This window comes from Octopus sinensis, unplaced genomic scaffold, assembly GCF_006345805.1.
Source record: "Octopus sinensis unplaced genomic scaffold, ASM634580v1 Contig18911, whole genome shotgun sequence".
NCBI classification, from domain to species: domain Eukaryota; kingdom Metazoa; phylum Mollusca; class Cephalopoda; order Octopoda; family Octopodidae; genus Octopus; species Octopus sinensis.
This window is the reverse complement of record NW_021836129.1, coordinates 236,084-308,172: the sequence shown is the minus strand read 5'-3', so window position 1 is coordinate 308,172 and position 72,089 is coordinate 236,084. Positions and strand designations below refer to the sequence as shown.

Here is a 72,089-nt window from a genome sequence, read left to right as displayed (position 1 = left end):
AATCAGTTCTGCATTCAAGTGTGACATAACACTCCATTTCACAGTCCACCTAAAATGAATAGGCCACCCATTACTTTCAATCGAACCATACAATTAGGCTCAACCACAAAGGGAAAGTCAATCTCATACAACTCATTCCCAACCAACCGCAGAGTGTCAGATGTGGTTCCTGCAGCAAAGCACAGGGGCACAATCCCAGTACTAATCAAATCAAACCTCACCCATTCGGACATGGAACAAGCAATGACACATTTAATCCCCTACACTTGTACTCACTCTATACCATCACTCCTAGTCCTCTGGCTGTCCAATCCCTCGGTGGGCCACTCCCGAAATTATGCCCAGCAATGAGTATGAGTGGCACTCCCTCCTGGCTATACCGGGCACAGGCAGACCAGAGTGGAAGGCACTCGAGGGAGGGGTAGTGCACTACTTGACACCCACAGTAGTTCACACTGCTAATAAATTGGCATTTCCCTTTCAATAATCTCTCCAGCTTTGGATTGCAGAACATCCCTCTCACCATAACTTGGTGGGACCCTCGATGTGACCCATAGGACCCAAAATCACGGGGGACAAGCCTGAATACACAAACAATAACCCAACCCAGTAGAAAGTAAAAAGTGTGAGACAGGACTATTCCTCGGAATACTCCCAGCAGGTGCAATATAACCAGACGTGACATCATCACCAACAATCAATATTGCCCGAGAATTGAATAATGATTTAATTCTATTATTACTGGTGTAGTCCTAATAGTGAGGATTATATATAAGCACAATATAGGATGGAAGGACTGAGGGGGACTTGGGATTCCACTGGAAGAGGGCATGTCCCACTGAGTCTATTTTATTCCACTCGACTGAGCCAGTCTACCAATCAGCAATGAGATTACTTGTATCTTCTTTTTAGTCTGTTGATATAGAGTGGGGTTGATATCATTAATAATACTCGTCTAATTGGCAATCAACACTAATTAATTAACTTGTATCTGTTGTCTGGTAGGCCATATATCTGATAGAAATAATTGTCTACCACTCTTCCAATGTCGACCTAACATAATACTAAACACCAACCAATTGACTGTGAGGAAAAGTCAAACGAGACATCCCCCACGAGAGCATATGCAACCACAAACAAAGGAGACACCAGCAAAATATCCTGATGCTTCAAATACTCACAACTCTTTGATGTGACCGCCAATGTTAGCAGACCCTTCTAGAATGTTCTAGAAACTACCACACATTATCAGTCGAGTTGAGTGACTCATAATTACTCACACAATCACTACATCCGTACCCCACCAGCACAAACCTGCATATATCACCATAAACAAACCCGAGAGAGCAAAGGTAGTGATATGTGCCACTCAGAAGTAAGTAGGACACACTCATTGAGTTCCCTGGTAGGAGACTGCACTTCACATTGGGTTTTACAGCAAGACCAGCTTCGACTGCATTTCTGGCCATAATCCCTATACAAATTATTTATAGGACAAAACCAGCAGCCAGGATGACCGAAGAAACAGTATGATTGGTGTAGTGGATTATGGAGGCAGATGATATGTCTGTACTCGTTATTTTCTGCTTAATAAATGAGGGCAGTTCAGGGACAAGACACCTCTCCCCTCTGAAAGTACAAATTGGTTCAATTAAACCAAGATTAATATTTATAATCTACATATGTATATTAAAATTACCTTAGAATATTCCAATCTTTCATCTCCACAACACTCACTTCTAAATAACCCTGCTGATTGGAAGTACTGCTTTATTTTATTACCCACATGACCTCCCTCTGCAAATTAAATAAATAATTAACTAATTGATTCCACGTGTTTAATTAGTATGTCATCTGGCGGGAAAAAGGCAGCAATGGCGGCAAATTCATTGCTCATGTTGGCAATAGTCATTCGTTCATTAACAGAGAGAAGACAAACCCCAGGACCAAAGAACTCGACAAAATTGTCCGATTTGAGTTCATCTTTGAGAGCCTGTGAATGAATGAGTGATTAATGACTCTAATTATTCCCAACACAATGTCAGTGGAGGTGACGTGGGGGCTGAGTCGTCCGTAAATACGACAACCCACCACTTGGAGGAGACTCATGTGGATTGCCAGCCCTAATATAGCACACTCCGACTGGGCAGAGCAAGTGGCTGAGTTAGTGAGACTACCACCAACCAATACTCAGTATTCCCAGTCCATTGAGAATGGAGATGTTACTATCAGTCCCAATCACACTGTCGGGGTACACCTGGCTGTCCTTCTCCATTATAAAACGGGCCATTAACTCGACATTAAAGTGGTGGGGCACTCCCAGACCAGGAGGGACCACAGCAATGTCATCAAACGTCTCACCCGCCCACTAATCAATGACCCACAAAGAGCAATATTAATTAACTAATTGATTACTTTGAGAATTCTATATTGCTCGTAGTGCTTTCTGAATTCGTTCTCTTGGCTGGCATGGTTTGACCTGGGGTTATAAATACTCTCAAACAATAAGCATTCCTTCTTGTGGAATGGACACGTCTCTCCAAACAGTTTGAGGTGGCTCCCTCCACTAATTAATTATATTAATTAATTAATACACTTCTGATTGGATTGAATGGTCAATAAACATGTCTAATTGGCATTGTGGTTTAACATGTGTGACAAGTGGAGTGTGGAGTGACTCACGAATAGTGGCCATGTCACACACTATAGGAATGGCTCTACACTCATTAGATAATTCATTACGTGAAGCCCTTCAGCATTACTCGGGCAGGCTTAAACAAAATGGTAGGACAAGACTGGAGAGTTTGCTTCCAATTTATTATTTTTAATATTTCATTTCTTTTAATCTGTTTTGAATCGTAGTTTCGACAGCACGACTCCAGTACTACTCTTAGTATATAAGGCAGTGACTCTACGATTGGGAATAAGGGAATCACACCATATTTTTGTATATCTCCATCATCGAGGAATGACCTGATGAATGCAACACCCATCAAGCCCACAGACAATTATTTATTTTATTAAATATGCTATATTTAACCATATATAAATTAACTAATAAATAATCTTAATTTATTCATTTAATGACTATTAGTGCGTTAGTTGACCAACTAGTACAACTTCTTATCAAATCTAAAGGGGATTAGAGAGGGGAACATACGAGTAGAGACCGTGGACAGACCCCTCACATTGAGCAGACATTGTCCTCACTTCAAACAGTAAATCCCCACTGGCGAGTGCATTACTTGGAATATAAAGACATCACAAACTGTATAACTGGAATGGACAGTCCTCCCATGTCTTGAAGACTCTGCTTTAAACTCTGTGAAAGATATTTGAGGAAGATATGGGCGGATCCCTTGTCGACGACTGTGCCGGACACCCCCTGAGCCACTTGAATGGAGGACCCGTGGCTACGATGAGTAATACCCCAACCATAAATATCGAGCCTGGACATCCTTGGTCAACTCCATGGCATCGAGTGACCCCATTCCGCGATAAGGCCTCACTTTGACGTCGTTGATGAGGGAGGACTCCACGGGGGATTCGGAGGTGGCAGCAAACATGGATCCCATCATGACTAGTGGATGTGGCTGAATGGGGTACCTGTGGAGGCTCCCAGGGCAATTGCCTTGGCGATGTGTCCCGGGGACTGGACTCCCCCATCGGCAATGACTGGCACTCCGAATTGTCTGGCCAACTGACTGACGTGGTACACAGCACTGGCCTGTCCTCGACCAACAGCCATGACTGGGGGATTAGTGGGTGACTGACCTTCCTGGGTGATACAAATAGATCCCGACCCCATTCCTACTCGCAGACCATCCACGCCTGCATTGATGAGGTTGATGGCCTGGGAGGCAGTCACCACTGTTCTATTGCCACAATGTTTTACCATTTCCTCCAATTACCTCCACTTGCGGGTAGTTCTGCTTAATGAACTTGACCATTTCTAATTGAAAGACCGAGTTGCCTTGGGAGGAGTCCTTCATTGGTCAAGTAGTCCCACATACCACCACAATTACATCCACTTGTGCCTCCACTAGCAGACCCACTCTTTCACGGTCACACTCACGAGTGCTCACGGCGGCTCCACACATCAATTGATTTCTATTAGTCATATTCAGACTACCTTTGGTCCACCACTGAGTTGGGGAATTCACAGTTTTTTATTATGTCTTTTCTGGTGACCAGTGCAACCAGACAGTCCTCTTTGTCCACGATTGGCAGTTTTCCTTTCTTTACATTTCGGAGAGTCTTGTAGGCGTCTTGGAGGTTGATCCCGTCGTTAGAAGTGACCAATGACTCTCTGGGGGTCATCACCTGCAGTGACAAGTCGAGGGCAACCACTTCCATCCTCGTCTGGTCGGACACACAGCACAAGTCAATGTCCCGTTGAGTCACCAGGCCCAACAACCGTCCATTCAGTGTCACCGGGAAGCCAGAAAAGCCATGTTTATTGACCAGGATTTTGTATTCTGCCACAGTAGTGCTGGGGGAGACGACAACTGGGTTCATAATGAAGCCCTGTTTGGAGGATTTGACTAGTCGGACATGACTGGCTTGTTCCTCGGGCAGACAGTTGTTGTGGATTATGCCTATGCCCCCCTCCAACTACCAATGTCGGTCAGTCAATACCGCCATGGCGATTGCCATTCGGGACTCTGTCACCGTGTCCATGGGGGATGATACGAATGGGCAATTCAGGACTATTTTTTTGGTTAAATTGGTTTTCAAGTTCTGAAATGACACTTTAGACATACCACTTGGTCTGCCGCAAAGTCGATGTAGCCGGGGAGGATGATCAAGTCACTACTCATTAGGTTAGTTCTCTACTTGTAGGACAGGCTGTACACTGATGAAAATATTTTATCCGCTGTGGACCCATCATCAATAGCGTGCATTTATTGACTGTTAATTGCTTTATTATTCATTTAGAATCAAGCTTTTACTTTATTAGTTTATGATTAAAGTTATTGCTAATATTTTTTAATGTTAAATATTACTTTTAAATGTAGATCTGTTGTATCAATTTTATGGCACTGTCAATCATTCGGACAACGAGGACAGTTCTCAGAGGTCCTGGGTTCGAATCCACAAAGGCGCATTTTTTTGATTTAGAAAACCTTAATATAAATAATGTTTAATAATATATTGAATATAAAAATAAAGTGTATTGTTGTGACAGTCAAAAAGATGACAATATCTGCTATTTATATTCTGGACAACTCAGCAGAAGTAATAAACAACCTAACCTATTATAGCCATTAATATGTCGTCAATACATGCCCAACATATCTGACAGTGCATCAAATCATTCCCCCTTTTAGTGGAGGAAGGACACAATTCTCCCATCTTGATAGACGAGGACACATATTACTTATATATAAAAAACAATAATTATTACTGTATTGTGCCAATATAACCCTAGTCGTCGTTCTCACCCACACCAACACAAATACAGCAATGTGCTTTGAATTCCTACATCAACTAATATGTGTATTCCAACACTATTTCCGTGATTTTACCGACATTGCGGAAATTGATAACTGCCCTTTGATCTATGAACTATTAGACGAACTGGTCGACTGGGGGATCCCCCAAACCACCGACCCAGGCATCCTTCGAGAGTACTCCCCTCCAACACCCACAGATATATAAAACCAATCTCCAAGTCCTTCATTGTCCGCAAACCTCGCATCACCAAACCACCCACTTCCGTGACGGATTCCGTGTCTTGGAGGACACCAGGCCTACAGTACTCCAACAACACGTGCTATTTGGACGTGGTGGAGAAGAGTAATGTCCTTATCCACTCAAATGGGAATGTTGTCCATAACTACGTCACAGGACTGCTTAAACTCAAAACCAGACTTAGTGGAATGCCTGAACTGAGGCTACTGTTCGCTGATCGAGTCATTTTGCCCAAATATGGAGAACAGAGGCCTCATTCTGGTAGATTGTGTGCCTAATCAGTCATGTTGGAGGACGTCAAGTTCCACCAGTGTGTCTCCTTGGCTGATTTTGAGAGGCAGAATGTGATCCAGTTTATCCCCCCTGATGGAGAGTTTGAGTTAATGACCTATCGAATCACCCTCTCAGTTATATGTGTCACTACTGGCCTAGAATGAGCCTCCTTTCGATGTGAGTGCCAAATATGAGAGAAATGAGTCACAATTTGTGATTCAGGGCAGGGTTGTTGTGTTGTTGTAGTGGATAGGTTAGTAGTAGGATTAATATTGCTGCAAAAATGGTTAAAATACTGCTTCCTGTGCCTTCTGATATTTTTATGCCTCAGATTAAGGTCAGTAGAGGGACGTGTCAGTACGATCCCAACCAGAACTGCCTTGTGTGGACTATTCGCGGACTTTCGGTTACCTTCTTTATTATATTTTTGATTAACCATATAATTAATTAAATTATTTTATATTTAATTAATTATCAAATAATTTTATTTTTGTGTGATTATGATGTTTATATAGAAAGAACGGACATGTACTCTCAGTGCACAAGTCACATTACCCACAACACTAGTGAACAGTAGCACTACCTATCTGTCTATACCAATCATTGTCGAGTTTGAGTTGGTCAACTTTACACTGTCGGGGATCAATGTGAGGTAGTCGTGGGTGTAATAGATCAGGTCGTTGTCGATTACTGATAAGGCATTCTACAAGTCATCTTCATGGGTTCGATATAGTGCACTTAATGGGGAGTATCACATACGTCTTAAATCATGATTATTTATTATATTTAAGGATATTTTTAATTATTTATATTTTAATTAATTAAGTAATAAATTAACGTGTTTAATAATGTCTCTTGTGATGCCGGATTCGGTATCCTTTCAAAATTGCAATGGACAAATTCAATCAAAGAAAATAATAAAACTAAATGTATTTAATATTCAAATTTATTAAAGAATCTAAAAACTAAAATATGTTCATATTTACCAGAAGAAATATCACATTTAACAATAATCAAAAATGTATCACAAAAAGACTTGGAAATCATTCTAACATTGAACCAAAAAAATATAGTAATTTTATATCACACCACATCAGTTTAAATTCCTCCAAAATTTCGCGCTCATTCCAAAACACGTGCTCCAACCAGTCCATTTTTCCCTCGCCCAATTACTGACACAAATAGTCGTCATTCAGTGGAATAATCTGGTGGGACACACCCTCGTAGGCCTGCCTGTGAACTCATTTCCAGATTATTAACGAATTGTTCAGACTGTATTCCATTCTTTATGATGTGAGGTGTACTCACTCTTGCTACAAAGAGGAGGTTGAGTCCTTCCTTAATGAAATACTCTCGGCTGTCCTAAGTTCCCCCATCGACGACACAGAACAGCAGATTGTGCAGCATATGGCCTGTCTTGTCCCACTAAACTTCCATTTGTTCAGTGATTTGTGTGTTTTTGTTGTCACTACATTGCACACACATCAACATACACAAAAGTTTATTATTAATATTTATTTTAGATATAACTATGGAGATTTATGTTACAATTTAATTAAAGAATTATCAATAATCTACTTTTCTCACGTACAGTCAAACTTTACCGAATTGGTGGATGATTTGGCCTGCTATTTGAGGACTCTGTCTTCTCTAAACCCCGATTTCTTACCAAAAGACGAGCCCTTTCGAAAGGACTTGATAAATATAGTAAAACAAGCAGTAAAGAACATAGAAAAGTACAAAGTTATACTCACATAGTCCAAATACATTAATACTATTCGAGTATTTAAGTAATATTGACTGGGCTATCATCGAGCCATATCTGAGTGTCATTCTCCGGCAGTGTCTCCTCCACCAGAACTCAGTCCTTTTGGACACTGGCAGATTTGGCTGGCCAACTCAGAACAAGTCCCAAATTCATAGAAAGACTGATCGACGTGCTCTACAAGACAGGACTGAGTGTGCCTTCTCCTGCAAAGTAGAATATTCTGATAAAATGTGAGAATTGTGTCGTGTTGTGTGCCCTACCCTTCATTTGTCCCCACTGCTGTGAGGGTGGTCGAATATATACGTATTCGGCTGGAGAAGTGTGTGGGATTGGTTGAGTTTTTGTGTGAATTGTTCAAAAAACATGGACAGGGCAGTCAATCGTTGTGTGTGAGCTGTATTGGTCTGTTTAAATATGTATTGAGGGGTGTTTGTGAGTGTAGGTTGATGTGGGTGGATATACTGTCTTTCTATCCCTGTTGGAGTGTGTTCTCCCCTTTTTTGAGTGTGTTTGTACATCCACTCAGTCACTGTTTGACATGTCTGTCTTCTTTGATGAGGAAATGAGTGCAATTGTCAATCAATTTATCGACAATTGTAAATCTACTCACAATATGGTGTATTTGTGCTGTTTATTCTCACTAGTCTTGTCTTATTAGAGTAAAGACTAAAGTACTGGCCACCACTGTCCTCTCCCCTGTCGGGCAGTGTCGAGTGGGTGCTGGTGGTGCATGGAAAAGACGACAAAGTGGAATTGGGGATGACAGAGAACTCCGCCATGCTGTTTTTGAATGTCTGGAATATCTGGAAAAACATGTATTTAATCATATTAATGATAAAGATGGAGTTGGCTGACTATGTTGTGTTTATACTATCGAATAGTAGTATCCTCATCCCCATTATGAACCAACAGATGGTCTCCTCGTTTGCTAAATTAATAATCTCTTCTTTAACCCTTCCAAATGTCATCCCCGATATTGATAACTTTCTCAAGTCCCCCAACTTGCTTGAACTGTCCCCCCTCTACACCAATCTCCTCATATCCTCGGCTGACCTTATCAAGACTGTAGAGGGGACTGTTGTGGATTATGAAATATTTATTTATGTATTTATTTTGATTATTTAGATTGTGTCTTGTCTGAGGATTGAGTTATTGAGTCATGTGGAAAAGAGGAAGGTCAGTGAGGTCATTTTTGGGTTGTGAGTTGTGGGGGGAGTTCGGTTAAACAGTCTGAAGAGTTGATTGACTCTCTGCTCAGTCAGCTCATTACTCACTCAGACTGTGTTGAGGCTCTCATTTCATCAGCCCCAAATCAGTTTTTTACAAATATGCTAAAAAATGGCCTTTTATTGCCTAAATCTCTCAGCAAACTCAACTTATGCTGTGATTGGACTGTGAATTTAACAGAGACAGTACTTTATATGTTTAAATAGTAGTTATGTCATCAATTGGATGTTTGTGTTGATCAAAGAATGATGTTACAGTTGACTTGTTTTATATTCAGAGTGTCTAAATCGGTTGATTTGTATTGAATGAATTGTGATAGAAAAACATTGTTAGAAAAGTATATGGTTTAATGGATTGTATGTCTATGAATGATTTATTTACGCATGTTGATTTGCTCTCTGTCGCAGTCGCAATTATAAACACTGAGATTGCCAGGGGAAAGTTGTCCTCGATAGCAAAAGCTATAATATCTTTGTACTACAAGGCATTCAAACAACATTTAATTTCTAACGTGAGCATTCTGTCACAGGAAATGAATATTTCTACAATCGAGGGTCTCCTTTCTTGGCTTTTGTCTGTGGGGAGTGGGTTAGAACTGATAAATGAGAGTTGTTGTATCTCTGATGAAAACTGGCCTTATATATGTCTCTCAATGCTCTTTCCCCTTATGAGACATGAGCAGTCATTCTCACAGAAATGTTCCAAGTCCCTCTGTGATGTGTTGGTGGCATTTATTCGAGTTCAGAAAATAATATGCATACATTATGTTGTGTCCTTGGCAATCAATTCTATGGTTTGCTGTTATATTCATCCTGTAGAATCATAGTAATGGTGCCTGTGTTGTTCTGGCTGCTCTGTTTGAGTGTAATCTTCCCAAGACTGTCCACAGGAAACTAATAGCAGAGATTCCTTCAGTAAAACACCTTTTTATATTCCTTAGATAATTGAGAGGGTCGTCAAACTTGGCTCTCTGTGGTTAATAAATTTGGATTTCCTGTCTTACTTATTGGCGCTAAAATATGTGAATTATTGATTATTTAATATATTTAGACTCGGTTGTTGTCTCCTTCTTTGGTAGAATTGTTATTAATGCTTATTGGGGAAAGGAGTGACCAGTTTTGTCTATTTAATGGACACTGCAGTCTGCTGAGTGCTATTATAGTAAAACAACATGCTCAATTCGATAAGTTTAAAGGGTCAATATTCCTCATAATGAACAGTTAGTACTAAATTGGCTAACTTATAGATTTGCTGGAGTGTCTTGTTGAAAGGTCGTCGAATTGTAGTGAAAGTGACCTTTTGGTTGGACCTGCCGAGAAATTTGTGCGAGTGGTGTCACTTGTGGAGAGTTTCCGTGGTAGAATTGGGATAGAGAGTGCAGTGTTGGTGGGGAAATATGTGGAAATGGCGAGTTGTAGGAATATTCCGAGTGTTATAAAGGTGTTTGAGTGTGTGTTATTAAAGGATATCCTGGTGGGAGTGGTATATCAATTAATGCAGATTGCAGGATCCAAGTATATGCGGATTATTAGTGGAGAGCAGTGTCTTCTTAAGGCTATTCATTCGGATTTTGTTCAGTTTCATAAGTTCAGGGGACAAGTCTAGTTTATTTGTGAAGATCCGATTATATTTTGTACTTTTGTTATTTTTCGACAAATTGCGTTTAATCAATTCTTTCTGATCATCATCAGCACTGTCACCCACTGTCATATTCAAAATGAATGAAATAAGGAATATAAATAACATACTCAGCCAACTAAGACCATTAGATTACATAAGGCGATGACTTGCAGAATGTCAAAGACAAACACATCATATCTGGGACGTAGCTGACTCAACATTTCCTACTTAAATTGGAGAGCGTCGTGGCTATTTTGGTCAGCAAAGAGCAAGTCAACTCTCTAGAACGACGATTTGCCCCCTAGGAGTTGAAGACAAAGTCGTCACAAAACGACTAAATAAAGTCATTTTTATTGTGTAGTAGCAAAAAAGGAGAGTTGGAAATGAGACGATCGACGCATTCAAATAAATGACCATTTAAAAGTGATAATTAATGAAAAGTACTATTCTTTTAAAAGGGTGTAGACAAAATTTGCTTTGTGTTTAAAATTCGCTAAAAAATAATTGGGCACTTTTTTCTCTTTATTATTAAGTGACTCCGGGTCTCTTCCGAATTTATTTCTTGAAATAAAAAAAATAAAGAAGTAATTGTCTTTAAAGATCGGCGGATATTTTTAGCAATTTTTAAACTCTCAGGTCTTAATGCCATTCAATCAAATGTGATAGTTATAAAGGAAGATTGATATTTGTTTATAGTCTTGAACAGGTTGACTAAGTTTACTTCAGCTTCGTCAAGTTTTTAATTCTCGTATATGGTTCTTCATAGATTTTCTCAATAAATTTATTATCGTGAGTTTATATCTAAAAATTCTAATAAAGTTTAGTTGTATTATTTGTCTTAATTTGAGTGGCTAACATTGAAATGACAATAAACTTATTTCTAATTAATTCCTTCAAATGCTGACCTATATTTTCTTTGTTTTTTCAGTCATTTTGGGAGAGGATTGCGATTTCTCGATCTCGGATGTGGCTAACTGTGATTATAAAAATTCTGTTTCTTCGACACTTACAACTATGACTCTAAGGGACATTAGATCGTTTGACGACTCTTTTACCAAATTTGATATGCACAAAAGTCTCACAGATTTGTAGATAATCGGTTTATTGTTTCTAGAACTTGTGCAACTTCAAATTTGATTAAACTTGAAGATGTCAGTTTTGGGAATAACGGTAACTTTATCCCACTAGAGACTTTGTGAATAAATGACTATAATTATGGTAGAAATTTGAAAGACTGCAGTAGTCTCACCTACATCCACGTGAACACTCTGGGAAATCTTGCATCGTTGACAACCGTGTATGATGACACATTTATCACTAATAGAACTATTCCAAAGGAGAAATACTTCGTTCCATTCTCATATAGTCCAGAATCAATTAATGTTATGTTGATTTTCTAGTCACATTTGAATCTCTTAGATTTCAAAAATCAAATACATTTTGTGGACACACCATCGCGAAGCATAAAGCGTATTGTGTGTGTTGACTTATTATAGTTTGATCCCAGAATCAGATAATTTTTTTACAATTGTCAGCCAGTATTATTTTTGAAAATGCTCTAGAAAATTTTCTGTAATAAAGTTTGATCAAGACGTATACTTGCACTTTAAAGACGATACTGTAAATCAAAACTGCCGTCGATATTGTACGGATGCTACCAATATTCTGTGTAATGTAATGTAATTAATAACTAATGAATTACTATTTGGGTTCACTTTCCTGGTTTAATAATAATTTCTTTGTTTAATTTTTATTAATTATCCGGTTCGGGCAAGATTTTTTAAGTTATCATATCATCGAAAAATTTTGGTAAAAAATGCAAAATGAATGAAATAGAAATTTTAATGGAACAATTGGAATATTTTTATCACAACAGCAAATTAGCTAGATTGGAAAGACCCCGGAAATCATAGAGCAGAATCAATATATTTGAACAGGAAATAATGAAGACTACTCACCTCCAGACCTCTTTTGACCGATTCGAAGAACGACAAGTGGAAAAGGAGGTCTCCTCTCTAAAAGAACAGTTTTCTATCAAATTCGATTGTTTTCATGAGTGATTCATGTCACGTGGACTCTTAACTGTAGTTCCCACAATTTTCATTTTGATTATCAGAGGTTAACATTGTCCGAAAGGGCAGTGGCTTATTCTTGGGTGTGATGAGACCGTCTGGGTGCTAAAATGCCTTTCCATATTCCAGCTTATCCATACACAACTTGAAAACGACTCTTTGTTTCGGCAAATGTGGATTTCAATGTTTTATCGTTATGACACTCTGGGTGTTTAAATGTTTTCTGTCGATACATAAAGACAAACAAACATCATCAAATTCATATGCTGCTGAGAACGAGTGGGAAGATCGGTGAGGAGGTAACTGACTGCCTCCGAGGGAAATCTACAAAAAATATAGCGTTGGGGAGCACTCAGGTTATCACTTTCCAGGACAATATACCTATCATAATTAACCTGGATGAATAGGAGATGTTCAAATATGAGTACTATTCGGACTAGGAAGTCAATAACCGAAGGATTGAGTATAAATATTTTCCCAATCATTCTAAACTGTTTAAGACACAGAGCAAAATTCTTTGAATGCTAAAAAACAGGAACCTCTGTTTCGAAAAGGTAGAACACACTACCCCTCTGATTAACAATATTCACATAGGCTACAAGAACATAAACCTGAGCTCCGGAGAGCAAGGTACGGCTTGTAGAAGAGGCTAGTTCCAGTGCCACATGTTGACCCCTGTTTCCAGGGTATGTGACAGCAGTTGTAGCCATCAACTACGTACCGATCCTGCTTTAACTTTGTTTCGTTGACCACGAATATGTTTATAAATAACGTCAGTAAAACACCTTTTTATATTCCTTAGATAATTGAGAGGGTCGTCAAACTTGGTTCTCTGTGGTTAATACATTTGGATTTCCTGTCTTACTTATTGGGGCTAAAATATGTGAATTATTGATTATTTAATATATTTAGACTCGGTTGTTGTCTCCTTCTTTGGTAGAATTGTTATTAATGCTTATTGGGGAAAGGAGTGACCAGTTTTGTCTATTTAATGGACACTGCAGTCTGCTGAGTGCTATTATAGTAAAACAACATGCTCAATTCGATAAGTTTAAAGGGTCAATATTCCTCATAATGAACAGTTAGTACTAAATTGGCTAACTTATAGATTTGCTGGAGTGTCTTGTTGAAAGGTCGTCGAATTGTAGTGAAAGTGACCTTTTGGTTGGACCTGCCGAGAAATTTGTGCGAGTGGTGTCACTTGTGGAGAGTTTCCGTGGTAGGATTGGGATAGAGAGTGCAGTGTTGGTGGGGAAATATGTGGAAATGGCGAGTTGTAGGAATATTCCGAGTGTTATAAAGGTGTTTGAGTGTGTGTTATTAAAGGATATCCTGGTGGAGTGGTATATCAATTAATGCAGATTGCAGGATCCAAGTATATGCGGATTATTAGTGGAGAGCAGTGTCTTCTTAAGGCTATTCATTCGGATTTTGTTCAGTTTCATAAGTTCAGGGGACAAGTCTAGTTTATTTGTGAAGATCCGATTATATTTTGTACTTTTGTTATTTTTCGACAAATTGCGTTTAATCAATTCTTTCTGAATTAATATCATCAGGGCACTGTCACCCATTGTCATATTCAAAATGAATGAAATAAGGAATATAAATAACATACTCAGTCCAACTAAGACCAATAATTACACAAGGCGATGACTTGGAGAAATATTATGTGCATGAATGTCAAAGACAAACACATCATATCTGGAATGTAGTGCTGTACCTGACTCAACATTTCCTACTTAAATTGGAGAGCGTCGTGGCTATTTTGGTCAGCAAAGAGCAAGTCAACTCTCTAGAACGACGATTTGCCCCCTAGGAGTTGAAGACAAAGTCGTCACAAAACGACAAATAAAGTCATTTTTATTGTGGTAGCAAAAGGAGAGTTGGAAATGAGACGATCGACGCATTCAAATAAATGACCATTTAAAAGTGATAATTAATGAAAAGTACTATTCTTTTAAAAGGGTGTAGACAAATTTGCTTTGTGTTTAAATTCGCTAAAAAATAATTGGGCACTTTTTTCTCTTTATTATTAAGTGACTCCGGGTCTCTTCCGAATTTATTTCTTGAAATTAAAAAAATAAAGAAGTGATTGCCATTAAAGATCGGCGAATATTTTTAGCAATTTTTCAAACTCTCAGGTCTTAATGCCATTCAGTAAATGTGATGGTTATAAATGAAGGCTGCATGTTTGTTTATAGTCTTGAACAGGTTGACTAAGTTTAATTCAGATTCGTCAAGTTTTTAATTCTCGTCGATGGTTCTTCATAAATTTTCTCAATAAATTTATTATCGTGAGTTTATATCTAAAAATTCTAGTAAAGTTTAGTTGTATTATTTGTCTTATTTTGAGTGGCTAACATTGAAATGCAATAAACTTATAAGTAATTCCTTCAAATGCTGGCCTATATTTTCTTTGTTTTTCAGTCATTTCGGGAGAGGATTGCGATTTCTCGACCTCGGAGGTGACTAACTGTGATTATGAAAATTCTTTTTCTTCGACACTTACAACTATGATTCTAAAGGGCATGACATCTTTTGAAGACTCTTTTACCAAATTTGATATGCACAAAAGTCTCACAGATTTGTAGATAATCTGTTTATTGTTTCTAGAACTTGTGCAACTTCAAATTTGTTTCAACTTGAGATGCCAGTTTTGGGAATAACGGTAACTTTATCCCACTAGAGACTTTGTGAGTAAATGACTATAATTATGGTAGAAATTTGAAAGACTGCAGTAGTCTCACCTACATCCACGTGAACACTTGGGAAATCTTGCATCGTTGACAACCGTGTATGATGACACATTTATCAAATAGAACTATGCCAAAGGAAATACTTCGTTCCATTCTCATATAGTCCAGAATCAATTAATGTTATGTTGTTTTTCTAGTTACATTTGAATCTCTTAGATTTCAAACATCAAATACATTTTGTGCACACACCATCGCGAAGCATAAAGCGTATTGCGTGTGTTGACTTATTATAGTTTGATCCCAGAATCAGATGATTTTTTTACAAGTGTCAGCCAGTATTATTTTTGAAAATGTTCTAGAAATTTTTCTGTAATAAAGTTTGCTCAAGACGTATACTTGCACTTTAAAGATGATACTGTAAATCAAATGTGCCGTATATATTGTACGGAACCTACCAATATTCTGTGTAATGTAATTAGATAATAATTAATGAATTACTATTTGGGTTCACTTTCCTGGTTTAATAATAATTTCTTGTTTAATTTTTATTAATTATCCGGTTCGGGCAAGATTTTTTAGGTTATCATATCATCGAAAAATTTTGGTAAAAAATGCGAAATTAATGGAATAGAAATTTTAATAGAACAATTGGAATATTTTTATCACAGCAGCAAATTAGCTAGATTGAAAAGACCCCGGAAATCATAGCGTAGAATCAATATATTTTAACTGGAAATAATGAAGACTACTCACGACCAGACCTTTTTGAGAATCTAAACTGTTCAAGACACAGAGCAAAATTCTTTGAATGTTAAAAAACAGGAACCTCTGTTTCGAAAAAGTAGAACACACTACCCCTCTGATTAACAATATAGTCTAACCCCTTTTCTAGAGTTATCTTGGCAGTAAACATTACAATTAAACTATAAAGTGCTTAATCATCGCCTCTGTTATGAAAGAAAAGAAAAGATGGGCAAGGTTGGTGAAAACTTCAAAGCTGTCGGCCTTGGTGGTAAAGACATTGCTCATCTTTGAATACTGCTCGTTTATCATGTTTTCCACCATTTTATGGTCGTAGCTAAAAATCTCTAGATACTAAAAATGATTAATGAATATACCTTTGAAATACAATAAAAGGCACATTCTCGGCACATTCTAAGTCCAAAAGTCCTGTGCTTGTAAAATTCGGCATTGCTTAGGGGAGAGAGAAATCCTGTTGACTGTTACTTAATCACTACTCAAAAGAGATTTGAGACATTCGATTTATTCTTTCATTTATTTGAATGAGTTAGGTGTTCTTCGCGATCTCCCAAAACGGTAATAACCAGCTCGACAAATTTCCAATGGCTTTCCAACGAAAAGTAAAATGATAATTCTGGGGAGAAAGAAAATAATTCCCTCGTGCAAGATAATCAAAACACAAAACAATCAAGCCGACTCTGACAGAGGGAATGAAGACAGTGCAGTATTGTGTCCTTATTCTGACAATTGCATCCATCAAAAGATCAGGCGATTTCAAATAAGCAGACTTCGGCTTTTGTTGATGATGTCGAAAATTTATCAACAAATCATGATCTCGATTTTAAACATTCTAAATATTGTTTACCAATTTAATGATTTCACCCCTAAAACTCCCCACCGAAAAGTTTTTTTTAGTTTTTACTGAAAAGATTTTTAATTTGTTTTAATTTCAAGTTTAAAATTATCCTGAATATATCCGAATCAAATCCATTTGTGAATGAAATGTTAGCTCGGAGCAACATGAACAAAAACAATGAAAGACATTAAGAAGATTGACTAAACTTTTTCAAATGGACTATCAGCATAAAAAAGAACTGCTTCTTAGAAGACTGGACTTCACTATAGATCCATGTTGATCTCCAAGTATAAAAGTTATTACTTTGTTTAAAATTAGACTTGAAAAAATAACGAAATTGATGCTTTTGTTGAGCCACTAAGGACTCTTGTGGAAGAAAAATGTTATAATTCTAAAATTGGAATTCCAGTTTTACTTTCATCAACAAAAAGTAGACTAATCACGTTGTTTTTAGAGTTATTGGTTTATGAAAGGGTCAGTTCTGGGGTGGACAGAGTAACCCCTGAGACTTTTTCTCAACAGCAAAATCAGCTTAAGGAACCAATAAATCAATATAAAAGAGAAGATCACGGGCATCCCCAAAGGAGATATCAACAAGAATATTATCAGCAACAATTTCTTAATTTCCAGAGCCGGGAACCAATTTATGCTAACTTATGGCCTTCTAGGAACCGTAATTCTGATAATTCTGAAGATCCGCGAGACCCTTCATTTGGAAAACAAAGATCTAACAATTAGAAAAGTTGTTTTTAATATTTTTTTAAAGTTTTTTTTATATAGAAGTGACTCTGCAGGTGGTTATGGTGGGTGGTCAGGTCCAAGTCGACGAAGATAGAACCTATTCAATTTCGTGTTAATAATAATTCATTATTTCTCGTTTTAGCAGTTCTTTCACTTTTTAGCTTAAAATTATGATTAAAACTTTGTTGTATTCTGGCTTATTTTATTTCAAAAAATTTGAATTTTGATTGCTGTTTTTGAATGGTGTGTTGTGGTCGCTAAATGCTAGTCTGATTCTGAAGACTACCACCCACTTAACACGAGCTGGACATTCTGGTTAATAGACGCAGATCGCCGCATGGACTACAAAGACCGAATGAAAATCCTCTGCACTTTTGAATCAGTCGAGGAATATTGGATGTTGGCTAACCTGATGACCTGTTAGGGCATTTAACAATCTAAAACTGGTGTCGGAAATGACAGTGGGAAGTGATATTTGTCTCTTTAAGGCAATCTTACCACTCTGACTGGATTAGACGGGGATTCCTCCAATGTGGGAACACAGCGCCAACTCAAAGGGGGGCTTCTGGAGTATAATCGTCAGTAAGGACACCGACAATACAAAGAGTGACAAGCTCTGGGAATTGCTGGTGATTTTACGGTGTGATTTAAGACGATGGAACTTATTCGGGACTCGTTTGACGAACTGACGGACAGCATTAACGGAATCACCATAAATGTCCGACGTCATGCCAACAAATTGACTTTGTGGACAAACTGCCAAAAGTCGGTAGAAATTGTCAAAAATATCGGGTTTTTTATCTAATTTATGTTTAGTCTGCAGCTTAAGGAAATGCTTGGCATTCCACCAGAGATTAAGATATCCTACGAGGTATGATTATGTGGTTATGGTTAGCCCAATGAGGATGCACTTCAGAGAACGTCCAGTGCCAAACTCTGCAAACTTACTCTTTAGTTGTTTCTTTACTTTCATTTGTTATAAACAATCATTTTATTGATCAAAGACAATATTTATTCTTATAGGGACGTTAAAAATTTTGTCGGTTTTTTGTATTGAGTTGTCTTTTTATTAAGTTGACTGTCATTTTAATTAAAACACTTTCAAGTTGAAATTGTTCTCGATTAAGTAAACTTGGTTCTCGATTAAGTAAACTTAATAAACTTGGTTTAGAAACTTCTGAAATTCCTTCTTTGAACCATTGAACGCATATTTCAGAAGAAATTGGTGCCATTTTGGTTCTAAGTACACCTTGAGAGAATCCAGACATCAAATCTACAAAATATAACCAGAATAAACCCGAATTCTCAGAAGGGTAGGAAAAACGAATCATATACTTTAGAATTTCGTTTTAATTATGTTTGGGAATATTTCGCGGAGTCGATTACAAGAAATGACAGGAAGAAAGGACCTGAATGGAATCATCCCGAATCCACTTTATGATCATTTCAATGAGGTCCATCGTCAGTTTCCTGTGCTCCATTGACATTTATCAGTTAATTAGGCACACAAAAACATTCTTAGAGGTTCCGATATTAGAAATCACGCCAACAAAGCCAGAAAACAGTCATTCAATCACATGATTGAACAATCTAGTAAATGTACAAAAAATTCAGAAAGAATCTGTTTCTTAATACATTGTATCCACTGTGAACATTTTCCAATTACTTTGTCATTCTGGGACTTTCTCCAATTGATTTGAGTGCTACACAAATCTCTGAACAGTTGCTCCTAATGGACTGGATGCCATTCTACAAATAAACATACATCAAGGACCTCGCTGATTGAGTCATATAAATCTTGAAAAAATGAATTGTGAAAATATCAAAGCATTCCGAAGACCGGAGAAGAGTGCTAAATGAAAAAATATATTTCATCTTCAAGGTGACCGTCAACTCGGATTTTGCCAACTAATTAAGCTAGATTAGAACCAACGGAGATTTAAGAACAAAGACAGAAACAAAGTTTCCAGTTTCGGCCAACTGGTAGATTAGAGAAAAGCCTATTTTAAAAATCTTTGAGCTCTTTGTGTGAATGTCAGTAAAAACGAAGACCAGCCATTCTATCAGTGACTGTGTGTACACTACGAAGCTCAAAAACTCAACAAATTCGAATTTTGACTTTTCAGACAATTCAATTTTCTTAAACAAAGACGGCATTTTTAAAATGTAATCTTTATACGATTTTTGATCGAACCTACAAATGAAACCAGTTTTTGAATACATTTCGGACTTTTATTCATTTTTAACAAATAAAGAAAAAAAAACCACTTTGTCTTCAATGTGGTAAAATATTTTCGAATGAAGGCAATGAAATTGTTTCGTTTGATTGAACATTTAAAAGCGAAAACATCATAATTGAATTGGGAAAAAGGCACACAGATTAACCGAACATTGGTCGCACGATAACAAACGCTTCGGTCCGACTCAAACCCGTCACTGGCTGTTTTTGTGGACAGCTGATTTTGAAAGGTAAGTTCAACTTATGAACCATGATTTACTGAAATTTAATCAAAACTAAGAGTTAAGAAGAAAAGGTTCTCGGGAACGTTGTGATTTCTTTGGCCATTCTTTAGTGAAAGCGTTGCTTCGAGAGTCTGAGCAATCGTAGTGTACTGAGAAAAGTTAAATTATTACTTTGTCCCTTTAAGAACCAGTCTAATTTGTGAATGCCTGGTATAAATAATTATTGGAAAAACAATTGTGAACTGCGTGTTGTTGAATGAATGTAAAATTCCCATTGTAGATTAAAGTTAAAAATGGTTAATACTTAACCTTTTATTCGATTCTAATCGATTTTGTAAACAATATGGTCTATTCATGAGACAGCTAACCACTTTAAGATCAAACAGAGGAACAAAAAAAGTGATGATTTATGGATTCAATTAAAACATCAAATTTTGTCTATTTAACCCAACTTAATTGAGAAATGTGAAAATAACCAGAAACAGCATAAAAATAAAGTATCCACTATTCAAAAAAAGGATAATTCAATAAACTACTGACTCTGAAAAAGCATTGAACACAATCTGTCATTCTCTGCTGTCAATCGTTCATTTTCGTTTTCCAAACGACCATTTCCGTCAATTTTTCCTACTCAGTCCATACAAACCAATCCTCACATCAGCCTTTCTACTTCCGTCGGACGTACGTGACTTGAATTGGATCTTGATCAAGTCATTTCCGCACGTAGTTGATCAAACTCCATCCTACATCTACTGCATCTCTCATAATCGGTCTCCTTCTCCGCATCCTTCATTAAAAACCGAATTTTGTAAGAAACGGAATTTGTGACTGAACATTAGTTGGGACACTACGCTGAAAGCAGGCATCCTCGTTCTATATTTTATTTATAAACGACATCTTACAAAAAGATTTTTGAAGACTATTTCATTAAGCAACGACACTATAAGAAGAATTGATGAAATTGAACAATCCTTGATTTATTTCTCAGTTTTCAATCCAACTTGACGAATCAGTTATCGTCAGTTTTAAATGTATAAATATAATCAATGAATGAAAAACCGTATAAATATAATATTTTTTAGAAAAACTAAAAAATTAACAATACTTTATTTAATGTTTTAAATCAATAGAAGTTATTTTTTAGATATTGTTTCATAATAAATTCGTGAGAAAATGCTTGTTCAGTTTTTATTTTTGTTTATTCGTGAGGTATTAATTTTTTATAGATATTTCGATGATGATTCTATTTTGCAAGAAAAGTTATTTTTTACAAAATCTTTAGTCAGGGATAGTACAGTATTGTCAATATTCAAAATGTTTAAATCTTATTTAGGTTGGAAAATATAGTGGTTTTTTTTAGTTTTTTTGTAACAAAAATCACCAATATCCACTTCAATTCATTGTATTTTACATCGGCATCATTTAATTGTATAAAAATTATCTCAAGAATTGAATGCATCAATAAAAATTGTTATCAGTCATCAATAAAATTAAATGAAACATTATTTGTGAATACTCCACTAAACAAAATGAAGATTATGCTTTAGAGTCTAGAAGAACACAGCGAAAAGATCCCAAAACTAAATTGAGGTAAAAGTCATAGCTAGACTCTGGCGAGAGTTCCTATCTCTTCTGGTCTGGTACATCAATTAAATATTCATGCTATTTTGGAAAGTCACATAGAGACTAATGGTTGACATGTGTGCAACGTACTGGAAATGGTGATCGACGTGCTATGACACCAAATAAGCTTTTTATAGTCAAAATTGTCACATTATCAGCCAATTTTCTGTTTAACTCGTTCATTGCAAGACTATTTGTTGACGCTATCTTAGGTCATTATTCCATTCAGTATACCTATTCAATTATTGTTGAAATAACGACACAGCAATTAGTCGGGAAGTCACGCAAGTATTGTATTAAAATTGTGAGGACGACTCGTGTCTCCTCTCCCAGCAGTATTCAAGTATAAGAATGAATTCCTGTCACTGTCCGATGGTTGGAACTTCTACAATATGCATACCACTGCAGTGCAAGTGTATTTTATCATGGGCCATGCGATACATATGGGCAGCCTGTTACATTAACTTTGAACTAGGAATAATTTCAATATATTTCATTTTATTAAAACCACAAAGAATAAAATTTGGCTAACTATTTTTTTAATCTATGTGTTATTTCTTTATTTTTACATTCGGACCTTTTGTCTGACTGAAGAAATTTGCATAATTAAGTTAGGCGAATCAAATATCTTAAGTTTCGACACACTTCTTTACCAGACTTATTATAGAGTGGCCGTGCAAATGCAAATCTATAAAAAATTAAAAAAACCAACCTACTATAATTGTCAAATGACCGTTTTGAAAATCTTTTCAGATCTATCATGTCTATTTGAAAACGTTCATTTGGACAAGAAGCAAACACATGAAGATTTATATCTCCAATCTACAGTTAAAAAAATCTCGAAATTTTAAAGGACGCGAAAATTTCTGAACTTTACAATTTCGAATGACTTTTTGTATAATTTCATTCTTGACAGTAAAAATCACCTTCCAACTAGACCAGACACAAATAAGCTAATCGCACAAAAGGTTTAGTTTGCTCTCATGCCAGTATATGTCGCAGCATAAAGCATTAACAAAATAATTGAACAATAAGAAAATTATTAATAAAATAATGTAAATTTAGTTTAATTTGGTTTAGTTTAAAATTAATTTAAATTATAACAAATAAATTTAAGTGACGAATAAAATAAACAATCGTTCTTTGTGGTGATGTGGCCATACTCCATTCTACCCTCCTTACTCAACATACCCCCCTTACGACTCCACCAACCAAGACCTCTGGAAAATTTGAAATACTACCACGTGTTTGGTCTAGTGGTGGCCATATATGCCCTCATAATCGGAGGTGAGTCCCCCAATCTAACTAAACAGGCCTATTCTTCATCATAGCCAATGATCCCCCAGCTATGGGAGTCAGACAGGACAAGAATGGACGGAGAGTGATGGAGACATTCAGCACAGCCAATGGAATACAACATCAATATGTAATTGAAGGGTTAGCCTCCTCATTCATGGTCGTATTCGGGGCAGTTGGATTCCTTTCATTGAATACTGCTTATAGTGGCATGTATAGTTCGCAGAGAAAGGCAATTCTCGCTACTTTCGGATTACTTGCTGCCTTCCTGTCCTATGTATCTCTTAAGATTTTTGCGTTTGCCAAAATGGGTCGGTTGTGAGTTGATTTTTGTTTAATTAATAATAAATTGGGTCGTCCTGGGTGGCTTGAAATGTTGTCCAACAAAGAATTTTTTGTCTTTATTATTTTATTAATAATTTATTTGTTAACATTAATTAAATAAATTAAAATTAATTTTTATTTTAGAAATACATAATAATTTTTTATTGAATTATAAATTAATTTTTTCTGGCTTAAATCTAACAGTTTTTAAATACAACAGTTTTTGTATATTATTTAATATCTTTGGAGATTTTTAAATTCTTTTATTAAAAATAACATATTTATAATTAATATTTTAATTAATAAATTATTTCATTCCGGTCGTTGTGGAGCATGGAGCCGAGATGCTATTTTGATATAAATATTGGTGACCAAGAAGGTTAAATTCAATATAAATAATAAAAATATTAGCCGGAAGAGTAATATTTGAACTTTTTAAATCAATTGTCCCCAAAACCGCCGAAAATTTCCGAGCTCTCTGCACAGGCGAATTGGGAGACAGCAAATCCACAGGAGTTAACCTCCACTACGAAGGGAATCAATTCCACAGAGTGATCCCAAACTTCATGATCCAAGGCGGCGACATAATCACGGGAAACGGAACCAACGGAGAAAGTATTTACGGAAAGAAATTCGACGGTCAGTCTAAAAAACCTGAATTTATTAGACGAGAATTTTTTAGTAAAACACGACCGTCCTTTCCTGCTTTCCATGGCCAACAAGGGCCCCAACACAAACGCCTCACAATTTTTCATAACGACAGTCCCCTGCCCTCATTTGGACGGGTTTTGAAATATTTTTGTGTATTTGTAAGAAAGCACGTGGTTTTTGGACAAGTGATTTCAGGAGATTCCGTGATTAGGCGAATTGAGTCGTTGGAGACGGACAAACACAACCGTCCGTTGACGAGTGTCACGATTGAGGGGTGTGGAGAAATGGTGTGGCAGACCAATGTGAGAAAGAAAGCACGGAAGGCTGAGAAAGAAGCCAAAATAAAGCGGAAAGAAGAAAGAAATGCAAGAAGAGAGGCTAAATTGAAGAGGAAAGAAGAAAGGAGATTGTTTAAGGAGAAAATGGCCAGGGCAGCCGAGAAGGGAATGGGAGGAAATGTCAATGCTGAGGAATATGGCTCAATTGTCATCGATCCTGACGAAATCCCCCAAACCCCCGTCAATTTCTTAAAAAGGAATCGGAATGGGCCTGTTGTGGTCAAAAAGTATAACTACGGGGAGAATAGAGTTGATCGTTCTGGTCGTGTTATTAAAGGGAGGGGGGCTGAGGTTGTTTGGAGGGGTTATTTTAGAGGTACCGATCGCCTGGGAGAGGAAGGAGTCCGCCCACTCCTCCGCATTGGAAGGAGGCGGATAGTTTGAGTAGGAGATATAAGGAGAGGGTTATTAATGGTAGGATTGTTGGATGTATTGTTAGATGTGTTGGGGAAGTCTGTGGTGGATGATGTGGGGACTGATGATGAGGGTGGACGTATTCAATCTGTTGTGTCTGGCGTTTGATTTATTTATTTTTATGCTTTCTTAATTCTCTGTTTCTTATTAATCGACCAAAGTATTATAAGGGTAATGTCTAGTCAATATTTTTTGTCTTTTTTCTCTGTTGGATAGCAACTCTTTTTAGTAGTAATCGTGATTTCTCTAGCTGTATCAAACCAAGGAAACATCACTGGTTAAGAGGAGAGGCTTCTTTATTTTAGTTACAGACGTTTAAACAAATCATTTCCAATCGAAATTTGAAAATATGATCTTATGTGTATAGTGAGGTTTCAAATAATTGACGTCAATAGACAACCCCACTTAAAATATTTTCCAAGCTCCAGGGAAGATCCATTTGAAAATTTGGAAAACACTTGCTGTGTGAAATTTGTGTAGTTTGATTTTCTCTAATTCAGAAGATTTAAAAACGATGATTTATCCTTGTATTTATCATTTTCCGTCCAAAACAACTTAGAAGAGCTGATTTTTTAATGAATCAAAATTGCACGACTTTGCCGTCGTCCAGTTTTGGTTTTTCAGAATTTTGTTACAAATGTAAAAATGAACAATTTGAACAAATAAAATCAATGATTTTAAAAACAACGAGTTTATCCAGATTATAGATTTTGTCAGGTTTTTATGCATTTGAAAATTCGTTATATTTTGCAAAATAAGATTCAACGTCGACATATTTATTTGTTTGCATATTCCTGTGTAATTTACGCAATCCGAATCCACGTCTCTTTTAAATTTATCTAAAAATTCATTAGAATTTTTAAATTACTCAGTTGTAACTCATCCACTAAAAATGCTACCTTAGTTGATATTAAAGAATCAGTCACAAAACCATTTATAAATGATTTTTGAGAAAGTATTTTTAGATTCTATTACCTCCGTCCATTTAATCAACTTCTTTCCAAGCTTTGGGATCATCGGTTTATGCCCAGTTTTAAAAGAAAATTAATTTTTTTAATTATATAAAATAGCGTTCTTCTTCACTAAAGGATTATTTATATTTTTTATGTCTGTCACAGGTAAGAGGCGGAATTACGCCGTCGGAATATGCCTGAAAATTTATTAGTTAATCGCTGGCACATAATGTCATCATTTTCGTCCGTATAATTAATAATTCATTTATTTCTTTAAAATTAAGTCGAATATAGTGGCCACGGGAGGAATTGGAAAACAAGATCTTAAAAATGATATGAATCAAATAGAAATAAAATGAAAACGTACTTTTCAGAATGAATAATAATTTTAAATATGTTGATTTAGTGATTCTGTCGATTGTTCACATTTTTCGTATCGTACTTCATTCCCACCACAAGATCATTTAATATATGTACAGGGAAAGTCATTAATTCGCTCAAAGTTATTAACTTTCGTTTTTAATAGTCACAATCAATTCTTTAATTTCAGAAATTTTTAATACGTCATAACTAGGGCAACCAAAAGTCATTAAAGTCATATCAAAAAAGAATTGTTAGTTTATTATTTCCATCATTTTAAATTATTATTATTATATTTTTATTTACTTTCGATGTAGTTTTATAGGTCATTAATGTCATATTTTTTCACAAGGTCATATTTTTTCCATAAAGTTATATTTTTTTCATTTAGTCATTTATTTATCCAACCTGATTAATGATAAATTAAAAGTTAGATTAATTAAATTTTTCAATTTACTGGTCTTGGGCCTCCCTGAACAGCACCATCATCTTTCGTGATCCTCTTGCTATTAATTTGTCCTTCCTCAGAGTATTCGTTTTCTGTCACCTCATCATGTCTCCTCTTCATCGAGTAAGCTCCCCTTTGGTGAGTGTTCCACACTGCATAATCTTTGTTGAGAATCAATGCTTTAGTCATTACGTCTTCGAAACCATGTTTATATTCTACGAACATTCCTTCCAACGTCTTCTTTAATGCAGTCGTTTGGATGTATACCAGAACACTGTCTTTAATGCCAATAAAATCCATGTATATTTTAAAATACTTAGAGGTGATCGCATCCCAGGTAATGACAATCGGAAGTATTTTGACTTTGGCTTTGTAAATGATTTTTAATTCACTTGCCAGGATATCATATTTATGAAGTTTTTCAACTTCAACTGCTTTTAAATTATCCACACACGTCACTCCAATCTCTATTAGCCATATGTGGTTTAATTTTTTGTCGTATAGGAAAATGTCCGGCTTGTTATATTGAATTTTTGATTCGGTAGGGATAGTAGTGTCAACTCGTAATTCAGCACGATCATTGGTAATTACGCTTTGGATAGAGTGAGTCTTTATTTAGTCATATAATTAAATTTATAAATTAATAATTAAGCACGCTTAAATATATAAACCTAAAAAATCAAATAAAAAAGAAAATATATAATTAACAAATTTCCTAACGAATTCGAAGAGGATGATCACGGGAGACTATTGTTAAAAATGTTGTGTTCCTGTTAAATATGGAAAAAGTTTCAACGTTGAACAACATCGCCAAACATTGAAACACAAAAAGAGATTAGAATCAGGAAAATCTAATGTCCAAATGAAGTTAATTTCGAAAGATGTGGTTTTCGAAGAGTCTTTCGCGATTAGTTTAGTCGAAATGATGACCAAACAAATATTCCGCTGTTCAAATTAAGGGATGTCCATTTTCAAACTTTTTTTGAAACTTTGGGATTTAAACTGCCTAGTGAGACACATTCCAGAAATCTTGTTTCCACTATTTTTGTGAAACAGGTTGAAAAACTTAAAGAATATTTCAAAGGGAGTCAAATATTTTTAGTAATAGACGAAACCCAACATTCTTTAAAAAAATATGTGAACATTATTGCTGTAAAGATTGACAACCCAACCAATATATATTTGATTGAATGTATTTATGTTGAGACGTGTGATGCAAGTTCAATTTGTCAAACAATTGATGATTGCTTACGAAATTACCAAATTGAAAGAAAAAACTCGGATCGTTATCTGTTTTTTCTTTAATTAGTACACTAGTAATTTAGTCTGTAATCTCGCAAAATTCATCAATTTAAGCAATAGTTACAATTATTTGATGGTGATGATAAAATATTATTTTAAAAATATTTAATTTTTTATTTTTAAAAATGGTGAGTGATTTAACCAAAAAATTTTCGGAATGATACTTTTTTGCATTACTCGAAAAAATTCGGAATAATGTTGTTTACAGGCTTAGAAGCATACAGGCTCAGAAGCATACAGGCTCAGAAGCATACAGGCTCAGAAGCATACAGGCTCAGAAGCATACAGGCTCAGAAGCATACAGGCTCAGAAGCATACAGGCTCAGAAGCATACAGGCTTAGAAGCATACAGGCTTAGAAGCATACAGGCTTAGAAGCATACAGGCTTAGAAGCATACAGGCTTAGAAGCATACAGGCTTAGAAGCATACAGGCTTAGAAGCATACAGGCTTAGAAGCATACAGGCTTAGAAGCATACAGGCTTAGAAGCATACAGGCTTAGAAGCATACAGGCTTAGAAGCATACAGGCTTAGAAGCATACAGGCTTAGAAGCATACAGGCTTAGAAGCATACAGGCTTAGAAGCATACAGGCTTAGAAGCATACAGGCTTAGAAGGCTCAGAAGCTCAGAAGCATACGGGCCTAGAAGGCTCAGAAGCATGAACCTACTTTCTTCTTTCTTCATTAGTCTCATCAGTCATAGACAGACAAAGCGGATGAACCATGGAAGAGCTCGAATGCCCAAAGCAATCGTCTCGTCAAAATTACTTTCCGCACTAAGTTTCTGTCTCGCTCTTCTTTCTTACAATAAAATTCTTCATTCATTCATAATGTTGTTTAACTATATAAAACAAAAATAACTCGCCTGAATCGGTTCTAACTGAAATAAAAAAATATGGCTATAACTAAACAAACTGCTCGAAAATCTACTGGAGCAAAAGTTCCAAGGAAACAAACTGCTCGAATCTGCAAAATCTGCTCGCAAGTTGCCATCATTGAGATATCCCCTCTGGTATTTACACTGTTTATAAGCTACTAGGTAGAATTGTGTTTTAATTAAAATTATCTTAATTTTTAGTTACCCACTTATTAATAGAAAACATAATAAATTGTGACACGTGTGAGCACTCTTTTGACATACCTTGTTGTCTTGTTGCATTATTTGGTCAATCTTTATTTTTTTATTTAATTGGATTAGAAGGAATATTTTGCGATGTAGTTTCTTTTAATTAATAAATTATCTGAAATTTCATCATTTTGTAATATTTGCGAGTTTATTCTTTCAATCTGTTTATATCGCTTATTTGAAATCTTTTCATTTATCTTTATTCATGAATTTTACCTTATTTTTTGATAGAAAGTTTTATTTTTTATATTCTTATGGCAAACTTTTATTTATTTGTTCCCGGATTTGGCGATCTTGTATTTAGCGCCCTAAAATCTAAAATGATCAATTTCTACCAAATTTTAATCATTATTGTTATATTTTTTTAGACTTTTTTTAAACAGAACACGAATTTAATTATTGTTATATTATTTTTATTAATTATTATGTCACAGGCCTTGGTGTACCGAGCCTAGGTGGTTATACTTCGAAAAAATTCAAAAAAAATATTTGAACTCTATTTCAAAATCTTTTTTGTCAAGATAAAATTATAAAATGACAAATATTTTTATTGTAAAGAACAAGAGACTGGTACAGAAATATTTTTGATGCCTATACAACAAGATGGTTGCTCGAGGGAGTCGAACTGATTTAGCCTGCAGAGCACACGATGTTAGATGTGAAGCAGAGAATGTATCCCAGCAGGTTGCATCCCATACGAGGACTTTTCCGCTCTCAAATGGGAAAAGGGTCATCCCGTCAACCTCAAAAATTTCGGCATGATACTTTTTGGATTACTCAATAAAATTTCGGAATGATACTTTTTTATTATATAAATTTTTTCCCTTCAGAACTCATGTCTATTGCACATAAATCTTTTGGTTCCCAGATAACCAAAGTAATTCTTTAAAGCATTCACCCCGATGTTCCCATGTGGGAGCCTGATGGAGGCAGAGTCACTGTGCTTCTGGAGCTCATTGGCGAGGGAGGTCTTCTGATCGTCCGCCATAATGTAGTAGCGTACTACTAGCATTATGTTCTTTGCCGACCGAAAGCAGCCAGGAGGGTGCAGTGAATAACCCTTCCCATCCTGCAGTACACTGGTCACAGCCATCACCAAATCTCGCATACCCACCTCTCTAGTCACGTATTCACCCTGAGCACCTTTGTACCAGAGCCCTTCTCCGTGTCTAAGGCGCTGGCTGTCGGGGTTTCTTGAATCTCGCAGGCAGGTCGTGCGGCATCAGGGGGTCTTTTCTAAAGTCGCAACAGTCCTTCGCGGGGTCCCTCAGGGCTCTGTGCTCAGTCCGACACTATTCAATGTGTTTATGGCCACTGCGCCTATGCCAGTCAATGCTCGTACTGAAATGGTAATCTATGCAGACGACATTATCCTCTGGGATCACTCAATGAAACCGGAGTGTGCGTGTCGTAGGCTTCAGGTTGCTGTGGATGGACTTGCAAACTGGTGTGGGAGTAGGGGTCTGAGAATGTGCGCGGACAAGTGCAGTGTCCTTAAAGTCTGTAAAAGGACGAGGGGTTACACTAATTTTGTTCCTAGGTTATTGCTGAGCGGGTCAGCAATCGCTGCAGTTGATCGGATGACTTATTTTGGCGTGCTCTTTAAGCCGTCCGGTAAGTTTGATGATCACATTGCACGTACGAAAATGCGTGCAATGCAGCGATTAGGTGCGTTGCGTGCTTTCCGCTTGAGCAGAGGTGCCTGGTTCCGCGTGTTTAACGCCATGGTGTTACCCGTCTTGACCTATGGCGTCCACGCTTGGTACCTCTATGAGGACAGGGATAAGCATGTGACGTGCTTAAAAAAGTAAGAAGACGAGCCATAAGGCTAGCCTATGGCTTAGGATTCCGGACTGAGCTCTCCGACGCCCAGGAATCATCTCTCAAAGGCCTCTCTGAGGTCCTAGAGAAGATTATTTCTGGATGGCAGGTAAGGCGGTAAGTCTTAACCTGTGGTTGTGTGTAGGGAGGCGTGTGTGAGATGGAGACTGAAAAGGCAGCGATGCCGAAGGTCTACTTAGTTAGTTTTAACTCCCTTAACTTATAATTGTTTTTCCCCCCCGGAACTCATGTCTATTGCACATAAATCTTTGGTTCCCAGATAACCAAAGTACTCTTTAAAGCATTCACCCGATGTTCCCATGTGGGAGCCTGATGGAGGCAGAGTCACTGTGCTTCTGGAGCTCATTGGCGAGGGAGGTTCTGATCGTCCGCCATAATGTAGTAGCGTACTACTAGCATTATGTTCTTTGCGACCGAAAGCAGCCAGGAGGGTGCAGTGAATAACCCTTCCCATCCTGCAGTACACTGGTCACAGCCATCACCAAATCTCGCATACCCACCTCTCTAGTCACGTATTCACCCTGAGCACCTTTGTACCAGAGCCCTGGGAAGCGAGAAACATCTTGCCAGGGTCACTCTCTAACTCCAGCAGGGGCTCCACAGTCGTGTGCATACTTGCCCAGTACTGAGCGAAGCTGCCTGCTTTGTCTGAGATGTCCTGGATCGAGACGCGGATGTCCAAGGAACGAGAGAGTCGCTGAATCAGTTGAATACTTTTTCAATCAAGCTCACTCATATTTCTCTACATTTCCGGCTGTGTACTGGTCAACGGCTGTGTACTGGTCAAAATAATAAAATATGGCTAGAACAAAACAAACGGCTCGAAAATCTACTGGTGCAAAAGTACCAAGGAAACAGTTGTCTGCAAAATCTGCTCGCAAGCTGTCTGCACTAAGAAGACTATGCAGAAGTGGAGGTGTTCCCGCCTCGCTCTCCCAGAAGGACAAGACGGTTCAGTGTGCCACTACGATGAATTGCCGGAGCCGTGGTTCACCGCCACGCGCTTCCGGCTATTCTAGTGGTGTCTTTAATTTTCTAGGCGAAAGCAGGAAGGAGAAGTCGAAGCCTGGACCCTCCCAGGTGGGTTCAGCACTCACTGGAGACACTTCTTCCTCTGCTCCCCCTATGGCTGGTGTCGGGGGAGCTGCAGGTGCAACTGGTTCTGATCGTTTGGTATCCACCACAACCGCACAGCATGCTGGTTCGCCACGTGTTTGCGGTTTGTCTAGTGGTACCAAACCCAGCCTAGGTAAGTCAATTAATGCCAACAGGGGGTGTCGTCTCCTGAGGCCGTCCCGGTGGGTACGGCAGGAAATAAGGTTGCCCTTGAGGACGGTTGGTACACGGTGGGGAAACCCAAACGTGCGGCTGGCCGTCCAACCCCCCCTAATGTTTTAGGTACTGGGTGTGTGTCCGATCAGGTGGATGCACACCCAAAGAAGACCACTGGCGCCGGGGGCAGAATTACCTTCGGTGCTGTGGCACGACTTGAGGTCCTCCCTACAAGTGGGAAGGCCTCGGTCATAAAGATCTTAGGTACGTTAGACTCTATCCAGCCTTCAAAGCTGTATAGAGTCCTGAAGAGGGAGCCCACCCAATTCCTGCTTGGGTGGGAGAAGGAGGAGGACTTCTTCAGCTTTAAAGGAGAGCTGGAGAAGTCCAGCCCGTTCGGTCCTGGCATGCATCGGCTTGTCAGGATTGAACAAAAGGTAAGGCAGGTAAGAGTCCTGCTCCTCGGGGTCCCCCGGGACTTCGAGGATAATGACCTTTTAGGACACATACAGCGGGAGTACCCCAGTGCCTCTGCCCTTGCACGCTTCAAGCAGGGTAACCGCCCTCTTGAAGTGGTGGAGGTCATCCTGGGATCTCCTGCGGAAGCCGAGCGCCTAGTACTTCTGGGTACTAGGATCGGCTACATTAGGATGAGAGCTGCCTGGCCCCGCCCGAAAGCCACCCAATGCTTTCGGTGTCAGGGGTTCGGGCACATCTCCACAAAGTGCCCGGATAAGGCGAAGTGCCTTATTTGCGGTGGGGAGCATGGTCGCAAGACGTGCCCCTCACCATCCAAGGAGAGGCAGTGTGTCAACTGTGGTAAGTTGGGACACACTGCCAACTTCAGAGGTTGCCCCAAGTTCAAGGAGGCAACCCGAAAGGTAGGTGGGGATGTAATCCCAACAGTAAGTCGCCCGCGTCGCGTCGCGCGCCCTGCGCCAAAACCTGGCAAGCAGGCGATACTGGCCAAACCTTCCAAATCCGTTTGGGTGGCGAAGACAGTGGAACCTGTGAGCCATGCTACGTGTGGGTCGGTGCAGCCTTCGCCGACAAAGTTGGCAAAGCAGGTGAAAGCTTCCGAGTCCGCTTGGTTGCCTAAGCCGGCAATGCCTTCTGAGGCGGCTAACGGCGGCGCCGTCCGGCACAACCTGGGGCTGAAAAGGCGTCCTCCATACGTGGAGATGCCATTGCACTCAGCCCCTGGCGAGCGTGTACCGCAGGACAGTATTAGTCCTGCGGTGCAATTATGCGTTTCCCTATTAAAATTTTGTAGGGAGATGAATTGCAGTGTAGAGGAAATGCTACACTGCAACGTTGCCGAGGCCAAGAAGATCCTTGGCGAAGAAACCGATATGATGCTCAACATCATATCGGTGAACGCGCGTTCCTTGGAAGGAAAAAGGGACGCCGTTCAGAGGATGTTGGCCACCACGAGTGCGGACATTCTGGTGGTCAACGAAACGAAGGTAAAGGGGGGTCCGTACGTAGTTGATGGCTACAACTGTCGTCACATACCCTGGAAACAGGGGTCAATATGTGGCACAGGAACTAGCCTCTTCTACAAGCCCTACCTTGCCTTGCAGAGTCCAGGTATATGTTCATGTAGCTTGTGTGAATTCCTCCAAGTGAGAATTCGCATAGGCGAGTTAACATTTTACCTAGGTGGGATGTACTCGAAGAACTTTACGGCGTGCTCCTGGCACGTACGGGAGTTCTTTGAAAAGCATCCGAAGGCCATGGTTGTTGGGGACCTGAATGCCAAGCATCAAGATCTTGGTTTCAGGGTAACCAACTCGCATGGTTTGGCTCTGAAGACGCTGGTTGAAGACCTCGGGCTGGAAATCCGGACTTCGAGCGAGCCAAACCACGTCGACGCGAGGGGAGGACGTGACTGGCTAGGGCTTGCTCTGGTCAGTCCCGGTCTTCTAAATTGGGTTAGTAAAACTATTTTATTGTCCGATATTGGGAGCGACCATCTGCCTCTATTGCACGAACTCCGTGAGCCAGTTCCTCAAAGGGTCCCAGGATACTTTGACCTCCGGGTGGGTTCCTGGGCTAACCTGGAGAGTTTCATGGCCAGCAGGTTGCCCTCACTTCTGGTGGGGAATACCTGCGCCAACATACGTGAGTTGGAGGCGCTTGATAATGGAATCAATGCTGCCCTGACTGATTACATGCGAGATAATTTCAAACAAAACTCAGTGCAGGGTCAGGCACATTCCACGCTCCCTCACCGGATCTTAAATAAAATTAGGTTCAAGCGCCGGCTATCCAGACTACGGGACAAATGCGTTTACGAGGAGAACCGTGTTTGGTTTCGTGGCTGGATTAGCCGGCTTCAGAGGGAGATCCGAAGAGAAATCCGCGAACTCGAAAGTTCGCGGTGGGAGAGGGCCTGCCGAAGGGTGGACCCTCGCTTTCCGGACTTCTGGAAGCAGTTGAAGAGCCTGTCGGGGAGAAGGGGGGCTAAGTCAGTGCGCCTTAAACGCTCTGATGGAACCCTCGCTTCGGACCCGGTTGAGGTGGTTGAAATACTTTCAGCCCATCTCAATGGCATCTCGGGAACTGACGGAAGTCAGTTCGTAGAGACATCGTCCTTTGATACTGTCCAGCAGATATTGTCGTGGGACAAGCGCTGCCAGCTGGGCATATCAAGGAACGATGCAGGCGAAATTACTGAAGCGGAGATTCTGGCAGCAATCTCCCGAAGTAAGAACACCGCGGCGGGTTTGGATCGGATCCCGATGGCCATCTTTAAGAAGGCCCCGCCGCGGTTAATCACTGCACTAAAGGTTTTATTTAACGGGAGCTTGCGACTTGGGATGATTCCCTCCAGGTGGAAAGTGGCTGAGGTAATCCTTATCGGAAAGCCCGGGTAAGCCACATGATGTCCCGGGGGATATAGGCCCATTTCCTTGCTCCCCGCAATATCTAAAATCCTAGAAAGAATTATGCACCAAAGGCTCCTGGAGGAGCTGATGGTTGCAGACGCCCTCCCTGAGTTCCAATGGGGCTTCAGGGAGGGCCGCTCATGCGGGGACTGCCTTCACAAGGTGTCGTCTGGTATGAAGAACGCCCTCCAGAAAAGGGAATGCGGTATTTTAGTTAGTCTCGACATTGAAAAGGCCTTTGACTCGGTGTGGCACGACGGCCTCCGGAGTTCCCTTGCCACGTGTGGGGTTTCTCCGTGTCTAAGGCGCTGGCTGTCGGGGTTTCTTGAATCTCGCAGGCAGGTCGTGCGGCATCAGGGGGTCTTTTCTAAAGTCGCAACAGTCCTTCGCGGGGTCCCTCAGGGCTCTGTGCTCAGTCCGACACTATTCAATGTGTTTATGGCCACTGCGCCTATGCCAGTCAATGCTCGTACTGAAATGGTAATCTATGCAGACGACATTATCCTCTGGGATCACTCAATGAAACCGGAGTGTGCGTGTCGTAGGCTTCAGGTTGCTGTGGATGGACTTGCAAACTGGTGTGGGAGTAGGGGTCTGAGAATGTGCGCGGACAAGTGCAGTGTCCTTAAAGTCTGTAAAAGGACGAGGGGTTACACTAATTTTGTTCCTAGGTTATTGCTGAGCGGGTCAGCAATCGCTGCAGTTGATCGGATGACTTATTTGGGCGTGCTCTTTAAGCCGTCCGGTAAGTTTGATGATCACATTGCACGTACGAAAATGCGTGCAATGCAGCGATTAGGTGCGTTGCGTGCTTTCCGCTTGAGCAGAGGTGCCTGGTTCCGCGTGTTTAACGCCATGGTGTTACCCGTCTTGACCTATGGCGTCCACGCTTGGTACCTCTATGAGGACAGGGATAAGCATGTTGACGTGCTTAAAAAAGTAAGAAGACGAGCCATAAGGCTAGCCTATGGCTTAGGATTCCGGACTGAGCTCTCCGACGCCCAGGAATCATCTCTCAAAGGCCTCTCTGAGGTCCTAGAGAAGATTATTTCTGGATGGCAGGTAAGGCGGTAAGTCTTAACCTGTGGTTGTGTGTAGGGAGGCGTGTGTGAGATGGAGACTGAAAAGGCAGCGATGCCGAAGGTCTACTTAGTTAGTTTTTAACTCCCTTAACTTATAATGTTTTTCCCCCCCGGAACTCATGTCTATTGCACATAAATCTTTTGGTTCCCAGATAACCAAAGTAATTCTTTAAAGCATTCACCCCGATGTTCCCATGTGGGAGCCTGATGGAGGCAGAGTCACTGTGCTTCTGGAGCTCATTGGCGAGGGAGGTCTTCTGATCGTCCGCCATAATGTAGTAGCGTACTACTAGCATTATGTTCTTTGCCGACCGAAAGCAGCCAGGAGGGTGCAGTGAATAACCCTTCCCATCCTGCAGTACACTGGTCACAGCCATCACCAAATCTCGCATACCCACCTCTCTAGTCACGTATTCACCCTGAGCACCTTTGTACCAGAGCCCTGGGAAGCGAGAAACATCTTGCCAGGGGTCACTCTCTAACTCCAGCAGGGGCTCCACAGTCGTGTGCATACTTGCCCAGTACTGAGCGAAGCTGCCTGCTTTGTCTGAGATGTCCTGGATCGAGACGCGGATGTCCAAGGAACGAGAGAGTCGCTGAATCAGTTGAATACTGTTTTCAATCAAGCTCACTCGTATATTTCTCTACATTTCCGGCTGTGTACTGGTCAACAGCGTGTAGTGCCTCTTCCTTGGTAGGGGCTAACTGAAGCCCGATTGCGCGCAAATGTATGTCTGCCAAAACCAGATCCTCATGTTGTAAGATGTAGAAGTTTGATACTTCATGACAAGATGACCATGTGTGTACATGTCACTCACATGGCCTTCTAAGTACAAGTACTCCTCGGGAGCTCTTGTGAAACCTGCGTGTGTAGTGGTCCGACACCTGATATCATTAACAGAGATTTTGGACCACTTCCTGTCGTCTATCATTGGGAGGAGAATGTTCCTTGGCTCAACAACGCAAAATTTGCTGTGAGAATCCAGTTGCATGGAAAAGAAAGAAAAAATGGATAATTTCGAAAAGCTTTCGAAAAGAATATTTAAATCATGATTGACAATAAGACAGTACGCTAAAATATATTTCAACAAAAAGAGATACCTAGTGCAGATTTCTTTGGATATACCTCCACGAATTTCCAAGAGACAGAAACGTACATCAATAAATTATATTGAACTTCCTTTTTAATACTATTTCTGTGAAGGTTAACAAATTAAAAATGTATATTATATTTAAAATATAAATAAAATTAAATTATTTATTTTAAAATCCTACTAAGATTTTAATAATAATAAGCTTCGTTCAGGAGATCGGGCAGTAAGGCAATCGGGTCCCGCATGTCTGCCATCACAGGCGACGCCCGCGAATCAAGATGGTTTTTCGAGCGGATATCCCTTGCGATAGTACGCTCTAACTCTTTCTCGATCGCGTCGGCTTCCCGCCCTTGAAGCTTTTAATTAATTAACTTGTAGTCATTGGTTGGTTTGTTCTAATAAAAAAAAATAATAATAATTTAATAGTTTTGGTGAGGTGGTCACATGCCTCGTCACTTTTCCGTACAACGGTTAAGAAACATTTGTAAAAAGCAGAAGATACAGAGAATATGCTTGCCCTAAAGATTCTTTCGTTCAATGCATGCTGAATATCTAAGTCAAGAAATATTCTTTGTGACGACCTAGAAAGATTTAAAGTTTCTATTGGATGCATACAAGAAACAAAAATTACGCATTACCTCGATGAAAATATGGAAAATATTGACTATTATGCTTACCCAGTTCTAACTTCAGCCTTTGAAAGTTAATTACGGATAGACGTCATGCCTTAGCTTTTATTGTAGTAGCTATAAATATATTCAAATCTAGGAACATCTGACACTATTTTTGCTTCCAAAAACGGTCAAAAAACGTCAAAATTGATATAGATTCATTTTTTAATTAATTTATTTTCTCATTTTCACAGCTGGTCTCACGTCATAAGACCCACACCGCACGATTCCTTAGTTTGAGGTGAACGAAAAATACAGAGGAGGCCGAACTAGTTAATATAGTCAATCATCATGGGATGCAGCTTTCCTGAAAAAATTAGGCTGATTGGTTGCACACAAGCAGAGAACTCGCGTTTTTTTTCGTTGAAATAAAAGCGCATTTTTAGACTTGAATATGAACACTTTTATTTACAGAATTGATTGAGTATGTTAATCGCCACTGCGGTTTGTTTTTTTGATGTATTTCGTCAAATTTAGTAGGATACTTGCGGTTTGATGTATTACAGTAGGGGACTTAAGTGGATCCGAAATTGATCCTCAAGCCCTTAGCACGTGGAGCCACTAGAAAAATTTAAAACAATAATTTATAATCAAATAATAATTTATAACATAATAATTTATAACCAAATTAACAAAAATTAGCCCCTGAGTTCGAAAATTGTGTCAGTTTTTTCCTTGGACCTTCCTAGTGAAGTCTGGGACCGATCTTAGAACTCTATCTAGGAAGGTCTGGTGAGATTTCTAAATACAGATATGAATTTTGAATGTCCAGATTTACATCTTCCACGATCTAATAGGATTAGACACTATAATTTTTAAGTCTAATACAAATAATTATCGCCAATATCATTTTTTTAATTCAATAATCGATTAGTCTTTCGAAGAATTATCAAAGTTATTTTCAGTGGTTTCCAAGCTTTCAAATTGGTATAGAACTTTAATTGCTGTGCTTAAATCAAATATGAAACTAATCCCTACTCCCTGTTCACAATCATTAATGTGTACGCGTCGATAACAAGGGGCTTGGCAAAAACTTTTGTGCGACTTAAGCTGAATGAGTAAGATTCTATCACTGATACGTCAAACAATATGTCGTCGGCTTTATTTCATGGGCACGCAGGGAACAAGGCTAATGTAAAAAAATAAATAATAAATTTTTTGGAACATTTTTATCCCCATGGCATTCAAACCTGTGAGATCAAAGAAAATCTACCACTTTATGGATAACGTCGGACGAACAATTGCTTCGCGTAGATATACAGGAAGGTCTGGTGAGATTATGTGAATATGTTATGTGACCTACATCTTTTCACAAAATAAATAGTTTGAATTGGTAAATCTGTTGTAGTTGGTGCACACGTCATGTGACTCAGAGCAAGTTGCATAATTCTAATAATATTGATACTATATTTCACTGGTATATAAATATGCCTCTTATGTGTAATAAATGGGAATCAGTAAAAACCCTATCAGAATAGCTTAAAAAATAAATCAATCACGAAACAGGCACTCTTAAAGCTATTAGGTTAATAAAAGAGTAATTAGTAAAATTCGATCAACAAAATCATTTTCTGATAGAAAACATGAGGTAAGCCCATCAAACAAACAAAATACAGTAGGAATTGAAAATCTAGCAGTTGGAAATCCCACAACGACGGAAGGAAATCAAACAACTAGTACGAAATAAAGCAACTTACATCAAGATATTTGTATCCTTCCCTTTGTTGACAAAATCTTCAGCAAGATAGAGACCCGTGTAAATACTAATCAATTCTTCACAAATAGAAGTTCAGGATCTATAGCAGAGTTGCTCAAACATGCATGTATAGGTGCGGCCGCGAGCCTTTAAAATATAAAATATTTTTAATTTTAATTATTTGGTGTGTAACCAGTTAATCGCTATACCGAAAGAATACAACTTAAAAAGGCATTACATTTCTAATCATACAATTATTTTCAAGATACTAAGTTGTTTATTAACTAAAACGTACAATGCGTGTTTTACAGCTTGATGAATTACAAAATAATTTGACTCGCGACGGGCTCATTACACAAACATCACAATCGAAGTACTGCATCAGTTATGAAATCAGCAGAATGCTTGCAATGAAATCATCTTGTGATGATGATTTCATCAAACAATGTCTCGTGAAAACATTCAAATTATTTGACCTGATAATGCGTATTTGTTTAAAGAGATTTATTTGACTAAAATACAGTTGCTGAACATATCAAAGAAATGTTTTCGCAAAGATCGGGTAGAACTCGTAAGATTTTGCTGTGGGCATCTCCCTTTACTTCTCGACTATCAAAACAAAGTCGATAAGGACGTCGATCCGTCCTGTCTAATCTGCCATGACGCACGACACACAGTAACACACGTCCTCCTGGATTGCAAAAACTTCACCGGTATAAGAAAATCATATAAGATTCACTCCATCCTTAACTTAATTTCAGGGGAAGGGGAATGGGGTTAAATAAATAAAATGTCTTCGCATTCAAATGAGCGATTAAAATATGATTTTTGAAATTTAAATATTTTTCAACTTCGATCGAGGAAACAGCCGACGTATTGAAATTGCACAATCAGCAATCTTTTTTCGGGCTTGTAACCCAGATTTTAAAATTTATGAAGAATTTCTCAAATTGGTATTATGCACCATACTAATGAAAGTAAAGATATCTTTGTAAAACTACAACAGTACTAGCATAAAAAAGGTTGCTAAACTGATTATCCATATCTATCAACAGTTTGCTGAATTGGTGGTAATTAAGTGCATCATCTTTAATATAGTTTATTATTTTGTGACCAAAGTAATAGTATTTTCTATTTGTAAAATTTTTGACCACATATTTTGCTGATGAATACAATGAAAATTTGCAAATAATAAGCCAGGATTTAATTTTTCTATTTCAATTCGCAATTTACCAGCAAATTCATAGTAAAAGGAAATTTGTTGTAGTTTTACAAAGATATCTTTATCGATTCATAAAGTTGTCAAAAGATTTTATCTGTTAAAACAGGAAATAATTTTATTTATGGAAATGAAAAGTCAAAACACAGACGAGATGAAAAGTGAATCTTGAATCCAAGATTTGAACGACCATAATTTCAAATTGAAAAATATTCAGAAATTTGAATTGTGATAGACAAAGCACCGGCACATTCACAATTAAAAAAATGATTGGAAAAGAATTTCGAGATATTGAAATTATAAGATTGGGACCTTATAGTGCACCATTAAATCTAATAGAGGAATGCTGGAGCATTCTTAAGAGTGAACTAAACAGAAAAATGGCTACAACTAATTTGTTAATTACAGAAAATGGACTCACCCAAAAAGAAACCAGACTACGAATTTTAGAAAGTTGCATAGACACTTGTATTTCTGCAATAACACCAAGAATTTGCTCACTAACATGCAATCATGTTCAGAAACATTTTCCAAGCATTATGGAGATGAACGATTTAACTCCCGATGACAATATTTAGCAACTTAACATTAATTTCATTAATAAATATTTTTCAGTAATGTGCAGAAAAAATTAAAGGATATTTATATTTTGGACTGTTGAGATCACAATTCGAATATTTGAAACCACAATAATGACGTTTGACATTACAATTCGGATATTGTGTCAAGGAGCCAAAGAGCAAACAATAATTAACCAGTCTGTCAATCAACAAAACGGAAATAATTTGGCCTCTGCATGGATCGATGTTAGAAAAGCTTTCGACACAGTGGACTTTCTCTTTAAGATTCTTGACTCTTCTGGCCTTCTAAATTGGATTAAAGATTTCATCAAAAATTTGGTGAAAAGATGGAAAATTAAATTGATATTTGACAAAAAAGAAATTGAAGAACTTAAATTTCGAAAGGGAATCCTACAAGGAGACTCGTTATCCCTCAGATCTTTGTGCTATTGATGGATCCGTTAAGCAGATTATTAAATGTGAAGTAACAGCTACTAACGTGCAGTGCTTGGCTTCCGAGGCAAAACTACTTGATGGACTTGATAGCTACCGATACCTGGGAGTGCTCGAAGATAAAATGAGTAACATACTGAAATGAGTAACATACTAATAAAAAGTTTTAAAGCTGAGTTTACAGGTTTGAAAATAAACGAAATAATAGATTTTGGGACCGGCCAAAAAATCGGCGGATTCAAGAGATTTTACTATAATATTATTTGAGGAAAGACAAATAATAATTATACGAAAAAAGGAGTTCAGATATTCTGCGAGTAAAAAATAGCACTTATAAACAATCGCAGGATTTCTTATCTCCAAATATGCAACTGTCGGGAAAACCCGTACATTAAATCATTTAAAGATACTAAGAGGAAACATTTGGTTAACCGAATCATTTGTAGATCACTACATTTGGTTATTTTTAAATGTAAGAATCAAATGTCTACCTATCTACGTCCCGCATTGTTATCCTAAGGGAATTATAGCCCATAATCTAAGCATTTTACATTCTTTTGGAGGATTGGAATTTGTTTTTTTCAAACATGAAGGTGGATTCGGATGCGTCAATAATATCACCCAAAATGTCGAAATCAGTGTTAATTGATGACAGAAACGATAGTTTAATACAATAAACCTGACATTTTTGTTTATGAAAAAACCAACAACCGTTTAAAGGCAGTTCAAGTGGAAAATTGCAAAATACTGTATGCTTGCAAATAAATTAAAGCAAAAGTAAAATTATTCAGGTAGTCTTGACATGGCATCGTCTTGTTTCAAAGTTCTTCAAAATTCATATGGACAAGTTCCTACAATTATTTGTGAGGTCGCTTTTCTTATCGGGATAACAATAGATATCCTTCGACTGGAGATTGGCGTTCCAAGCACAAGCAGATCTTTCAATCTATCGATCTTAGCCTGAAAACCTTTTCAGAAAGGGGTTGCGATGGTGTGATCAAATATAGAATAGTCGGAGATAGCAAAATGAAATTCAACCTGGAACCATTAAATGGATAACCGATTTGGCCAAAGCCTGAAATAACATCAACAACATTGTTACGTCTGAATTTAAATGAACCATTCAGGGTGACATCTTCATTACCACGGACGCTGAGATTAACAAATTTTTCAAAATAAAAGATTTGAGGGACACGCGTAAGATAGATAGAAATTAGATAAAGCGCCAGGCAACGTGAACAACTTCAGGATGTGGTCAACGCGACATCCGTGTTAGTTAAATAGTGGCATCCGAATATTTGATTAGGAAAATGCTCTCTCGATAACACATTTCTTGATATCTAATACCGATATAGGCTATAATTTTTTATGTAAACTAACTTACCATATGTTCACTATTTTTTAATTTCAATACATTTTGATCTAAATTTAAAGCTATTTGCACATTTCTGTTAACATATAAAGTTAGTTGCAAGAATAATTGTTTCTATAAACCCATTGGTTAATATAAATATTGTGTAGTGTTCAAGTATACCAAACAGTGATTAATTTAAATACCTACTTGTTAACTGATTATTAATATTTTAGGACAAAAAATGTATTTATTCAGATAGCACTTTAATTTTAAACCGCTTAGATGTGAAAACCCTTTGTATTCACATTTTACTACATTAATTAGTCAAAAATAGTCAAAATCGAAAATATTTCCAATTAGAAAATGTAATGATGCAAGGAGATAGCTCGGCTGCTGTTCACTTAATCTCATCCACGGCACCCGTTACAGTCCCGTCTTTAATAATCTGGGCACTGGGTATTTGTCTGAAGAGGTGGATGCACACTCAAAGAAGACCGCTCGCGCAAAGGGTAGAATTAAAGTCTTGGTCTTGATTCCATATATTAATTAGATAGCGTGCTATAATGGTTGTGTTTTTTGTGGTGCAGAAAAATAACAATATTAAAGGAGAAAGAGTGGTAATTGGGATGATTCATATGTGAAATATGGATTCACCAAATCTTTTGGTATTTCAACATGTTTATATTCTTTCTGTCTACAGTCAGTCTGTTAGGTTCCAGAGAATGAATTCACCGTTCTCCTCCATACGAATATTCTGTGCAATAAGTGGACAATATAGAGCCAGAGGAAATTGTCTGTCCCTCAATTTACCCCAATACCACTCACGTGAAAACAATGGAAAAAGCAACTTATGTGGAGACCCGCCGTTTCAAAAAACACTCTCATGGATACACCTGCAACAAATTTGAATTGTGTTGTAGTTGCTCCCTTCAATAAGTGTTTGTCAGAAGGTTCGATATGGACATAAAATCCTTAAAGAACGGTTTAATTTTTATTTATTAGATTTTCTTTGTTACTGTCATTCACCAAATGCATGGATGACAAGTAAAATTTTTAACGAATAGCTTTTAACATGGGATATGCATCTAAAAAAACAAAAAATTCTTTTAGTTGTGGATCGATACCCATGATCGATGATTTTTTTAGTTAATTTTTCCTTTTAATTTCGTTCGATTCTCTTTGTTTCTTTGCTCAAATATGACTAGGAAGGCTCACTTATGATCGGAAAGTATTGAAAACCGAGATGTTTTCAAAATTTCAAAATCATAAAATTTATTGATTATTTCCATTGCAATCGGAATTATATTGCTTGCCATTTTTTCTTCGGTTCCAAAAATAGCGAGCACCAGAGGTTTTACTGTATTCATAAAACTGTTTTTCAAGTATATGATAAACCATGACAAGGATAGATGGAAGATAATGAACAATAACATTAGTTCCTCTGATGCACATTCCTTGTTATAATTATTATGGCAAGATGGGTAAAACTTAATAATAAGTAGATGGCAACTCAGGAATGCCGTTATGCGTTGCATCAATCCTGACATATCTTACGCGATCGTGCAGAAATCTGCAAAGACAATTGACGAGACAACTTATGACGATATCACTCGGTTAACACGGAAAACATCACCCAGTACTTTTGTACTTAATGGAATGGTGCATGGTTTTGAATAAATTTAAATAATTTATAAAATCACATTGTAATTAGATTCTCGATATTTTGATACATCAATTTAAAACAACTAAATTTCCTTCTATAAAAAAACGAGGTACCTCTATACATCGACAAATCCTGAAAGCCAGTCGACTTGGATAAAATAGTCACACCAAGAAACAAATACTGTTCATCGAATACGTCAAAACACTCTCCAAACCAGAACTATCAAAAAACTAACAAATAAAGACTGGATATATCGAATAGACTGTCTTAACAACATGTATTCACTAATTTAATCTCAGTGTCGTCTCTCGTTCGATTGGAGTGTCGCAGTTTACAAAGGAGGAGTATCCCAGCCTATATCTCTCAGACTGTCGACTCAACCAATAAAAACTTTTCAAAAGTAACCTAAAAAACACTCATAAACCACCCGACCGGATCCTCAGGTGAACCAAACTGCTTTAAAAATTCAGAAAAACATCTTTCAGTCGACCATTCGCTTTTTCTCTTCCAAACATAATTTGACTACAGAAAAAATAGAAAATCCAGTAGTACAGTGCGACCTCGAATTTAAAAATTTTAAAAAACAAAGGTTTACCACTCTAAAAATAAACTAACTTGATTAAAAATGAAAAAATTATTAAATTTATTTTCGACCCCCAAGTATTTCATTTTCGACCCCTTACGATCGATCTGGAGTGATTTTCAGCCCCTCGAATCGACCCCAGGATGAGAACCGTTGACTTAAATACTCATTTTGTGGAACTAATATACGCAGCCGACATCGATTTTGTGTCTGAAGATGTGAAGATTCCTAGATCGGTAGCGTATAAATTCACAACAGTTCTGAAGAGGTGGTTCCTGAAGATCAATTCAAAAAAACGGACTTAGCATCGATTCGGAAAAAATTTTCATGATTATAGCATTTCATAATTGCTTTCCTGAGGAAAGAGGAAGTGATTTTTAAAATAGAATTTACTTTTGGTTAAATAATTTTTTATTAAAAAACATAAAAAAACCGTATATTTTTAGTGGTCCAAATGGATTAGTCATTTAAATTCTCTAATTAAAAAAAAATTTGATTTGACTACACACTAAAAGCCCTATAAAGTCAATAAAAATTAACATAACACTCAGAACACAAAAAATATGTTTTGTTAATTACGATAAAAAATAATTCTAAACATTTTTTCAGGAAAATAACCAAAAGTTGTATTCAGACTTGACTAAAATATTTCCGACGTACACAATAATACCTAGTCCCACAACAAAACCGCAAAAAGCCAATGGCCTTTATTAATTTTAAACCAATAACATTATTTATGACATTATAAAAAACTTTGTCGCTGTTAACACTGGAAATGATAAAGTTGACATATTTCTGTCACCAAGGAAAATCGTCAAGTCGAATTAAAACAATCTGTAATAACAAAAAAATCGGATATTTAAATTCAATTTTCAAATATCATCAATAAACAACAGCTCTCCCCATGACATGATCAATCTGGTCATTCTCCACCAAAAAATCACATGTCCGCCGTCACAAACGTGCTTCTTAAAACCATTAGCTTAATCTCTAGTACAGTGCAGAGACAATATTGTGTGTTATATCACTAATATAAGTAATTTGAATACAGAAAAATCATAATTTTAACTTTTATAGTTTCACTAATGTCTAAAAATAAACACAGTGACAAAAATGATATATCCAGACATGTGAGACATATCACGTGTATTCGGCATGTTCTCAACCCAAAATAAAAAGTTGGTTCAATAAGAAACAAAAAATAAAAAAAGATTTTTATCTGATCAGTAAAAACTTAATAATGTGATATTAAGGCTTAGTTGTGTCAGGAAGAGTAACATCATACACTGCGACTTCTTCAGAAAGCTCAGTGGGGAGTCTGTGGAAGGATGTCTGGCCTAACGGAAAGGGAGCCCGATACTTAATACGTTTCCTAAAATATATATTAAATATCTCACCATATATATCTAATAATAAAGCCAAGTACAAGCACAATAAGAATCCCCAGTACTAGTTTTAACAACAAATAAATAGTATCATTTTCCATACTCCACAACACTAAATATTTATAATATTTAATTAAAAAAATTAAAAAAACTTTTTTTTAATTAAATTCGAAATTAACTCAATTACATTCCTCGACGTGACAACATTAAAAAAATCCTTACCACTAATTCCCCCAGAAACAAAAATCTGATTAAGAAGCCGAACACTCTCCTCCACACTTTGCACCTAAAAATCCTCAAAAAACAGTCAAAAAAACATTTCTTGATCATTCGTCCACGTAAAACACCCTCAAAACCAGAATTGACAAAAACAGAATGCAAAACATTCACAATCGACTCCAATTCTCGTTCTCCGTCATCCTGTGGCTAAAAAAACTGAAAAAAACGGAAAATAACGATTTCCATCCAACAGTTTATGGACAACGAAGGTTCCAGGTTCTCCACAAAATGCCACCAGTGTCGCGGAACGTAAAAAACATCCCCAGAATTCAGTTCAAACACAACCGGAGAAACTTTCTACCAAAAAAAACCAATTTTTTACCACAAAATCCGGAAATTTATTTAAATCTGGATTATTTGGGTTAACCGGACTAAAAACTGAGGATTCCTCATAGGGGACCCTCGTGGGGTACAAATTAGTGGTATCGGATGGCGGGAAAAGAGTCCATCTCTTCCTCCCGAATATTTGTACCACCAAATTGACTCCATACGTGTCGTAGTGGAGAGGAGTGAAGGCACCCGGGGACCCCAGCCAGAGGGTGGAGTCCTTTTCTGAGTAATTTTTAAATCCAAAAATTGACCAATCAACGCCCTGGAAATTGACCAATCAGAGACGTTTATTTTACTGTTAATATTTGGCGCTCTTTTTTGAATAATTTGAACATATATTGGTATGAACAGTAGGCAAAGTAGTCGTGGGGGTGGTAGGTGGATAGGGGACCTTCCACTGGGTTGTTGTGGAGCCAATTTAGGAATTCTTTTATTGTTGTTTGTATTTGTATTCGTTCGTTTTCGAATTCAATTTCTGGGGTTTTTGAGGTGTTTTTTTACCGGATTTTAGTTTTTTGCCGATTTGGAAATTTAAGGAATCGTTTTTGAATATTTCTTGAAGGTCTTGAATTGTCCATTTCATGCATTTCCAATTTATAGGCACGTTTTTGAATAATTTTGGAGAATTCAAGGACAATAAATTGTCTCCAAAACAGTTCTCCATATACCCCACAAAACAAAGTTTTATTTAAAAGTTTTTATTTTAAATATTTATAATAATATTTTATTAAAATATATAATTAATTTAAATTATTTTAATTCAATAAAAGTTTCATTTTATTTGTACATATATGTTTTAATTACGGAAAAACTATATTTAAAAAAATAAATTTAATATTAAATTAAATATTTATAATTTACATTAATTATATGTTATTGATTTTATTTTTAATAATAAAATTATCTAATCTGGTTAACCTAAAGATAATAAAGGACTAATTCATCATTTTGACCTCATTAATGTGGTTTCCTTAAGATTTATCTACTAAAAAATATAAATGGAAGAAAACCAATTCAACACTGGCAACAATCAAAATGGTATTTAAATAAATATTAATATTTATCCAGATAAACAAGATAAAAATAACCCAATATATCAAGACAACTTTTTTAACCAATTCGAACCCACAGCACACATAGAACCTTCTAGAAACATTTTAAATAGTCAAGACCAGACTTATTTTTTCCCTCCATTCGATGTTCAGCCTTCTACTAACACCAAAATGCACACAGAGGACAATTACTCCTCCATGTTTTATCCCCCCTTCGAGACACCCTCAGACAATTATGTTGCTCAACCCACAAAGAGCACATTATTATCACTTTTTCAAAACGCAATGTCAAATCCTGAAGAGAGGACTGCTTTGAGTGAACTCTTCCGCCAACTGACTTCAGTGGGGGGTGAAGACAAGTCCTCTAACAATCCCCAATGTCCTCTCCTACCTAATAATTCATACACATACACAGACATGTACCAAACAGCCACAAACAATGCACAAATAACAACCACAAAACCACCCCACGTCACTCAATCCACAATGAACTACTATTCCTGTGTAGGGTCGCCACTCTACAACTCAGAAACCGGGGAATTGGCGGGCCAGAAATGTCCTTTTAAAGACGCCTCCCCTCTGAGACCTGATTCTGAGTTGTTTGACACAGTGGCACAGTCCTCGGATGCTGTAGTACTCTAACACGTGATTTTAGACCCCGGGGAGTCGTTCCACTGAATTTAGTCCCCCTAATAAAGGAAGAGTAACAAACAAGGTGAGGTGGTTACCCTAATAAAAAGGCGGGAATTAGAAAACCAAAAAATTACAGAAATAAATTCCAAAAAAGTAGCCATTCTGAAACATCCCCAACAATTTTTTGCCGTAGAAAAGCCCGCCATTTTACAAATAGAATACAAATGTTGAACGAGAACAGTTTTCCCTCCCTTTTTACAAAATTCCCAAAACACGTGGGTAATGTGACCCTGAAGATTGTCTTCCAACCAGACATGTATCACCGAGCCCGGTACCTGACTGAGGGGAGTAGAACAACCCTGAGGGATGTCTCCCAGTCGTCCTTCCCCACCGTGAAAGTACCCCCCACCGTGATTCCCAGTTGTTTGGATATCACGGAGAAAGGGCACGATTGCACGTGTTTATTGGGACAGAAGGGAATGTGGGGGTGCCTAGTTTATTCTACCAAATTTCCCGCGCTCCTCAAAAAAACACGGTGATTCCGCGGGAGTTGACAATCGACGGAATAAACGTGCTCGAATATGACTTTGTGGATCCCACCATGACAATTGTGTATATAAATATTAAATATATTTATTATGTTTAAATAAATATATTAATTAAATAAATATATTAAATATTGTATATATAAATATATATTGGATAAATATTAAATATATTAGAAATGACGGAATTGGGATAATAAAGTTGCGGAATTCGGACGTGGAGCACAGATTTGGAGTGAAAAGTAGAAAGAAGACATCAAAGTGTTGTCTGATATACCGCGCTATAGTGCCCTGTGGAGAGGAGGGGTACAATGTAGTGCAGATTAGGAGTAATCCTATTACCTGTGGTTCGCCACTGAATAATAGTCTGATAGTGCAGCCAGTGGGGAACCCGGAAATTACCAAAATAATCCCGCCATTAGTTTACGCGGGAAATGACGTGGCAATTATCGGCAAGAATTTTCTTAAGAATTCATTCGTTCTGTTTTATGACAAAATTACAGAGTGTGATAATCCCTCAGGCAAAAAATACTCCTGGAGTGTCCAGGCTTTGATCGATGCCGACCTGTCAGCCCCGGTGGGTGTTCTCATTTACTGGTAGATGCATTTGGTCTGCAAGGTCCCTTTTTACCCTGTGGAATATGCACGAGGCTCACAGAGTCTCAATATTGTGGTTCGGTGTAATAATCGGTCGAGTCTTCCCGCCACTGTTTTATATAAAAGTTTTCCCGCCTTTGGTATTTTAGATCCCAACAGTACTGATTAGGGTTATCTAGATAATTTCATATAAAATAAACTTTATTATTTATTTAATAAATTACTTTTTGGTCACGTTTAGCCAAACATTAGAACACTACATCAGGCGGCTTTTCAATTTTTCGAATTTCCCAAAAATGTAAAAAATTAACTCTTTTCCAAAAGTATTTGCCGACCCGTATATGTTTTTTTATGTTTGCTTCTCTTTTTAGACATTATCAAAATTTGTTCAATGAAATATTGAACTAAAAACAATTCGTCTAATCAATAATTTGTCTAATATCAAATCTTATTAGACGGGTCCATAAAGTCTGTGATCAACTAGTTAAGGCTCTGAATAAGGTTAGGGTTTTATTCAAACAATCGATATTGGACGAATTTTCTTCAGAAAAATTGGGTGTAAACGTTGAATTGTCGTCTAATGAACATTTCATTATTTTAAGACAGCTTGAAAAGATTTTACTAATATATGTCTGATCATATAGTTGATTTGTCATATGACTTTGATTTTTATAAAAACTTTGGATTTTTTAGTTATTTCTATTTTTAATAATTTTCATAACTTGACTTTTTATCGCTTAACTTTATTTCCAATTTTCTTTTTTCTTACAATTTTGAAATTCCAAACTGGACTGATATGTCGTACACACTGCAAGAAATCAATCAAAACTCTAAAATTAATTGATTTTAAGAACTTAAAGCCGATATCTTGAATAATTACCAATCATTTCTTATATTCTAGTCCAGTGGTCCGCATGGATTCTTAAACTTTCCGTTAATCAATGGGGTTGTTTTATCAGATCCAATCATATTTGCGCAAAGCATTAATGAAAATTGGCTAAAAAATGTTAAACCTAATTTTTTGAAACACGACATAAACTCAGAGAAGAGTTATCAATAAGATAATTTAGAATTTCTCTTTTTTGATCAAATAACACTATCCGAGATTGAGAATATCCAAAATCAGTCCTCGTATAGTAATCTAATATATGTGCCGTGTTGTACATATTATTTATATCCAATTGAGTATTATCCGACACGTTTATATACTTCTCCTTTCGATATTTCATGTATCCGACTCAATACTATTGCAAATATGATTGGTCTCCCTCATATTATCAGAATAACTAAATGGGTTTTTTATTCATTGTCCTTTGTTTCTTATTTAGTGACATTATTTGTTCTATTATTTAGCAGAGAACTGTGTCTCCATTTGTGTCTTAAACATAAATGTTCATATGGTGCTGTTTGTTCTTAGTGACATATTACTTTTTGAGAACATATTTAAAGATGGTTAGTTATAGACAAGTGTTTGATAGGAATACTTCTCAAGTGCTTGTTAGATATTGGAATATGAATTTGTGTATTGTAGATGTAGCCGAATTGCTAATAGTTTGATAGAATTGTACATTTAAACCAGGGTTGTTAAAAATCATAATTTTTAATAAAATATCAAAAAATCTGATTTTTTGGATTTATACAGGATTTTATTGTCCTGGAGTCTTTGTCGACACTCGATCTAGCAATGGACCACCAATTTGATCACAGAAAGGTAAAAGATAACCAGGAAAAAGCATTTGGACAAATTGAACAAATTCGATTGGCTCTACAGCCAGTCTTTCCAGGAATAATATGTTTATCGAAGTAAATTCACAAGGAATCATGCTTTCAATAAGACATTTAATTAATGTAATACTTTTAATTGATTTTTTAATGCGATGGTTCTCAACCGTGGTCCCAGAAAATTTTCAGTGGTTTCTAGAAATAATGAAAAATAAAAATATATTAATGTTTAAACTAATTTTTTTAAATAAGTATAAATCAAAAACATTAAAAGTACTTGATTTTATTAGCCTTCTAAATTTAGGCGCCACAAATAGTCTGTACACCCAGAAAATTGTTGCTCACATAAATATTTTAAAGTCAAAAAAATAACATTTGATTCACAGCCAAAGCTTGAATGCTTTAATAAATCCCAAAATAAACCGAGATTAGATGCTGTAATTTTAATTTGTATCTAAAACAAATAGGTCTTAATGATTATTGCAAAAGAAAGCTGCATGTATAGTTTATCATTCTGAAATCAAGTGGCTTTCAAGGGGAAAAATTCTTTAGACAATTTGTGAACTTTCTCACGCAATATCTTTGTATTTGCGTGATAATATGCAGCATGATTGGGCCAATCAATTCGATGATTTTACTTTCAAATCGAAAATGTATTATCTTGCCGATTTTTAACATTTTAAAGGTTAAAATTTTTATCAATTTATTTAACGGTTTTTATATATTAAGTGTGGAAGTTAATCAAATAATTTAAAAATAAATTATCGAAAAATTAAAGGATTAAATAAAGTTTTAGGTTTCTGTTTATTAAGTTTCTTTTTGACACTTTTCTTAAGCAGAGAATAAGACTGAGGATAGAAAGCCATAGTGGTCTCAAAATCAGTTTTGGAAAGACTATAAAGGTAGGTGAATCCCCTCGACACAACATTGGCCGTCCTTCTGTTACTCCCTTCGAATCCCATCAGACTACACTCCCAGGACCCCCTAACCTGATCTCCCCAAAGGCAGTCCCAGGCTGGAGGGTGACGAAAACTGTCTCGTTGTTCTCTCCCCCAACCACATCGAGTAGTCCATTGGCAATGATGTACATTTCTCTGCCAATGTCCCCCTTTTTGCATACAAACTCCCCTGGAAGAAATATGCTCGATGTTAGTCGACACACCAATTCTATTAATAAATCTTCACTAAAACCCTAAATAATTATATTTATTTATTTTTCATAAATAATAATTATTATTTAATAAAAATAATAAATTAATAAACCACATGTAACGTTGTGTGTACAAACCTTAAACAACTTCACTTTTTTAATAATTTTTAAATGAATATTAACAGCAATGGACTCTTGTAATTTTTTAGGCAATATTTCCACAAACTCCGACTCATCTACCCATAAATTCCCCCACAAATAACCCAAGCATTTTTGATATTTCCAACTATACATATACCACGCCCTAACCTTCTCCACCAACTCATCTGACAGCCTATTTGTCTGCAAATAATGAATAGCCTGATCCATCGAGGCCTGATAGTTTATCTTGGCTGTTGTGGCCGACCCAAAAATGTCTTGAATCTCCCAATAAGCCCGCCTTTTCTACCTGGCCAGCCAGCAGAGCGAATATAAATATGCCGAGGATCCAGTACACCCCCATGAAACATATTTCCGCGAATGTCTCCGGCGGAATGTTGTTCCCGATGGAGGAGGCAGTCTTCAGGGCCACGTAGAAACACCGAATGTAGGCCATTCCTTCTCCATTATATATCCATTTGTTGTTGTTTTATTTTTGGCGGGAGTTTCCATGGCAACGAAAGGGATTTGGGATCCGTAGAGAATTTCGTATTTGGAGATTAGGTAGTATCCACAGGCTTCTATATGTATGAGGAAGATCATGTAGCTGACTATTTTGGTGACTCTTTTTTAGTGGGGACAAAAAACCTGACTATGTAGCCGAATTTGGACTTTCGGTCGAATAGTCGCCAGAATTCAAAAAATGAATGAATCTAGTATAAATTATTATTTTTATTAAATTTATATTTTTAATATATTTTTAAAATATATAATAAAATATATTATCAAGATAGGTTGATGTGGGGTTACTTTTAATATTCTATTTAGTCTAATAAATGGAATGTCCAAAGACATGGTGACAAAGTAGAACAAATCTGTGGGCAAAATTGAAAGGATTTCCACCAAAAAATATTTAAATCAAGAAAACTTTAAAACGTTTTGAAGAAAAATAGTATTTTCTAGTTTGTTTATAGTCGTTCTAATATTAGTATATATAGAATATACTATTAATATTCCATTTTGTATATATTCTAATCTTGGTTTTATATAAAACATGTCCATAAGATAAATAAAATCGCAAAAATAGTCAGCAAAACACCAAATTTTTCTCAAAAAATTGTCCTTTTGATATACGTCCATTGAACTCCGCAATGTGAGGAAAAATGAATTGTAAAAATATGCCAACGAGACAACACAAAGCCATGAAAAATATAAATTTCCTATTATATTTGAAATATATTTTATTTATTAATTTAATATAAAATTAATATATATACCTTCTCTATTAATAGTTTGATTATATTTCCATTTAAAACGAATTCCTTTTACTTTACTCACCTCAATCTCTATTTCAGGCTCACCTAAATATATATCAGTTAAATATTCCACTTTGATCTTCCTTTGAAGTCTCCGATCCATCGTCTTCAGACTCTTCATCCTTCATGATCAATGCTTTGTAGTGAGCAGTTCTTTCCCTTAGTCTTTCCGCGATTATATGTATCCTTTTTTTGATTGTTTCTGGAAGGAAATCTGCTTCATTTTGTATTAATTCATCCTCAAATAAAACATGTTTTGACATTCACTATTAATATTAATTTGTATATTATAATATATATAATTAATGTCTATTTGTTTGATTTATTAATTCAGATTGTTATTTTAATCAATTTCGTTAAAATTGATTTTTATCACCAAAAATTACTTTTTTAAAATCTATTCAAAAAATATACAATCTTAAATGTCATATAAACAACTTACTGGCACGTCGAATTACAGATGCCTAAAAAGTAAAAAATTAAAAAAATACATAAAATCATCATCAGAAATAGCCTCAAGAAAATCAAACGAATGTCTTCTGATATAATAATCCGTACTGAATAGAATCACAGGTCATTCTATTAATAAATCTGGGTGTTGAAAAAGTCAAGTTTCTAACGGCTATCTTCAACTACTCGATAAACCATAATGTGATTCCGTCATTATGGAAACAGGCTCTAATAAGACCGATACTGAAACCTGGAAGACCAAGAGACGATCCATATCCAAAATTCTCGAAAAAATGGTTCTTAAAGAATAAAAGAGTTTTTGACGGAATTCATTTGTTCCAATTTTTCAAGCAAACTAAAACACTAAAAAACCATGCTTTGCTTTGTAGGCATCCACAAAACCTTTGACTCTGTCCTGTGAAAGCTCCCATCAAAAAAATATTCCAAAACTCAAACTATAGACTTTAAAAAAAATTCAGTTTTTTACATGTACAGTCAACCCTCGTTAATCCGAAAAATTCAAACCGACTTTCCCTTTGAAGAAATCTAAAATTTATATGATTGTTAAATAAACAATCAAATTAGTGATCAAAAACACATTATTTATTAAAAACAATTTGAATTGCATCAAATAAAGTGGTTGGGCTAATATCGTAATCCTCATCGACCTGGCCATCTTCAGCATTAAATATGATATCTTCAACACTGTATTCTTCTTAAAACAGTGCAATGATTTTATAAATGACTTTTTCTGTTTGAAGGATATCTTGTTCAATCATAATTTGGTCTAGCTCATTATTGTGCATCATGCAATTAAACAAATAACTGGTCATCCAAGCTTTCGAATTTTCATAATAATGACAGTATTTTCAAACATTGAATCCTCTGAAACATTTTGGTTTCTTGCTGTATCCAATAAAAGTTATTCGAACTTTAGATTGTTTTACGGCTTTTCTTTGGCTTAATGAAATCGTTCTTGTAGGAAATGTTTGAAAAAAGTCGCTTCATCCATATTTAGTATAACTTCTGGGTCAATTCCTGCCAATTTTTCAATCAATTTTTGTCTATGTGCTGAAAAATCAGCATCATTCATTAAATTTTCTTCTCCGTAAAATACTTTGAATTTCAAATTGAACCGATTTTGAATTTATACAACCATCCTTTGCTAAATTGCAGGTCTTCAATATTTAACTTTTGTCCAAATTCCTTAATTTCATCAGTCAGGTAGCCGTTAATAGCATCCATTTGAAATAACCATTCTATCAGTGAAACAGATAATGATTTTTAAAAGCTTTGAACTCTCACTATTTTTCATTGTTCTTTATTTTTTTAAATTTCAAATAAAGTAGAATTTTCTAGGTTCAGGTTTACTTCTCTTTTGATAATTCGAAACAATTCATTCAACGACATTTTCTGTTCTTTTAGATGAATTTTGACTTCAGTCGTTTTTCTAAACATAGAATTACGAAAAACGTGGTGTTAATTAAATTTGAAAAAATTAATTAAAAAAATTAATCAATAAAATTATTTTTTTGATAATAATAAACAAAATTAATCCGAAATTATATTAATCCTAGCGTTCGGAAAACAAATTCCTATTTTGGAAAAGACAGTACAATTCTTGTGGCCAATTATTCTATTTGAAAAACGATTAGGGGAAAGTAGATATTTGGTTTCTTAAACATAACCGAATGTAGTGATTTAAAATTGATTCGGCTATCAAATGTTTCCTCAGGTGACATTATAGGACTAAATATCCAGATATCGATAATTGCATATTTGAAAATATGAAATCCTGCGCTTGTAGGGTTTATATTACTCGCAGATTACCCGAGCTCCAAAAACAGCCAATCCGGGATTCATCTCGCTATTATAGAAACAACAACAACATAACACTTTCGCGATTCCAGGGGTCATAAAAAGACTTGTGCCAGCCACACAATTTTCAAGATCAAGGGAGAAAAGAGAGAGAGTTAATTATTATTTTTTTATTATAGGAACACAAAGTTTAATTTTTGAAAAATGTTCTATAAATCCAACTTTTCTGAAACAAGACTGAACTCTGGAAATATTTCAGGCAAGCTGAATTGGTGGATTTTATTTGGGGTTTCCTTTTTAAAACACTGCAGGTTATGTATGGCTCGACTCATTGAACCCGCAACTCAGGCTAGCAGCTGGACATTTTTTTATAGCCAGCTAGACTCGGTTGCCTTCTCATCGATCACTCATTACTACTTCTACAAAAATCAATCACAGGCTTGGTCTCATAAATTTATTGAATAAATAAAATCGCCGATTTGTCAACATTTTTATAGCTGTTTTAAATTTCTTATACTGTGGCAATTCCCGCGAAAGCAAGAAAACTAAGATTAGAATATGTGAAAACGTGAAGATAATGATATATGAAATTTTCTAAATTTGAAATGATTCTAGTTTACCGGGAAGTGAAAACAGGGTATGTGATTTTCTCAGGATCACTTTTTCATTCATTTCGGAAATTGTTACTGCAAATACAGAACTGTCATGGGAAATTAAAAGAAAGGATTCGGTAAAGTTTGGGGAAAAACAGTCATGCATGATTTCTCAAGTCGGAAAACGAATTAAATCAAACCAATTTCTTGAAAAACTTTAAAAAGTAACAAATCATAAGCTACCTAAACTCATTTGTACTAAAATAATATTATTAAGAAAAATATTCGATATTTTTTTATCTATTAAACTAATTAATTGAAGTAGCAACTTTATTCTTTAAAATCAAAAGAAGCCAAAAGAATAATTGTCTTGTCTTAAATCTGCAATTCAGATTCGGAAATATCCTGTAATTGGGTATTGACTTCTCTTTATAGGAAGGCACACAAAGTTCAATTTTTTCCACTTGCATGACCAACGGAATATATGGATTTGTTGCCTTTCAAATTCTAATGGAAATTAATTTTTTCGTTTGATATAAATGAGTCATGATTTTTTTTCAAATATTTTAAAATTAACTTGGAAATCCCACTTTGAACTTGGAAATCCCATATTGAATTTGGGAATCCCATATTGAATTTGGAAATTCCCATATTGAACTTGGAAAGGTATAGATATCCTTCAAAAAATCTGCAATCTCAAGAAGAGCGTGGAGGTATCTAACAAACAAAATTGTCCAGGGTGTGGCACACGCGACAAGAAGATTATGACTTTCTTTATGTCGTGGATGTGCTATTAAAAATAATCATTCTATGAAAAAATTGTCTTCAACGAGTGAATCTTTAAAAAATATCGGCTATTTCTGGAACAATGGTATTCAGATATAATACGATCATCTACAATACAACATTTAAACCTCCTTGTCTACTTCTTAATGGGTATCAGTATCCTGAAAAAATAGATGGCGATCATATAAATAATCTCATTGCGTTTAAACCCCTGGCGATCATAAAAGTGATTATTAAAATAATCTTTGAAAAATCGGTTAATGCCATATGCTTTCCATTTAAAATATGTAGGTTAATTGCATATCGGTTAATTGAATACTTTCATCACGAGCAATTACTATTTTCGCATAATTATAATTTATAATTTTAAAATTTAATTATTATTACACATGTCATTTTACACTTTCTCAGAAATTGGAAATATTCAATTTGTTTATTCAAGGAATTCAAACTCAGTTAGCTTTATTTTTAAGATTCAAGTATCTCAAGATTCACGGATATTTAAGATTAGAGAAGAAATTATTTTATTGGATGGATTTAATTGCAGCATTTTGAGTCGCAAAAAACGTAGAAACTGCAATGTCTGTCTCTTTTTTTCAAACCAGGACCCAAAATGTACCAATAAATAGTCACATTCTAACTTACAAAGCTACTAGCTTTGCTAAAAATATGAAAATGGATGACTTTATTCCTATTTCAGGCTGACTTCAGTTTTAAAAAGAAAGAAACAACACATCATTTAAACGCATTTATGGGGAGAAAAAGATTCAGTTATAAACGCTGCTGAATACTGGTGTCAATGTAAATTTAAAAATTTGTTGAAAAGATTATACATCAGAAAAATTATCATTCCAAGGTCCACCCTATTGGACATTAGCATTTAATAATGAAATGCCGATTGGAAGTAATAAAATGAAGGATAGAATAACTATAATGATATCCTGAATCATGACAGGTTCTGACAACACACATTGATGGTTATTGGGAAAAGAAAAAATCCTAGCTCCTTCAAAGGAATCAAAACATTTTCAGTTAACATGTTTTCAAAAATTACCACGTCAATTTCAGTAGAATTATAGAATGCAGGAATGGCATCACGCATTTTTATAAATCTCAGACATCTTTTGGATGCGCAGCACACTTGTAAAGTACCATGGCGATATTTCTATTTTTGTATTTTCATAAAAAAACAACTGGACCGGGGATAAGAACTGCATTCATATTTATTAGTTACTTGTTTCCTTGTTAATAATAATTTCAAATCCAAATATCACAATTTGATAAATATTTAGATTTTATCCTCTTGTTAAATGTTCTGACACTCTGGATGACAATAAGGATGACAAATAAAATAACATTGTTAAGAAATTTTAAAATAATAAAAAACCAAATTATTGGAATAAACTCAAAAAATATTACAAAATGATGAATTTTCAAATAATTTAATCATTAAAAAAATTACACCACAAATTAATCCTTTAAATCCACTTACATAGAATCTGTATCGTCGAATGAGAAGGTTGAAATCAGAGTGAACATATTTATAAAGACCGACAGCGTCGTGGAACATAACAAGCCCGATTTATTTTCAACAAGATAAGGAATCAAATTTTGTTGGTGGAAATTGGGATAACATCTTCCCAAAACTTACAGCAAGTGGAGATCGAAAAAATAAGAAAATATTATAGTAAAAGGAAATTTGTTGTAGTTTTACAAAGATATCTTTATCGATTCATAAAGTTGTCAAAAGATTTTATCTGTTAAAACAGGAAATAATTTTATTTATGGAAATGAAAAGTCAAAACACAGACGAGATGAAAAGTGAATCTTGGATCCAAGATTTGAACGACCATAATTTCAAATTGAAAAATATTCAGAAATTTGAATTGTGATAGACAAAGCACCGGCACATTCACAATTAAAAAAATGATTGGAAAAGAATTTCGAGATATTGAAATTATAAGATTGGGACCTTATAGTGCACCATTAAATCTAATAGAGGAATGCTGGAGCATTCTTAAGAGTGAACTAAAAAGAAAAATGACTACAACTGATTTGTTAATTACAGAAAATGGACTCACCCAAAAAGAAACCAGACTACGAATTTTAGAAAGTTGCATAGACACTTGTATTTCTGCAATAACACCAAGAATTTACTCACTAACATGCAATCATGTTAGAAACATTTTCCAAGTATTATGGAGATGAACAATTTAACTCCCGACGACAATATTTAGTAACTTAACATTAATTTTATTAATAAATATTTTTCAGTAATGTGCAGAAAAAATCAAAGGATATTTATATTTTGGACTGTTGAGATCACAATTCGGATATTTAAAACCACAATAATGACGTTTGACATTACAATTCGGATATTGTGTCAAGGAGCCAAAGAGCAAACAATAATTAATCAGTCTGTCAATCAACAAAACGGAAATAATTTGGCCTCTGCATGGATCGATGTTAGAAAAGCTTTCGACACAGTGGACTTTCTCTTTAAGATTCTTGACTCTTCTGGCCTTCTAAATTGGATTAAAGATTTCATCAAAAATTTGGTGAAAAGATGGAAAATTAAATTGATATTTGACAAAAAAGAAATTGAAGAACTTAAATTTCGAAAGGGAATCCTACAAGGAGACTCGTTATCCCTCAGATCTTTGTGCTATTGATGGATCCGTTAAGCAGATTATTAAATGTGAAGTAACAGCTACTAACGTGCAGTGCTTGGCTTCCGAGGCAAAACTACTTGATGGACTTGATAGCTACCGATACCTGGGAGTGCTCGAAGATAAAATGAGTAACATACTGAAATGAGTAACATACTAATAAAAAGTTTTAAAGGACATCCGTGTTAGTTAAATAGTGGCATCCGAATATTTGATTAGGAAAATGCTCTCTCGATAACACATTTCTTGATATCTAATACCGATATAGGCTATAATTTTTTATGTAAACTAACTTACCATATGTTCACTATTTTTTAATTTCAATACATTTTGATCTAAATTTAAAGCTATTTGCACATTTCTGTTAACATATAAAGTTAGTTGCAAGAATAATTGTTTCTATAAACCCATTGGTTAATATAAATATTGTGTAGTGTTCAAGTATACCAAACAGTGATTAATTTAAATACCTACTTGTTAACTGATTATTAATATTTTAGGACAAAAAATGTATTTATTCAGATTGCACTTTAATTTTAAACCGCTTAGATATGAAAACCCTTTGTATTCACATTTTACTACATTAATTAGTCAAAAATAGTCAAAATCGAAAATATTTCCAATTAGAAAATGTAATAATGCAGGGAGATATCTCGGCTGCTGTTCACTTAATCTCATCCACACCACCCGTTACAGTCCCGTCTCTAATAATCTGTGCAGTGGGTATTCGTCTGCAGAGGTGGATGCACACTCAAAGAAGACCGCTCGCGCAGAGGGTAGAATTAAAGTCTTGCTCTTGATTCCATATATTAATTAGATAGCGTGCTATAATGGTTGTGTTTTCTGTGGTGCAGAAAAATAACAATATTAAAGGAGAAAGTAGGTAATTGGGATGATTCATATGTGAAATATGGTTTCACCAAATCTTTTGGTATTTCAACATGTTTATATTCTTTCTGTCTACAGTCAGTCTGTTAGGTTCCAGAGAATGAATTCACCGTTCTCCTCCATACGAATATTCTGTCCAATAAGTGGACAAATATAGAGCCAGAGGAAATTGTCTGTCCCTCAATTTACCCCAATACCACTCACGTGAAAACAATGGAAAAAGCAACTTATATGGAGACCCGCCGTTTCAAAAAGCACTCTCATGGATACACCTGCAACAAATTTGAATTGTGTTGTAGTTGCTCCCTTCAATAAGTGTTTGTCAGAAGGTTCGATATGGACATAAAATCCTTAAAGAACGGTTTAATTTTTATTTATTTTTTTAGATTTTCTTTGTTACTGTCATTCACCAAAAGCATGGATGACAAGTAAAATTTTTAACGAATGGCTTTTAACATGGGATAGGCATCTAAAAAAACGAAAAATTCTTTTAGTTGTGGATCGATGCCCATGATCGATTATTTTTTAGTTAATTTTTTCCTTTTAATTTCGTTCGATTCTCTTTGTTTCTTTGCTCAAATATGACTTGGAAGGCTCACTTATGATCGGAAAGTATCGAAAACCGAGATGTTTTCAAAATTTCAAAATCATAAAATTTATTGATGATTTCCATTGCAATCGGAATTTTATTGTTCGCCATTTTTCTTCGGTCCCGAAAATGGCGAGCACCAGAGGTTTTACTGTATTCATAAAACTGTTTTTCCAAGTATATGGTAAACCATGACAAAGATAGTTGGAAGATGATGAACAATAACATTATATCCTCTGATGCACATTCCTTGTTATAATTATTATGGCAAGATGGGTAAAACTTAATAATAAGTAGATGGCAACTCAGGAATGGAGTTATGCGTTGCATCAATCCTGCCATGTCTTCGCGATCGTGCAGAAATCTGCAAAGACAATTGACGAGACAACTTATGACGATATCACCCGGTTAACACGGAAAACATCACCCAGTACTTTTATACTCAATGGAATGGTGCATGGGCGTACGTTTGCAATTTGAATATGGGAATGATTATTTCAAACAAACCGAAAATATAAAAAGATTGACGATTCTTACACTATTTGGTATAATTTGATTCGTCCATGAATAGAGTGTGCAATTAACAGATTTAGAAAAACATTTTGCTGATGTCCGCATACGGCCCTGTATCTATTGTCACAACCGCGGAATGCAAAAAGATGCGGAAGTACTCCTCACTTAGGGAGAAGTTCCAATTCCTTCCATTTGCAGTTGAAACTTCCGGTTCCTTGGGCAGTAAGGCAATCAGTTTTGTTCAGGAGATCGGGTCCCGCATGTCTGCTATCACAGGCGACGCCCGCGAATCAAGATAATTTTTCGAGCGGATATCCCTTGCGATAGTACGCTCTAATTCTTTCTCGATCGCGTCGGCTTCCCGTCCATGAAGCTTTCGAACACTTGGCCGAATTCTTTTTTTCGTAATTATTCACGTGTAAACACGCGGTTGACATACCTTGTTGTTGTATTACATTATTTGGTCCAAAAAAAATTGAAGAATTCTTAGTCAAAGCTTTAAAAGCTGTAACCACAGTATCATAATCATTAACATACATGACAGCGCAATTCGTAGAAATATCAACTATTTATTCAAGTTCTTCATAAAGATAGAATTTATACAGCAGGTCATTGAAAGATCTATCCGGTCTTTCCGGAGAAGATCTTAAATAATATTTTTCACGTGATACCACTCAAAAAACATTAAAATCGGCTATGCGTGCGGAATCTGGGAAACAAACTTAAGATGGGAAATAAATTTATAGCTTGGAGTGGCCAGCTTGGTGGCATAGAGGGTCTAAGACAAAAAGGATGGTGTCTAGTTTCATTATTGATGATACTGTATGAATCAATGCATGGTAGAAGTGTGAATTTCAAATTACTTGCGCAAGGCGATAATCAGATTGTATTCCCGACATACAAGTTAACGACTGCATACAAAGGAAATATAGAAATAGATGAACTTAAGGAGGTAGCGCGACATACTAAAAACTTTATAGCAGATATAATTAGAGGAGGAAAGAAACTTGGTCTAAGAATAAAAGATGAAGAAACTTGGGCATCGACAAAGTTCATAGTATATGGTAAAAATACTTTATATAGGGGGCAAATGATTCCATGCTTAACAAAGAGATGGTGCAGAGCTGATGCCCTCTCAATGACCAGCTTCCGAACTTCAAAAATATAATATCTTCCATATCAACAAACGCACTAACTGTGAGTCAGATTAGTAACTCTGTGCTGGCATCAATATTGCTTTACATAATAATAGGTTCATTGAGAAAAAGTGACCTCATACATTACGATCCTATGATGTTTGGGCCGCTGTATATTAGCAATGAGGAGAGAGAGGAACTGGAAAAAGACATAAGCACTGCAGCGTTATTATATATAGACTCGTGTCTAGGCGGAGCTGGAGGGATTAATCTGAACAGATTTATTATAAGGCAATTCCCCGATCCAATTACAGAGTCATTGTCTTTTTGGAAGATAATTTATCATGGATCAGGACAAAAAGAGGTTCGCGATCTGGCTGTTAAAGCTGTTTCACCAAAATATTCTAGACCAAGCCTAAAGTCGTTCAAGACATTGCTTGAAAGCCCAACAAGTCTTAATATAAGGACTTCGAGTTCGATTGATCTTCAAAATATGTTAAACCATACATGGGCAGCGAAACAAAGGAGCACACTAGTTTGTATAATTCGAAACAGACTTAGGTGAAAACAATCAATCAATCAAAAATCGACAAAATTCGGTTGAAAGCGGCAAACCTGCTAAATACTTTTTCCGATAAAGAGATTATCCCAAAAGCTGCAATCCATCTACGAGAGGTTCGTCCTGAAAATCCCCGTCCGTACCGAAAATGCGTCGGGACAACGGCGGAACATCGGGAGAGGCTGTGCGAACTGCTGAGGGAGGCTGGGATCACCTGAATCCTTCTTTCTTTTGGCTATGACGGTGGTTTTCTGGTTCAATAAATAAAATAAATCAGTAACAAGAATAATCGAAAATCATTAAACAATATTGATCACGTGATAGCAATCACAAAATATTAAAAATCAGTAACTCAATTATAAAAATACAACTACCAAAACATAAAATCAAGAATCGAATCAACTGATTGGAATGTAAAAAAAATTAAATTATATAGTGAAAATTAATACATATTACAATATAGTGATGAAACAAACTCAGAACTAACAATTAGACACAATTGAAAGCACTGAGCATATTTAATATGCATTAATTGAAAAAATATGAATTAATATATACAAAATTGTGAACAACAAAAAACACGCTAGTCGTTAATCACGAGTATTAAAACATTATTAATAATTAGGTTTTTAGATTTACCATTTAATAAAACAAATTTCAATAATATAATAAAAATATAATTTAGTAATTAAATAATTTTTAGTTTATTAAAGAACATATCCAGTTTTATATTACCTCCGACACAATACAACTCGGGTAGGTTGTAGAACAAACTGAAGCTGCCAAAAAAGTTTTAGGGTTCACGAGAATACTGTGAAAAAAAGTTACAAAGGAGCATACAACTTGACATTCAATGAATTGTCTATACGTCAACGAGACTTAAGACTCCAAGTAGAAAGTTGTTATCCTGAATGGAAATCTAAATTAAGAACACTGAAAAACAAAATCAAACACGAAATCGAGTGGAATGTGCGTCAATTCTGGTCGACTTCTTCGAGCAGTGAATAATAGAAATGGAAAACCTACATTCAGGTGCAAAAATGTTCATCGGCTAAAAACAAACTAAAAATTAAAGATGAGTTTTGTCATTTTGTATTGGACGCCAACATTTCGGGTAACTTTAGCCAGATACTTTAACAATCAGTTCAATCGGGGGGACACTTTACTGCTATCACAATTCGAAGGACAGGCTCGCTTGCCAAAAAATATGTTCAAAAATTCCGAGACTTGTGAAGCAATGGTTAGACTGAATAACAACAGGGCAGTTGGTTATGATTATATGTCGCGTCCCACACATGCTACCCATCCCATGGTGGCTACATTTCGCCTGTTAATTTATTATAATGTCTGTCACAGTTACTGTCAAAATTAATTGAATTGGTTTCTAATTATTATTAGAACCAAGATCACCGTCCAAAACATAAAACTAATTAATCAGGTAATCCCGGCTTCTCTGAGGAGGGTCCCCAACTTTGCCCGGTGCTCCTCCCTAGTCCCGGCACAATTTCTGTGAGGGCGCGGTGGTGGGGTTTTAGGGCCTGTAGTCCCGAGGTTTCTTCCCAAGATTTTATTAAATGGGGCTGACTGTTAAAACAATATACAATTTATTAAAATTAGACGCTTGTGTTTTTTTACTAAATATTTATAAGGTCTTGTTGAAATCGTTCATTTGGTTTTTTTTGAGAATCACATATAATTAAGATCGGAAACCTACATTGAATTAGTTTTATACTTAAGTGCTATAGAAAACTTGCAAATTGAGCATTCTTTGATAAATCGTTCTATAATTTTCCACTATATTGTAAAATAAGAGTGTAAACATCCAGAATGTCTATTTCGATAAATAGAATCTGCAATATTTTTTCATTTCACTCTCATATTATCCATGCAAATAACTAGTTTGTACTTTTGAAATCTTTCGTCTTTTAAGTATAAGTGGTCATCAATAACTATAAATTTGATAGATTTTTTAGTTATATATTTAAATTTCCATGAGGATGTCTGCACAGGTTTGCCATTTAAGATACTCACAATAAATTGATATTCTGAGATATTTTTCACAAAACCTATTATTTTATTAGGCAAAAACATTTGAAAAAGGACATGTTGAAAATTCTGAAATAACACTAAAAAATATTAAATATGTCCCCCACGAGTAACGCATGATAAAAAACACATTAATTATGATATTTGCGAGTGTAAAAATCCTTGTAAAAATAATGTGTTGACAGGTGACATGTACCCAGCATTGGACGCGTAACCACCATGGGGCGCGACAACGTAGCAAAAAACTTTATCAATTATAACATTAAATTCCATATCAATTTCAATCGATCAATACTTGTCGCCAAATCAAAGCGAATTCAAATCAGGAAAATCAACCGCTGATATAGTATGGAGTCATCGTTGGCTTACGGCCATATTTCAGAAATACAGGAAAACAATGCACATTCTGGAAGTTGACCTATAAAAAAGCGTTCGACTGTATCTGTAGGGATAAATTATTGCGAGTTCTTGAGAATATTGTTGACGAGGACTCTTTAAGGATTGTACGTTTTTGATTGCTGATACGAGCCTCGTACTGAAATCGGGGATATACCATTCGTATAAATTTACCATAGGATTGGTACTGCAAGAGGACTCTCCGACACTGATTATATCGAACCTAAAAGCATAAATGTGATTCGAAAATTATTCATTACATTGCAACTTTTTTGCTTGAATGATAAGTGATTAACACGTACTCCTTTGTGTTGCTCGCGCTAATCTTCCCTCTTGCATCTCTCCTATAATCTGATTTAGAAGGTCAGTTTTTACATCCTATTCCTTCTCAATTTCTTAATTATAAAAGAGTAGGACTGTTATTGCCGAAACGTGATATTATTAGCATTACAAGATGTTATCAATTACGAATTCATGTACAGTACAACTAGATAATTTTTTTATTTCGTTCAATTCTGACGCCGAGAGTTGTGAATTTATTGTTTATTTTTTTGAATAACCGCAGTCAACTCCGAATAGACACATCGATAAATTTTTGTTGACCAAACCACAATGAGTAAGTTTGATTTTATTCTTTAAAACCAAATTTTGATTGTGAATTATATTGCCGTTGGACTATTGTTTGAAAAATCGGACATCCATTACATTTCCCATTATCGACATTTGTATACATTAAAAAAATTTAATGTAGCAGTATCTTGCACCAATCACAAGCCTATTTAACAATTTTTGAAAAATTTGATCTTATAGTAGTCTTTTACTTTGTTATTGCCAGGAAATTGTTTTTCATTTCGATTTTTTAAAGCACAGAGTGTATTTTGATTGGACAAGTAGAGAATATATTTCTTAAGAAATTATTTTTGTGGATAATCTTTTATTGTGTTTAGGTTTTGAATAAATCTCAGTGTCGTCTCCTCTCGTTTAATGAGAGTGTCGCAGTTTACAAAGGAAGAGTATCCCAGCCTATATCTCTCAGACTGTCCATCCAACCAATAAAAACTTTTCAAAAGTAACCTAAAGGACACTCACAAACCACCCGACTGGATCCTCAGGTGAATCAAAATGCTTTAAAAATTCAGAAAAACATCTTTCAGTGGACCATTCGCTGTTTAAATTTCGAATGTTGTTTACACAATAATTTCGTTGCATGTACGCAACTGTCACGACTCCTTTCCCTGTGGCATCGAGTTTACTAAAAGCCTTTCTAACCATGTTGATGCGGTTTTCTTCAAGGAGAGGCTTAGGTATGATAGCTTAAACTAACTCTTAATGACAGCAAACAGGAATTATTGTAGTCAAATGAAAGACTTCCGACTTATCCTACAATTTCTTTCTTTTTCGATACAATTAAATCTGCTAAATTTTTGTCACCCTCAAAAGTTGAATAGAATCTTTGGGTCAAGAAAAATTTCAAACAAAAAAAACTATATACTATATGCGATTGTAGACCACTCAGCATGGAAGTGACCTTATCGAAATAGAGCAATGTGGACATTATATTCTTAGACTATGCAACCAAATAATGGAAGATTATTTTTGCACTAGAAGTAATGGATTCCGATGAAGAATAAGAACTTGACTCTCAACTTGTTTAAAAGTAGACTACGCAAAAATCGGACGAAAATTGCTGACGGCGAAGATCTAGAGTCTAGATGAAATTTCATGAAATTTTCCAAAAATCCACGTCAAATAAACAATTTCTTTCTTTTTCGATACAATTAAATCTGCTAAATTTTTGTCATCCTCAGAAGTTGGAAAATTTACGATTGTGTCAAATAATACTAAAAATCGTTCTAATGCATTTCCCTTTGATAATCATCGCATTTATAAAATAAAATTGGAAACTATAATCTCACTATGAAGCACTAGACTGACATGTGAAATCTTTTTCTCATCCAAAAATAATTTGACTACAGAAAAAATAGAAAATCCAGTAGTATCAGTTTCCAAATATTTGAAGAATAATAAATCTTCTGTCAAATATATGACTTTGGTCAATTTAGTATTTTTAAGCCTTTCATATAAAATATGTACATTATCAGAAATTTAGTCAATCCTGCGGCGAATTAAATCGTTGCTAATTGGCACAGATTTTTAAATTTCGTAAGGATTTTAATCCATCAGATCTGATGGAATCACTGATATAGATGATTTGATAAGATTTTCACCAGAAACGTGGTAACTCTCATTTTTGGCAATAATCATTGCAATTTTATAGGATGCCTCCTATATATAATTTTAAATAATAATACACAGTAAGCAGTATGGTCTATTATCAAAAGAAATTTTGTATAAATCCAAATGCCAAATATTCATTTTTATATTGACGAATTTTTAATGTTACGAACGATTCATACACAAAAATTAGCATTGTAATTTTAAAAATTTTAAAAAACAAAGGTTTACCACTTTAAAAATAAACTAACTTAATTTAAAATGAGAAAATTATTAAATTTATTTTAGACTCCCAAGTTTTTCATTTTCGACCCCTTACGATCAATCTGGGCTGATTTTCAGCCCCTCGAATCGACCCTAGGATGAGAACCGTTGACTTAAATACTCATTTTGTGGAACTAATATACGCGGCCGACATCGATTTTGTGTCTGAAGATGTGAAGATTCCTACATCGGTAGCGTATAAATTCACAACAGTTCTGAAGAGGTGGTTCCTGAAGCTCAATTCGAAAAAAACGGACTTAGCATCGATTCGGAAAAAATTTTCATGATTTTAGCATTTCTTAATTGCTTTTCTGAGGAAAGAGGAAGTGATTTTTAAAATAGAATTTACTTTTGGTTAAATAATTTTTTATTAAAAAAACATAAAAAAACCGTATATTTTTAGTGGTCCAAATAAATTAGTCATTTAAATTCTTCAATTAAAAAAAACATTTTATTTGACTACACACTAAAAGCCCTATAAAGTCAATAAAAATTAACATAACACTCAGAACACAAAAAATATGTTTAGTTAATTACGATAAAAAATAATTCTAAACATTTTTTTCTAGAAAATAACCAAAAAGTTATATTCAGAGAAAACTTAAGTAAAATATTTCCGACGTACACAAAAATTGTTAGTCCCACAACAAAACCGCAAAAAGCCAATTGCCTTTATTAATTTTAAACCAATAACATTATTTATGACATTATAATAACCTTTGTCGCTGATTACAAGCGAAATAATAACGTTGACGTATTTCTTCATTAAGGAAAATTGTCAGATCGTATTAAAACAATCTGTACTAACAAAAAAATCGGATATTTAAATTCAATTTTCAAATATCATCAATAAACAACAGCTCTCCCCATGACATGATCAATCTGGTCATTCTCCACCGAAAAATCACATGTCCGTCGTCACAAATGTGCTTTTTAAAACCATTAGCTCAATCTCTAATACAGTGCACAGACAATATTGTGTTATATCACTAATATAAGTAATTTGAATACAGAAAAATCATAATTTTAAATTTTTTAGTTTCACTAATGTCTAAAAAACACAGGAGACAAAAATGATATATCCAGATATGTGAGACATATCACGTGTATTCGGAATGTTCTAAAAATAAAAGGTTGGTTCAATAAGAAACAAAAAATAAAAAAAGATTTTTATCTGATCAGTAAAAACTTAATAATGTGATATTAAGCCTTAGTTGTGTCAGGAAGAGTAACATCATACACTGCGACTTCTTCGGAAAGCTCAGTGGGGAGTCTATGGAAAGATGTCTGGACCTAACGGAAAGGGAGCCCGATACTTAATACGTTTCCTAAAATATATATTAAATATATCACCATATATATCTAATAATAAAGCCTAGTACAAGCACAATAAGAATCCCCAGTACTAGTTTTAACAACAAATAAATAGTATCATTTTCCATACTCCACAACACTAAATATTTATAATATTTTATTAAAAAAATTAAAAAAACTTTTTTTTAATTAAATTCGAAATTAACTCAATTACATCCCTCGACGTGACAACATTAAAAAAATCCTTAACACTAATTCCCCCAGAAACAAAAATCTGATTAAGAAGCCGAACACTCTCCTCCACATTTTGCACCTAAAAATCCTCAAAAAACAGTCAAAAAACATTTCCTTGATCATTCGTCCACGTAGAACAACCCTCAAAACCAGAATTGACAAAAACAGAATGCAAAACATTCACAATCGACTCCAATTCTCGTTCTCCGTCATCCTGTGGCTAAAAAAACTGAAAAAACGGAAAATAACGATTTCCATCCAACAGTTTATGGACAACGAAGGTTCCAGGTTCTCCACAAAATGCCACCAGTGTCGCGGAACGTAAAAAACATCCCCAGAATTCAGTTCAAACACAACCGGAGAAACTTTCTACCAAAAAAAACCAATTTTTTACCACAAAATCCGGAAATTTATTTAAATCTGGATTATTTGGGTTAACCGGACTAAAAACTGAGGATTCTTCATAGGGGACCCTCGTGGGGTACAAATTAGTGGTATCGGATGGCGGGAAAAGAGTCCATCTCTTCCTCCCGAATATTTGTACCACCAAATTGACTCCATACGTGTCGTAGTGGAGAGGAGTGAAGGCACCCGGGGACCCCAGCCAGAGGGTGGAGTCCTTTTCTGAGTAATTTTTAAATCCAAATATTGACCAATCAACGCCCTGGAAATTGACCAATCAGAGACGTTTATTTTACTGTTAATATTTGGCGCTCTTTTTTGAATAATTTGAACATATATTGGTATGAACAGTAGGCAAAGTAGTCGTGGGGGTGGTAGTTGGATAGGGGACCTTCCACTGGGTTGTTGTGGAGCCAATTTAGGAATTCTTTTATTGTTGTTTGTATTTGTATTCGTTCGTTTTCGAATTCAATTTCTGGGGTTTTTTGAGGTGTTTTTTTTACCGGATTTTAGTTTTTTGCCGATTTGGAAATTTAAGGAATCGTTTTTGAATATTTCTTGAAGGTCTTGAATTGTCCATTTCATGCATTTCCAATTTATAGGCACGTTTTTGAATAATTTTGGAGAATTCAAGGACAATAAATTGTCTCCAAAACAGTTCTCCATATACCCCACAAAACAAA

The 72,089-nt window shown here is 36.0% G+C and overlaps 3 protein-coding genes across 3 annotated transcripts; 2 read left to right on the top strand and 1 right to left on the bottom strand.

Moving 5' to 3' along the window:
* Positions 1-23,960: 23,960 nt before the first annotated feature.
* LOC115231858 (peptidyl-prolyl cis-trans isomerase G-like) lies at positions 23,961-24,767 on the top strand. Its single transcript, XM_029801777.1, has one exon. The coding sequence runs from the start codon at positions 23,961-23,963 to the stop codon at positions 24,765-24,767; it is 807 nt and encodes a 268-aa protein (XP_029657637.1).
* A 1,791-nt stretch (positions 24,768-26,558) lies between these two features.
* Positions 26,559-32,868, bottom strand: LOC115231857. The gene is made up of 2 exons (XM_029801776.1): positions 32,723-32,868; positions 26,559-27,150 (listed from the first exon to the last, which is right to left on the bottom strand). Exons 1-2 carry the CDS (start codon positions 32,866-32,868, stop codon positions 26,559-26,561), a joined length of 738 nt encoding a protein of 245 aa, XP_029657636.1.
* Positions 32,869-48,335: 15,467 nt separating this feature from the next.
* Positions 48,336-49,104, top strand: LOC115231862. The gene is made up of 2 exons (XM_029801779.1): positions 48,336-48,399; positions 48,430-49,104. The coding sequence occupies exons 1-2, from the start codon at positions 48,360-48,362 to the stop codon at positions 49,053-49,055; spliced, it is 666 nt and encodes a 221-aa protein (XP_029657639.1). The 5' UTR covers positions 48,336-48,359; the 3' UTR covers positions 49,056-49,104.
* The last annotated feature ends 22,985 nt before the right edge of the window (positions 49,105-72,089 follow it).

Bases quoted from the DNA above. Each gene is read 5' to 3' on its own strand.
- LOC115231857 (XM_029801776.1), bottom strand. From the start codon at position 32,868: ATGCTCCCCACCGCAAATAAGGCACTTCGCCTTATCCGGGCACTTTGT. The intron at 27,151-32,722 runs GTACTAGGCGCT...CTCTATCCAAAG, and splicing joins GCCGATCCTAGTACCCAGAA to CGTAATTACCAATGATCGTG.
- LOC115231858 (XM_029801777.1), top strand. From the start codon at position 23,961: ATGATCCAAGGCGGCGACATAATCACGGGAAACGGAACCAACGGAGAA.
- LOC115231862 (XM_029801779.1), top strand. From the start codon at position 48,360: ATGGAAGAAAACCAATTCAACACTGGCAACAATCAAAATG. The intron at 48,400-48,429 runs GTATTTAAATAA...ATATTTATCCAG, and splicing joins CACTGGCAACAATCAAAATG to ATAAACAAGATAAAAATAAC.